The 72,089-nt window shown below is 31.9% G+C and overlaps 2 protein-coding genes across 3 annotated transcripts; one reads left to right on the top strand and one right to left on the bottom strand.

The window, feature by feature from the left end:
• The first annotated feature begins 6,350 nt into the window (after window positions 1-6,350).
• LOC132933738 (uncharacterized) lies at window positions 6,351-7,052 on the top strand. The gene has a single exon (XM_061000015.1). The coding sequence runs from the start codon at window positions 6,351-6,353 to the stop codon at window positions 7,050-7,052; it is 702 nt and encodes a 233-aa protein (XP_060855998.1).
• A 14,177-nt stretch (window positions 7,053-21,229) lies between these two features.
• On the bottom strand, window positions 21,230-49,567 carry LOC132933794 (scavenger receptor class B member 1). 2 transcript variants are annotated; one of them, XM_061000073.1, is made up of 10 exons: window positions 48,929-49,567; window positions 28,760-28,851; window positions 27,644-27,822; window positions 27,315-27,456; window positions 27,000-27,206; window positions 25,095-25,324; window positions 24,404-24,651; window positions 24,202-24,323; window positions 24,009-24,134; window positions 21,230-23,036 (listed from the first exon to the last, which is right to left on the bottom strand). In XM_061000073.1, the coding sequence occupies exons 1-10, from the start codon at window positions 48,987-48,989 to the stop codon at window positions 22,719-22,721; spliced, it is 1,725 nt and encodes a 574-aa protein (XP_060856056.1). In that variant the 5' UTR covers window positions 48,990-49,567; the 3' UTR covers window positions 21,230-22,718. The 2 variants fall into 2 exon arrangements, with proteins under 2 accessions (XP_060856056.1, XP_060856055.1); XM_061000072.1 differs by lacking the exon at window positions 48,929-49,567 and adding an exon at window positions 39,011-39,444.
• Between the last annotated feature and the right edge of the window lie 22,522 nt (window positions 49,568-72,089).

Below are 72,089 nucleotides of genomic sequence, written 5' to 3' on the forward strand. Positions count from 1 at the left end.
TATTACATACATATTTTATTATTGTTTATTAAAAAAATGATCTATTTTTGATTGTTTAAGGTTCTGACAATGTGTTTCAGCAAGAAAGTTTTCAATTTTATTAAGACAACCTAACATTTCTTCGGAATTTTCAACACAGAATAATACTTTCCGAATTTCCGATAAATGTTGCAAACCAGTAGTTATTGTAGGAGTAGATACTGGAAAGTCTTGATCTTCTTCTTCTTGATCGTCGTCTTCTTTCTCATTGTCCACTAAGTTCGTATCAGCGATTATTTCATCTAAAGTCCGAGTGCTACTGGTTACGAGTTCATCATCTACTGTTGCATAATCAGCAAAATTTTGCAGAAGCTGAAAGTCCTCTTCTTTTAAAGGTGAGCTATCAGCCTGTTCAGAGTTGTTCAACATACCAAATGCAGCTTTCCGAAAACAGTTTATTATTACATCTGGTTTAATTTCATCCCAAGCGGCACTAACGTAATGTATGGAGTCCAAAACGTTAACTTTAGTTGAAATTTGGTTGGTACTCTCCATGTCTCTCAAGTACCGCTGAACTAACTTTTTTCGGTACTTTTGTTTTATCACTTTAATGATACCCTGATCTAGGGGTTGTAACTTAGATGTAGTATTTGGTGGAAAGAAAACAAGTTTTATATTGGTAGTAGGGATATCTTTAGGGTGAGCCGGACAATTGTCGACGAATAGAATAATTTTTCTCTTTTGTTTACCGAAAAATGCATCTAGCTGTTGAATCCAGTTTATGAATAGTATTCCTGTCATCCAAGCACGACTTTGAGCAAGGTATTCACATGGAAACGTACGAACATTTTTGAAACAGCGAGGAGACCTACTTTTTCCAATGACGACCAACTTCAATTTATGGGTTCCGGTAGAATTTGTACATACTAAAACCGTGAGACGTTCCTTGCTCAACTTTCCACCATGGCATGTCTCATTTTTAAAAACAAAAGACTTATCTGGCATAAGCTTAAAAAACAATCCGAATTCATCAGCGTTGTATACATCGTCAGGAGCATAGTCACGCAGTAATGAAGGCAACACGTTATTTTTCCATGAAGCTATATCATCATTATTAACAGATTCAGCCTCACCTGATATTTGCCGGTACACAATGCTATGCCTACTCCGAAATCTATCCAGCCAACCAGTCGATCCACTAAATTCGGTTAAGTTGAGACGTGCGGCAATCTCCATCGCCTTTTCCGTGATTATACCTCCATTTATTGGATAATTTAAACTACGAGCTTGTTGAAACCACTCCAATAAAATATTTTCCAACTCTTCATACTTCCCGTGTTTTAATTTTTGTCGTTTGCTGCCACCTAACAAGCTGCTTTGTTCTATTTCATGTCTGTTTTTCAATAAAGTTCTTAAAGTGGAAGGAGGTATCCCCAGTTCATTAGCAATATCTTTTTGTTTTTTTTTCTCAGCCAATCCTTCATCGTACTTTTTCAAAATGTTGAGTTTGTCCGAAATCGTTAGCGCTTTACGTTTTATACCACTAGCCATAACGAAATTACGGTTATACACATGCGAACGAACAGCACTTACTAAATCTCATAAGACGATGAAATACAGTAAAACTGTTATAATAAGTAATGATAAAATAGGTATAGCGATAAAATAAAACGATAAGAACACGTATAATACTAAAAATTCTATTTTTATTTTCACAAAACTACTAAAATTTATCGTAATCTGCTGAAAAAAAGAGCGTTTTACCCGATTAGACAGAGAAAAACTGAGCGTCTTAACAGGTGATTTTTACATTGACTAGTATAGGAAATGTCTAGGGACCGACTAAAAACAGCGTCTTATGCGGGAAAGCGTCTTAAGCGAGAGCGTCTTAAGCGAGTTTTACTGTATTTTCAATATTGAAATCCTGATTATTCCCTATAATTTAAAATAATATGTCAACTATATTAAAATATTTGATTTAAAATTATGAATAAAAAATTCTGTGATAAAAAATATGTCCCAGCCCAAATAATAATTATAAACGTCCGTATTGTAAAATACAATAAAATAAAATAAAGTAAAAATAATAATTTAAATTTTAAAAAAATTAAAATAAAAATGAATAATAAATATTAAATAAAAATTAATAAAGTTTTATTACCTATATTAGTCGAATCTACTACTGAATTCTCTGATTCAGAAGGAAAATAATCACGATCAGCATCTGAATCGTCAATTTCACTAAAATCACTAAAATCACTCAATTCATCACAAAAAAGTTCGTTAACTATTTCATCATCATTAATGCAATCATTGATACGCTGCCTCTTTGGCCTGCTTGAGCTAGCCATTTTGATAACTTCATTTACAAAAAATTAAAACAAACACAATATGGAAAATAATAGTATGTTTGCCGTTTGGTCGCCGGCGGGCAAATGGCGTCAGAAGTAAAATCGTATTATCACCACGCCACATGGTCGCCGGCGACCATACAAAGTTATAACACTGTTTAAAATTAGTACTTATCGCTGATAATTTTACTCTTGGAATCGATTTAATAGCTACACTAGAACCAAAGATATAAATACATACAAATTAGTAATAACTTGGGAAAACACACTTGGCGTATCAATAAACGACCGCCGTATGACCGCCGGCGGGCACACGGCGGCTAACGTGTTAAAAATACTTAAAAATTAATTAGTTTAAGTAATAAGTATATAAAAAAAAATAAAACAATATATTTTTATGAACTTCTGAACATAATAGGTATAAAAAAATTCTGAAAGTGTAATAGCAGATATAAAAATAATTATAATAAATATAATTTAATTTAATAATTTTTTGACCTTGCATGGTAAGCATGTAAACAAATTATACAATTTTTAATGTTTAAAATACATAGTAAATAAAAATTAATATAGAGTTACATACCTATAAAAAACCAATAAATACCGATGTTACAGAAAATTATATTGTATACATTGTTGTTAAAAAAAAACATTAAAACATTAATTTAAATATGATTTTTGTTAAAGCAATCTATACATGTATATATGTTGCAAGTAGAACAATATGTAGTTACTTTTTTCGTTTCAACACTAGCTTTTTTTGAACCGACAGCTGTGGTTTTGAGCGAATAGCAATGAAGGCACCTTTTTCTAACTTTTCGGTTACGGTAATCTCTTTCTACAGACTCTTCAAATTTGTGATTAGTTTTTCGGCCACGTTTAGTTGAAGTAGTTGGACTATCTGATATAGCAATCTGCGATTGGTCTAGTTCAAGTAATTCGTCAACTAACATTTCACGGAACTTTGTGATGGATATTGTTTTATCTGAAGGTTTATTCATGTTATATACAATTAATGCATTAACCACTGATGTACCGAGTAACACTTCTGTGGCAACTTTGTGATACCATCTAATAGATTTACGAACAGGGGAACTATAACTCGAAAGTTGGTCAGATAGATCGATTCCAGCTTTTCCTGCATTGTAGTCTAATATTATTTGCGGTTTAAAAATAGACTCATTTTTACGATTTTTTTTTCCAGTTTCGACCATGTTAATATTGTGTCTAGTGGACATCATGGAAACGTCTCTTTTGTCGTGCCATTTTGCGACTACAATTCCATTTATATTTTCTCTACCGATAATTTCACCAGGTCGTAGCTTTGTTTTAAAAATTTCGGGTAATCTTATTCGATTTGTTCTTAAGGTTCCTATAAGATGAGTGTTGTTTTCTAAAAGTTCGTTAGCCAAAGGTAAAGAGGTGTAGAAATTGCCAGTAACTATTGTCCGTCCAGCGTTTAAAAAAGGGTTACTCAACTCCAGGACAACTCTGCATGCTAAGCCCTTACCGTTAACTTGGTTTTTGCCTGCGTAAACATTCACGTCATGTGTATATCCATTCACCTCGCAAATTTTAAAAAGCTTAATACCATATTTATGGGCCTTTCCTGGTATATATTGTCGAAATTTCAAACGGCCACGAAAAGGGACCATTGACTCATCTATAGCCATATATTCACCTGGCTCCATAACAGATTGATAATTTTTAACGAGACGTTCAATCAAACCACGAACTTTATAAATCCTGTCATCTACAGGGGCTTTCAAGTTGTCAGAAAAGTGCCAAAACCTTAATATCAACTCAAACCTGTTCCTAGGCATCGTTTTACCGGCAATACTATTAAGATATCTGGATTTTGTACTCCAATAACTCTCTATGCTTGGCATTTGCACTAAGCCCATCCATAAAAGTAAACCAATAAACTTTTTTATTTCATTATAATTTGTTGGTACCCATTTGGAAAATCTACTCGCTTTCGATAATCTAATTTTTGAAAGAAACTGCTCAGCATTTCTATTTGTTTCAATTACAATGAGTTCGATAATATCATCACTACAAAACAAATTAAAATGGTACCAAACTGATGCATTTTCTGGAATATCAATTTTTAATCCGGGATTTTTATTGAATACAAATCGTTTTTGATAGTCGCCTGTTACGTTAAACCAAGCAAGATTGGTCACATTCAAACTTAGAGAAGGGTTTTCAACTTGTTGAATTTCACGATGATTACTGGTATCTAAAATTGTAGATTTATTATTTTAATTTATTGTATAATTTTAATATAGGTAGGTATTTAAGGTTTTTTTTATAAACTAGTCTAACTATAGATATAAACAATTATTATTAAAGTATTTATTTGTATGTAATATACCTACAAAATGTTTTTATACATAGAATTGATAAAATATTAATAATTTGAGAGAATCTGGTATAATCATAATAATATATAAATAAGGTACGCTCATTAGTGGCAATATGGGTACAGGTATGTTTGTGATAATAATAATATTAGTGCAAAAAATGCTGTGACGTTACAAATTAAAAACACAATTGAGTGAATTTTAGAAATTAAACCATAGAATATTATACCTAATATTGTGCATAAATGTTTCTTACCACTACTGGATCCGTCTGTACTCTCTGATGATGCATGGAAATCTTTATCGGCATCTGAATCATCGAATTCACTAAAACCACTTAGGTCACTATCATCAAAGTCACGAAGAAGTTAATTTTCGATTTCACGATCATTAATTCGTTGCCTTTCGGCCTATTTGATGATTCCATTTTCAATTTTATTAAAAATATGGGCACTAAAAATTTACTATTTACGTAGTAGTACAGAATACCGATGTCCACTACGTTCAACTGTACACTGGACACTAATAATTTTAATATTCGATAAAATGATAATTATAAAAACTATGATAAATGATAATCAATCTAAATATAATTATACATAAACAATAAATTGTATGGTAGCCGGCGTGCGTATGGCGTACAAGTTATAAAAATAATTTCTTACCGCCATATGCCTGCCGGCTACCATACAAAAAGGATACTATATCTATATTTAGAGCTTATCGACGATCACGACAGTATCAGAATTATTTTAAGTAAACTTTTATATAACGAAGAATCAAAAATAAAATATTTAAGTTGGAAGATACAAAAGGAACTTATTGAATTATTGGCTGCTGAGTTAAGAAAAAATATATGTAAAGAAATAAAAAAGGCACAATGTTTCTCAATCATAGTAGATTCAACACAAGACATTACCAAAATTGACCAGGTTTCTGTGATACTTAGGTATATTGTTGTGAATTATAATGAACATACTGTGCAAATAAAGGAATCGTTCTTAGGATTTTATGCATTGATGAATCATAACGCAGAAGGACATTTCAACTTAATACTTAATATTTTGAAAAAATATAATTTAGATGTTACAAAATGTAGAGGACAAGGCTACGATGGAGCCTCAGTTATGAGCGGTGCTAAATCAGGGGTAGAAAAACGGATTTCTGATGTAGACCCTAGTTCTTTAACTTAAATCTAGTAATTGCTGATGTTGCCAAAAGTTCATTAAAAATTTCTACATTTTTCGATTTAGTCCAAAATATATATTTGTTTTTCAGCCAAAGTGCACCTAGATGGGCATCATTAGCATTTGGAAATGATATAGCAAATCAAATACAAAAAAAAGTTTTGAAAAAAGTGTGCAATACAAGATGGGAAGCTAGACATTCATCTGTATACGCATTAAAAGAAAATTTTATCAATGTGTTGAAATCTTTGACAAATATTTCACTAACCAGAAAAAAAAGTGATGAATTAAATAGAGCAAAATCTTTTTTAAAAAAAATGCAATCTTTTGAGTTTGTTTTGCTTATAATTATTTGGGAAAATGTTTTGAAACCATTATCTGTGGTATCCAAGATGTTACAGAGCTCACAAACCAGTATCCATCAAGCCAATGAATTTTTGCAAATTGGTATTAATTCAATTAAAAACATGAGACATAATTATAAAAAACTGGTAGAATCAGCAAAAATAATGTGTCTAAAATGGGGAATACAATTTCAGAATGAAAATAAACGAAAAATGTATTCTAAAAAACTATTTGGTGAAGTTGATGATGACAGGAGATTGGATATTACAGAGGAAAAATTTTATGTTTCAGTATTTTTACCATTAGTTGATACTGCTTTATTTCAACTCGAAGATCGTTTTAAAGGACTTAAAGTAGTATCAAATACTTTTAATTTTTTATTGCCACCAAATATAATAAAATTAAATGAAGCAGAAATAGTAAAATCATGCTATGATTTTATTCAGTTTTACAAAACTGACGTAACTTCCGATTTAACTAGTCAAGTTCTATCTTTAAAGGAATTTATAAAAAACACTGATATGAAAACAATTAAAGAATTATGTTTATATTTAATAGAAAACAACCTATCATCTTTGTATAGTGAAGTTGTTACATCTTGTATTATATTTTTAAGTTTACCAGTGACTGTAGCATCGGCCGAACGGTCATTTTCTAAACTTAAACTGATTAAAAACTATTTAAGAAACTCGATATCTCAAGACCAACTAACAAACATAAGTATATTAAATATAGAAAGAGCTCGCACTGAAGAACTTGATGTAGAAAAATTAATTATTGACTTTGCCAATCAAAAAAGCAGAAAAAAAAATTTTTTAAAGTAATTTTAATATTATAAATATGTTATTATTTTTGTAATGTAAATGTTTTTATCTAATGTAAATTTGTATTTTTTTAGTTAAAAATAAATTTAAATTGTGGTGGATACTTAACGTTTACATATATAAATATATTTTTCATGAAAAAATGTTGTAAAATGTTGGTAAGTAAGGGGCCCTATTATTTGGTATTGCACCTCGGCCCTATTAACCTTAGTTGCGGCACTGCGACGTGATCACATCAGTTAATTCAGTTTTTGTAACTTTTTTCCACTTGTTTCCGTTCGTTACATTGTTTATCATGGGAAATAAAAAAAATGTGCTAAAACGTAAGCGATCGACTAAAAATATGGTCACGAAGACACTTTCGCTAAGACGATCTAAAAAATCAAGGTAAGTGCCCTAAATTACATATTATTTATTTTAAAATTAAAAAACATATTATTACCAATTAAAATTTAATCTTTGGTTTAAGCGAAAAAAATTTCTCTATTGTTTAGTTCTAGTCCCTCCCACTATGAAAATTATTTTGTGACCGGGTAATGATTTGAAAAGACCTGCAAAAATGTTGGCATAAACAATAAAAGGTTAGGACGCCACTGCAATTAAATCAATATTGTAAAATAAAATAAAAATCATAAATTTAACAAATCAATATATTATTTTAAGTTTAAATCAGAAAAAAACAATTATCGATAAGTGAAATTGAAATTAAAATCAAAATATTTCATTTAGAAATAATATACAATCGAATCCTATTGAAAAACCATCTGCTGAAACGCCTGAAACTGAAGTCATAGAACACAGCTTATTTATTGAAGTCGAAAATTCTAGTTCTGATGATACAATGTTAGAGTAAGCCCCTATTTGTAATTTACAAAGTTATATTTTACAACGATGGTTTTTTTTGGGTCTATCATCGCGGACCCCTATTTTTTACATGATATTCAATTTACATTTTTCGTTCCGATGTGGAATTATACCTATATTTTAGATGTAATCCGACGTCAAGCATTTTGCAACCTATGATATCGGATGATATTCAAACGAGTGATACTGAAATATCTAAGCAAACTGTAGTTGGCCATGTACAATATGATGCTGTGTAAGTAAATACATTTATACTACAAATTTTAATTTTAGATTTTGAACTAGTCAAAAAATTAGATCTAGTTTGTGTTATTTGGGGGGGGGGGTCAAAATTTAAAGCTACTCTGCCCTCCTAGTGGAACAAGCAGTATGTCCAACAATTGAGTTGTTGGGAAAATGAGGTTTTCAATTTCTTTGTTTTTCACACAATTTTGGTGTAACTAAAAAACGAAATACTGGAAATACTTGATTTTTTCACTTAATAATTATAATATTTATTTTATTTTGGTTTATTAAATATACCTTTAGGTATACTTCTACGCCAGCACATAAATGTAACATAATGGTGAATACAAATAATTTATTGTGGCACACCGATACATCTTTTAATGACAATATTAGCCAAAATATTTCGCGGGTTAACCAAGAACCATTTGGTAATGAAGGAAATAATACCACAGATATCGCGTCGTATAAATTACATTGTGAAAGTATGGACAAAGACTCATTGTACGTACAATATTTCAATTTTTAAGACTACATTTTAATTTTAAACTAAAAATCACTTAATAAAATATAATTAATATTATTTCTATAAGATGCCAGACAACTGTATTGACTGTTAGGAGAATTGTGGATATTGGTTACATTTTTGAACAAATTAAATTATTAAGTAAACACGAAGGTGGATTTGACTGCACATTCAATGACATGGAGTTTATTGAGGAAAAACGATATGGATTTTATTCGAAGTATATTTTTAAGTGTAAAATGTGCAATATTCAACAAATCATTAGTTCAGAAGACAATAATAATGATTCTTATATGTCGATAAATCAAGCTGTAGTAAACGGAACAATATCAGTTGGTACGATTTTTTTTTTTATAATATTTTATTTTATTAATAATTTAAAATACATTCTAATAATAAACATATTCCTATATAATATGATGGTGTATAATTTAATTTAATATTTACGATTTTTTATGTGATAACTGATAGGTATTGGTTACCGACAGTTGTCTGAGTTTGTCACTGCATTAGAAATACCTTGTATTGCGAATACTACTTTTTCGAAAGTACACGAACATTTAAGTGATAGTGTCCACAATACAGCTTGGGATGAAATACGAAAGGCTGGAGAAGAAGAACGGGAATTAGCGATACAAGCTGGAGATGTTGATGAGGATGGTGTACCATTTTGTACAGTAGTTTCGGATGGTCAGTGGTCAAAGCGTAGCTATAAGACAAAATATGATGCGCTGTCTGGAGTGGTATAAATAAAACTTTATTATAATATTTATATTTCATTCTTATTTTTATTTCTGTACATGAACATAATTTTCAAGTACCTAATGTACAATATTCTTAGGCAACTATAATCGGATTTAAAACTAAAAAAATTCTATTTGTCGAAATCGTTTTTGCATAATTTGTCATCGTGCTGAATCAAAAAAAGAAAATAAACCATCTCATAACTGTTTTTTAAACTGGAATAAGTCAGCAACATCTATAGAAGCTGACGGAGTGGCAGAGGGTTTTATGCGAAGTGTAGAGCTACATAACTTAAAGTTTAATCGATTAATTGGTAAAATTTATTTCCTGTTAGGTATACATAATGAAATAATATAATATTTCTATACTTTATTTATGGTATAATTTAATAGGTGACGGTGATAGTAGCGTTAGTAAGAGGTTGAACGAAATATTACCCTATGGACCAAATATGTTAGTGGTAAAAATTGAATGTCGCAATCATTTACTACGGAATTATATGCAAAAATTGTCAATTATAAGTAAGAAATCTTCATTTCCAATGCTTTTAAGAAAATTTGTGCAAACACATACAATGCGATTTAGAACTGCAGTCATTAGAGCTATAGCTCACCGTAAAAATGAATGTACATCTACAACACAAAAAATTGATGGTAAGTAGTTGTACTTACCTATGCATTTTAAAAGTTATGTGTTTAATAAAATTATAAAATTATTTATTTAATGTGTGTACCTAATAAACGCTATTATTCCATGATATTTTAGATTTAGCTAAAGATTTGCAAAATGGGCCATTTCACGTACTTGGACAACACTACAAATGTGATAAATATTTTTGTGATAAAAAAAAAAATTGCGGAGAAAATTGGGTTCCACAAGCAATAGAAAGTGGCATGTTAATGGAAATTAATAATGCAGCCAATCGATTAGTTTTTAATTCTAAAAGCTTAATCATAGATGTTGACAACAACATCTATGAACAATTTAACAGTGTGATAAACAAATACATCCGTGGCAAAAGGATAAATTTATCTCAACGTAACGCCTATAATACTAGAGTTGAAGCAGCAGTAATTTCTTTTAACTCAAACCATTATTTACGTGCTATAACTAAAAAGGTTATAAATAAAATTCCAGGTATTATACAAAAAAATATATTAATTTAAATTTTCAACGTTTTAATTTAAATAATTCAATGGTAGGAAAATTTGGTAAAACATTTTTGAAAAGTGCCAATAGGGTACGATTAAATAATCAAAGAAGGCGCAAATTGTTTCAAGGGAAATCAAAAAGAAAATCTAAATTTATTGGACCAGATGAACATTATGGATTAGCAGATTTGCTACAAGATGATATAACTACGGAAGAACTTGATGTAAAAAAAAAACAGTTTATTGATAAATTAATGAAAACTGATAGAGGTATTTATAAATTTCGTATTCCAAAGTTATTTGGAATACGAAATAAAAAATGTATATTGTCTTTCAAAAATATACATAGAGTGTAACAGAAAGAACTGACTTTTGGAATAACTTTTGTTCTAATCAATATTTTTAAATTTTTTTGTTTATATATAATTTATAGCCACTTGCGCTATACGTGTAATCAAAAAAATTATTTTTATTTTTTAATACTAATAAGAAATATACCCTTAAACTATTTACTAATCATATAATTTTATCAATTTTTGTCATACGTTTAAGTAGCATAGATTTTTTTTTTTGTCAGCTCTTTCAGTTACAGCCTGTATATATAATTTTTTTATATTGTTTTATTACGACTTGAAATTATGTATAAGATTATTTTCAAAAAAGTTAAAATTGTGATGATTACCTACCTTGTATTTTAAATATGTATTTACCTACAAAATTCTACCAATGTATTATGTAATTGAATTTTAGAAATGTTGGAGAAAGTAACAAGATCTCAGGCAAAATCTCAAGTTTGGCATACTGAAAGAAAACATCGTCTAACAGCCTCAAAGTTTGGGAAAATATGTAAGATGAGGCCTAATACTTCGTGTAAGAATACAGTGCATGAATTATTATACGGAAACATGAACCATAAAATAAAGGCAATTGAATATGGAAGAGTTATGGAGCCATTAGCGAAATTACAATTTGAAAAAAAATTTGGATTTAATATCGACCCAGCTGGTCTGTAGATGATAAAATACCTTATTTGGCTGCAAGTCCAGGTAAGAATTATAATTTTATAAATATTTTTTAGAAAGCATGTTACATTACAGTAATTATAATATTACAGTATATTTAATATATGTATATATTTATAATAATAAATAAGTTATACTTGTAGAAATATCTTGTTTTTAGATGGACTTTTAGGTAAAAATTATATTATTGAAATAAAATGTCCTTTTTCCGCTCGTGAATATTATGATATATTTGAAGCAATCCGAGAAGGAAAAGTAATAATCAATGTACCTATGTCTTAAATATTTAATTTCGTTTTCAACACATTTAAATATTGTTGTAGGTAACATTTAAATTTGATTCAGATTTTATACCAAGTGTTTGCTACCTGAAATAGTGAACCCCAAATTCGGTAAAAGATTTTTAATAAGTGATATTGCTGAGCCAAAACATACAAAGGAAAGACAACAAATTATTTTTAAAAAAAAACAGCTCCAACCAAACAATCGTGTTAATAAAATAATGTAGGTACCATTTATATAGAACTATTAATAAATAAACCTTTTATTAGTGGTTTTATATATTGTATACATCAATTATCCATCAATCATCAATATAGACATATAGTAGTTAAATCGACAATCAAAAGAAATTGGTTTTAATTAATTATAGGTTTATTAGGTATACCTACCTTTATTTTATTATTTTTTTTAAATAATAAGTTATCTGTTTCTATTCCAAAAAAAATGCCAAATTATTACCATAAAAGGTTTATAATACAGTTTTTTTATTTAATTTTATTATAGGTATTATACCTAGATGATATTTAAATGAGTAATATTTCAATAAATACAAAACAAGCTATGTTTTAATACAGATTCTACGTTATTTATATTGCTACATATATTAAAGGAGTGAATTACATTATAAAATATAATCGTTAATTCATGGTTACTCGAGGGTATTTAAAATGCCGAGTATAGCGTGTTAGTACATAAGAAATATATAGGTCGTCGGCCTAAATACGCATATGCTACTGTCGTCAACTACATTTGACGCGTAATGCTCAACACGACGGTCTTTAGAATAATAATGTGCGTCTCCCGCGACTACGACGCAAGGACCCCGTCACGGAGATAATGGGCGTGGTTACGGCCTGCCGCGACGGCGGTGATATGGCGAACAACGCCATCTCTGGAGCGTTGCACGCGTACAGGTTTTAGTGTGACATCCTCTTAAGTTATATTATTTACAAGTAATGATATTGTATAAAAATTAAATAAATAATAAAAGTAATGTAAATAAAATATTTACAAGTCAACTTACCAAGTAATTTGCAATTGTCAAACATTCATTTCCGATCCTAATAAAAACATTAAGATTATTATAAAAATGATTACATATAAACACGGGCACTCAAATGAAATACCAATTTAAATACAAAATTACAGAGCACAAGACTTCACTTGACAGTAAAGAAACCAACACCCCTGAAGCTTGGTATGCGGAAATATTATCCTCACAGCGTTGAACTTGTTACTGATATATCGATATATCGACGTATTAAGACATCGTATAGGCTCACATGACAAGAAGATGGGAGCTCATGAGGTACTCTATTCCTTTCGAGATCACTATCGTTACCAAAAGCATCACCAAGCTTAATTGTTACGGGTATTGTGTTTCCACTTTAGTTTTACGAACAAAATCCCAAAATGCTTTTGGGTTTTTCCAGAACAAGGACTCAGTATTTTCTATATACTTGGAGTGACATTTCCTAGTTAAAAACTTGCATTGAGCACGTACATTTGAGAAACGAGAGTAATCAATTGGACTTCGCGTTGATCTATAAAGAGTATGAGCCTTTCTTTTCAATTGCACAGTATTCTTTAGTAGACTTTAGTACCTACAAATTATATCAATAAATTAATATGATATGAGTCTTCAGTAATTTTTAGCAAAAGAAAAAACTATAATATTATAATATTATAGATACTAGTGGAAATGGTGCATTTTGATAAAAATAGATTTGTTTTTTTCCAAAAAGTCCTTATTCCAATGTTTTATTCCAAAGGTACTTTCCTGGAAAAAGTACGTTCGGTTCAAAATTACTTTCTTTAAGCTTAAAAATATACCAAAAAAAAATTAAAGAGATAACTTTTGATATCAGAAATTTATTTATCATTTTTTCAATATATCACATGTAATCTAGATCAGAGAAACAAAAAATTAGCTGTCCTAATAAATAAGAAAAATTTAAAAGGTGCGTTTTGAATTGAAACCCCTCATATCGATATTTTCGATATATCGATAACTCCTTCCAATATATCGATATTTTTATATCGTATGACGGCTTCGATAGATATCAAATATCGATAGAATGTCGTGATTTTATTGATATATCGCAATTTCCATATATGTATATGAAAATGAAAAATATTTTTTTTTTAATTTTTTTTTTAAAAATGACAATATTACTTTACGAGCAGGAACTTTTGTAATAATACGGTTCTAATCACAAATTGTATTATTACAATATCTTATACTATAACTACTTCCTTATTTGAAATAATAAGGTATTTCGGTTCTTTTACGTTTAATCACGATCTATTATATATAAGACTGTGAGTTCTATTAGTAATGTACATACTATATCATATTATATAAATCCCCGAAAAAAGTACAGAAAAAAAAGGCTGACTTAAAAAAGATCGAGTTTTAAATTTAAAATGAAAAATATATCCTTAACCTTTTGGCAGGCGCGCTACTGTGTAGTATACGAGCAGGCGCGTATCGTACTTTATACGACAAAATGCTTTTCATATATATTTAATTAAAATGAAGGATAAATAAATAATTTTTAATAGAAATATTTGTTCGTAATATTTTTTTCTTATTTATATAATATTTTATGAATTTATACATATTTTTTTTATAATTTTTTATGATGATTTCAATATAATTGTTAATAAAACACGATTTTTTTTCTATTTCTTACTAAATAAAAGTAACACAGTATAACCTAATACATTATAAAATAAATAAATAATCGAATTCTAGTCTAATAAACTTTCGTCATTACATGTCTGACAAATTATTTCATTTTTGCTAGAATGCTTCTTACATGTGTACAACTTGCATTTATAGCATATCATTGTAGCAGATGATCTCTTTTTTTCGATCGTACATGATAAAAGTTATGTCAATAAATCTATAATTGTCGTACAAAATGCGCATACGCGCCTGCTGAAAGGTTAACTTAAAGGTTATAACCTTGGCCTTGTCCTATTATTATTTCCCACTCGGGAAACTTGGGAACTTCCCTGGGAAATTCACTTTTAAAATAATAAGTAAAGATTAGTGTCCGTAGACCGTAGTTCACATGTTAGTGACACATAAATTGACCATGGATAAGGGCTTAGGTGTAATAAATTTGTAATTTATGACTTCTCAACAATACAATACAATATAATATAATATAGTTACATTCCTAATACTGAAGTCTGAAAGATAAGTAACGATTAGGTTACTCAATTTTATAAAGTCACCTTACTCACTAGGTAATAGTATCAGGTATCCGTATAACTCAGTTACTGTGTGACAAATATTGCTGCAGTATGAGTGTCTATGGCTGCTGTATAAATATATAGTCGAATAAACGCATGCAGTGTCAACCGTCAGTTGTGTAAAATTTATTGTTCAATATACGTTTATAAAATGGTTAAAATTAGTAAAGTGTGGCAAAATGTTGACAAAATAAATAAGCTGTCTGCAAAATCCAAACTGTGTGATAAGATATGTCCAACTGCTAGGAACACGTCCAATCTACATTCTCACATAAAAAATATCCACAGTGATACCTTTAACACACTCCAATCAGATAATAACGTAGCAGTTGCTGTAAGTAACGATGATTAGTAATTTATTGATTTATAAATTAATCAGTTTTTTATATAATAATTTAAAAGTTTAATCATATACACTATACAGCCGTGCAAATACAGCATCATATTATATAGGTAATTTTATTTTTAGAATTCAAATATAGTAAATTTGTCTATGGATACAAGTGACACTATTTCAAATTAACTTACACCAGTCCCAGCTAAAAAAAGTACCAACCCTCAATCAATCATAGTTTTCAATACATGTTATAGATGGGAGGTTACTATAATTTAAAGCTTACATGCAACATGCAGTATGCTACATCAAAATATAATATGACAGGGTGGATTTATTTATAATAAGTAATCTGTGTTTTGGTATCCCGTCAAAATAGAGAAAATAAAATGACGAAAAAAAAACCGCGAATTAAAAATAGAGAAAGCTGTTTGGACGAATCTAGATAAAAGCGAATGACAATAATATCAATAATGATTTTTTCAGACACAAGTAAATTATCAGTTTAGTAGTACAATTCAAGATATCTTTATTCTTTAATGGTGGTTATCGTTAGTAGTAATCGAGTATTCGAGTGATGGTTAGTGTAGTTCGTGTTACTTTTACGTGTATAATTCTTCACTAAGAGCAAATAATATTGTATTAATATGGAATACGTACTCAGTAATAAAAATAAAAAATTCAAAATTGTTGATGGATATACATTTAGAGTGGAAAACCTATTGAGAACACAATGTATTTAAGGTTTACAGAACACCATTGTAAAAGCCGAATGATAATTAAAAGCGAATCTATTACTAAATATCCTAATTTTGCTTTACATATAAGAATGATATCGGCTCTTGTCTTTGTGCCACCCAACAATGTTATACTCGCGTTTGAAGAATTGTTGGATTCCCCATTTTTTTGCGAAAATGAAGAATTTCTTAATCCACTAACTAATTATTTTGAAGACACGTGGATTAGACGTCGAGGAAGAAAAAATGTTCAGAAATCACCGTGTTTTGATATAATGTTATGGAACTGCTATTAAATTTCCAAACGCCAGGGGGCCAAAACCAATAATTCTATTGAGGGTTGGCATAGAGGTTTCAGCTCATTGTTAGGTACCATATTTTATTTGTTGATAAATTTAATTAATTAATTAATTAACTTAATATATTTTAATCTTTAGCATCACAATATCCATCCATCTGGAAATTTATTGAATGCCTTCAAAGACAACAGAATTTGGAGGAAATTAAATATGAGCAGTATCAATCTGGAATAAATAATATAAGGAAAAAAAAGAAGTACAAAGATTCGGCTGAACGGATTCAAAAATTAGTAAATGGGTACGACGAAAAAGATAAATTAAATTTTTTAAAAGGAATTGCCTATAATTTGACGTATTAGCTTAATAATATTTTATTAGATATGACAACAATTATTATTTTTAATTTTAATTTTTTTTATATTTTCCATTATTTTTTATTTGCTATTTTATTTTTTCAATTAAATGATATTCGCTGTTTTATATTCAATATTTTGTGTTCGATTTTTTATTTTCGCTATTTTGGAGGTGAATCCTGTGTTTTATTTGTTTTGTGGTAATAGCTGTAGGAAACAAAAATTTTGAGATAACGGAAGCATTGTTATTTTATATATGCAAAGATAATGTACCATTTTCAACCGTTGATGGTAGTGGTTTCAAATATTTTTTAAAAGTAGCTTGTTCTTTGTACCAAATTCCTTCCAGAAATACAATAAAAAATAAGTTAGACATCAAATATAATTATTTGAGTAAAAAGTTCAAAGAAAAATTAAATGATAATATGACTTTTATATTGACAGACATCCAATTCATTTTTTGGAAGGCACTACATTTGTGACAAGTATTATTTAATTTATAAATAACATTTTAGTTTTTTTTTTTTATTAAGGATGTGTTGGTATTTAGGTACATTATAGTGATGGGAATTATTCGAATATTCGAATATTCAAATATTCGAATTCGAATAGTTCTATCGTAAATAATTCGAATATTCGAACATTCGAATATCAGTATTCGATGCTACAATACAATACGTAACGAAAATTATTCGTTTAAGTTTTCGCGCAACACAAAGTGTTTAATAATAATATTATATGGCTTATGATGCATAAAGGCCTGCGAGAAGTGGATTCGAAATATTTACTATTTGACAGGGCAATTAAAATACAAAAATAAATATTGTGCAAAATACTCGAATATCATAATTAAATTATTATTAATAATAATGTATAAGTTACAACAAAATAATAATAAATAAAAAAATGGTACACAAATTTAAATGCAAAAAAAAATAAATATAAATTGTGCAAAATACATCATAATTAAATTATTAATAATAATAATAATGTTTTAGTTTAAGAAGAAAAATTGTTCATTATAAATTAATAAATTAATACTCGTACGTTTAACTTTATTAATTAAATACATTTTACATTTTTAATTTTTTGTTTTGATGTAAGAAAATAAGTGCTAATGCGTACATCGGATCTAATCTGCTGCGTTTGGAAGTGATTATATTTCCAACTGTTGAAAAAACTCTCTCGGAAGATGCTGATGTAGCTGGTACTGACAAAATTTGTTTAGCCAATAAAGCTACTCTTGGATATTGTTTTTCGTATTCTAACCACCAATTATTTGGTCCAAATTATGATTTATTTGTGGTACCAATATGTATCTTGTAAATTCATCAATATTTTCTTCAGAATCATTTCCTAGTAAAGTGTCTAATGCTGTAGGTTGTATTTGGGATAGACACAATAATATGTTAACAATAAGCATACCTATTGTATATCATAAATCATAATAATACTTTTCTGCTATATTTTATATCTCTATTAATAAAATAGAATAAATTAAAGATTTAAATCAACATTGTATAAGATTTTGCATTTGTAATAAAATGAATTCTATTTAGCTTAATTTTTTTATTTCAGGTATTTCATAGCCTTTATTGTTATGTACATTTTTATTTATATTACCTACATTTTATGATATTTTTTTACAAATAAAACCTTTTTACTCACAATTTATCTATTTTTTTAATTTTTGTAATCGGTTAAATATATTTTTTTTCTTAAGGGGATTGCAATGAAAATGTACTAATCGATTGCCAATCATACCAAAAGACCTGATAACGCGATAAAACGTCTGAAAACTGATTTGAACTCCTTAATATGTCTGTTTTAGATCAATCATGCCACTTGTTTTAAAGTTTTGTTCCTAAACACTTTACATTTTGTTTGAATATTTAAAATGTATGGAATTTTAAATGTTTATTACCTATTCGAAATTTAAATTAAATAGGTATCTTAAAATATGGCTTGATCGATCTCAAGTAGACATATTAACGAATTTAAATCAGTTTTCAGAAGTCTTATCGCGTTATCAGGTCCATCGGTAGGATTGGCAAAAGTACATACAAATGAGCATAAATTGTTTACCGTTCACGCTCGCAATGCCGTTGCGTTGACTTGTACGTGTGCGACAGTGTTTCGCTATTTTATTTACACACAGCAACACACATTAATGATCATTTACCACGCACATACCTATTTACAATACCCGCATACAAACAATTTTAAAATTACCTATTTTGAACTGCTAAAAACTGTCCGTTTGCAATCCCTTTAATAGATTCTAAATAGATAACTTAATAGAATTTAATTAGTTTTATATTTTGAATTTTGAGTTCATTTTTTGAACATATAGTGCATTTTAAAGAGTTTAATTATTATTTAAGATAGCATTTAAATCCAGGGTGCTCAGCACCCTTAGCGTCCCTGGGATTTGTGCCAATGTCGCTGAGATGAGAAGTTTGTCGGTCTATCTCTTTTAGTCTTGTTCATATTAACATTTATATTAAATGTATTACAAAATACTTATAACAATAACTAATAAAAGTAATAAACTATACATAAACTACATAAACTACATAAACTATGTAGGTTAACTTTTTAAAATAATACATATTAAATATGAACACGAAATTTAAGATAGCATCAGTTTTATCAAAATCTATGTTTCATTATCGGTTATTCGTTATTACTTATTGCATAACAGCTGATTTCAATAGCCAGTGAAAATCGTTATTATGATTGCGATTAATTAACCGATCAGTATAAATGTTTTTTTTTTTATAGTGGTAATATTGAATAATGGTTTATTCTAAACTCGCCGCTAAAGTCACTACGCTTAACTGCGCTAGCCTATAATTGTCAGATAAATATAAATTAGCGGGGCATTGTAATAACCAAGCTTGGGCATAAACGAGTTAAAAAGTTAAAATTAATTTTAACTTTTTAACTTAACTTTTACAATTTAATATTCATTAACTTCATTCTTAACTAAACTGATTTTTATTGATATAATCTTAATAAATTAACGAGTTATTTTTAATCAAATCCAAGTTAAGTTAATTTATAAATAGTTAAATCATTAATATAATAAAATAACTATTGTTGATTGATAATAAAATATTATGATATTTATTGCATAAACATTTACTTTTTATTATTTTAAAACATATTACTGGATATTTATTTACTAAAAAAATAATAATAAATAGCATAACTTAAGGTAATAAGTTTAATGTAAGTTTCCATGTAACTTTTAACTTAACTGAGATTAAAAAAAATTAGGAAAACTATTAACTTTTAACTTTTCAAAATGTCTATCATTTTCTATCAACTTAACTTAACTCAATTAAAAATTATCATTATCTTGCCCAGGCCTGGTAATACGGTCCTAAATAAGCCAGAAACATTTAAATTTATAAATAAACTAAAATCATCAAATTATTGGCCACATTTTATTTCTCTGAGTAATATACTTGGTTTTTTTAAAGGAATACATAGAATCTTTGAATCTATGAAATATGAATCTTTGAGCGTAGCTTGTAAAGGTGAACTTGCTCTTTTTTTGTGAGGCACTACATAGATTCTTTACTTCACTATCTATTCTTTTTTCCTGTAAAGCCTTATAATGTTTAACGTATATCTAAAATAACATTATATTAAATAGAAATATCAATACATTTTTATCATGTTTATAAAAAAAATGTCATAGGTATTTGTTTTTTATTTGTACAATCTATATAAAAATATAATTACAATAAGCACAATGGAGGGGTAATACAATTATAGGGCATTGGTCATGGTTGGCTTGAAGAAGAAGCTATTCATTAATAGCACTTCATAATAAAAAAAAATAATATTAATAATATATAATTCTAATTACGGCAGAAACCAACCAAGGATATGCGCCTTAGCAATGAGCACCCTCACTTGTTTATTAGACATTAATAAATATTAAATTACATATTACTATTATTTACCTAAAAATTGAAATTTATATGTCTCATTATATCTTATACCATGTGCTTTGTATTATTACTACTATCTCCATTATTATATTACACATGCAATTTCATATCATTTTACTATAAAATTACTAATTGTAAAGTTGGGTATGTAACACCCGTTTAGGTTAAATATAGGTATATATTTGTAAATTATATTGAGCTCACTGCCTGTAATAAATAAATAATATCACATACGAACTAATAATGTATAGTTATGACTTATATAGATATATAAATGTTTTGTTCTGGATATTACTAAGATGGCTATTTAATATTTTAATGTTATTACTTTCAGATATATTTTTTCTCTGAATATTATAGATGTGTATATTTTTATTGGTTACCAAATTGAAGATACTCCAAAAACTCATATTTGATCAAATATTCACCATGTATATTTTCTATATTAAAAAATAATTAAACACAACACGTTATCCCGGTTTCATTTTTTTAGGTAGGTAAATATAATATTTTTTAATTTGCAATAATTTTATGTCACCCACGTGAAAATGTACACAACACATAGATATAATATAATCTTACAGTAATAAAACAAAAACGTATTTTATAAATACAAGGTACAAATAATAATAGTAATTATTATTATTATACAAGATAATATTATAGGTATATAGGTACGTAATTGAGCGATATATAAAACGCACTCCGGAAAACATGCGTTAAACAATATAAGATATAGGTACACAAATGTTATATAAAATTTAATAATATTGTACTTCAAACAACGAGAAACGTAACCCGAAAACCTCAACCGCAAGAGCGGTTAATCAATAAAAATAGTTATGTATTATATTTATTTTAACAATAATAAAATCATAATATCATTATAACTTTTTTTAATGTTAACGTTTAGAGCGCATGTTTGTCATCCCCGGATTATTAAATATAATATGTATGCCGTATGGCGTATAGTAATCTACAACTTTTTGTTCGTGAAAGTGTATATGTCATGTTTGCATTTCATGACTTCATGAGGCGATCATGATCAAAACAAACTGCACAACGTTTACGATAATAAATTATATAATATTTTGAAAACCTAATAAAATCAAGTTCCTCCGATTAATAATTATAATAATATTAACTATGTACATGAGTCAACTAACGAAAAAAACACATAAAATAATAATAACCAATGACAAAAATAATAATAATAAAAAATAATAATAATAATAATAATAATAATAATAATAATATGAGCATTTTTCCACAAAAATAAAAATAAAAATATTAATCAAATATTATAATAATAATAAAAACGTCATATTTTAGACAGTAAATTTTGTCGTTCTATATACATGAAGACAGTATTATACGTCACATATTTCACGTAAAGGAATATACGTCCGGATAATATCGTAATAATTATTATCATCATTGTCGAAGTCGAAATATGACGACGCGGAGAAGAAGTAACCTGTTCACGCAACTATCGTCGCATTTTAGTATAATATTTATTGTATGAAATTATGATCGTTTCCGCCACTCAACGTATCGACCACGCGTGCACAAATATTATACAGTTGTAGTAGTCAGTTGATTGATAGAGAGAGTGAGAGAGTTCAGTATTTATATAATATATTATAATAATGATAATAATAATATTAATAATAATAATAATAATAATAATAATAATAATGACAATTTATTGGTTCAACGGATCACCGCCAAAGTCATATCCATTATATCATATAATTATCATTTTATGTACATCGGCAATAGATATCGTATCTAGAGTGGCGGTGCGACTATATGAGCAGCACCCTAACAATGGGTTGTCAGTTTTACCATCTGGTGGTCGGCCGTGCGGCGCCGTCCCGTTTTCCCCGGACTACTGAAGCTATTCGTCGTCGGCCACGTAGCCGGCGTTAGCCTTGGCCGCGGTCCCGTTACCGTTGGACAACACCGTGGTGCTCAAGGGCGCGGGCGGGATCGTCTTTTTGGGCTTCTTCTTTTCGTCTTGGCTGTAGTGCGCTGTCCCTTCGAGGGACATGGTCTCTTGCCGGTGCGAGTTGCGCACCAGACACCCGAGAGCCAACAGCAGTAGCACAGCTCCCGAGACGAACAATGCGTACTGCAGTGCGGCCTTGGCCACAGGTGGCGTCTGCGTGGCCAATTTGAGCAGTTGGATCACGTTGTCGGGCAGCTCATCGATGCCCTGAATTGGAAATAGGCAATGACATATTATTATTATTATTATATTATCAAGTACGCTATGTTATATGCAGTTAGTTATCCCAGCGATCTATCGAATAAAGACATCATTGAATGTTATCAACAACGATAAAAAAAATCCAACACAAATTCAAGTATTTTTCATTTCCTACGATATTCATAATCAAGTTCAGTTGCGGATTTAACTATTTAAGTAGTCCAGGAAGGCCTGCCCCATCCTTCATTAGTTTATAGGGTCGATAGATTAATAGGGTGAATGTAAGTTACTAAGTTCCCACAAGAAAAATACCAGGTAAAAATTGGCTATAACGTTTCTTCTCGAAAAAAAAATACACCCGTTTGTAAAAATACAATTACTATATATTATTATTATATAAGTTCCGACACAAATAAGAAAAACTTAGACATGTTATTTCTGACGTATCACCTACATTTATTTTCTCAGATCTGATTTATTTATTTCAATTTAGTGAGGGCTATAGAGCGACATACGACATACCCATAAATTGTTTGTAAAAATTAGTTTTGCGTTAAAAAAGAACCTCTCAAGCTATAGCTGTTATAGTTAAGAAACTACATTTTTGCACAATACGGAAGATAATATTTTCTGTGTTGTAATGTTTTTATTTTTTTAATATCTTTTATAGAAATAGAAAAAAAGTTATTGCTTTAAAATTCGTTAAAATTCGTTAATATTTTGCTTTTTAAACTTAAAATATTATAATATTACGCAGATACATTTTTAAATGAATGTACTAGCATCTAGACTAGAGTAATATCATATGATCCTAACGTAAATTAGATAGAAAACTTCTCAAGTTCCATTGGCTAAAAAAGTATTCGATATATCAAGTATTTAAAAAATTCTATTTAAATAGTAGGTACTTTTAAGTTTGAATACACTATAAAAGTATCCTTATACAAATATACATACATCCTAATCTACAACACTCACCTCTTCGAACCACATGATTGGAAACACAATATCGGGGAATGTGGCCACTTGCTTGATGTCTACTACTTGACTAACGGCCAGATTAATTTGCACACGGGCTCTGGCACGCATAGCCACTCCCATTTCCTGTACACACGAATAACAAGTTACTATTGATGATTTTAAAGCATATTATAATATAATGGACACTCACGGGTTGTACGTCAATGTAAAACTCGTGGCGGTCAGCATCTGGCTCGTCCATTCCGTTAACAGCTTCCCGGAGTCGTGGGTCACCCATGTAAAAATGAGGGAAAGACAGCAGCACCGGAGAGTCTGCAAACAAACACAGTGTGTATATAAGTATCAGTACTTTAGCTCAGTAAACTCGTAAATATGTGGATAGAGCGACTCACCATATTGGCACAAGCTCACGTTGAATGTGCCGTGAGGTGCACATTGTGGAGAATTAATTTTCGTCGACACCGTGGGCATTGCTGTGGTAGAGCTACTGGTACCCGTAGTACTGTTTCCACTGGGACTGCTCAGTGAAGGGCAGTAGCACCGGTTCTCGGGCTCGTGGTCGGGGTCAGCAAACGCTCGGTGGTCAGGACCGAATCGGTACGCTTTCACTCCTCCCTTAGCTTCAACTTGTTTCTTGAACCTGTGGGCGAGGTAAATTAAAATATTTCATTAATTTCTTACTCAACCCTCATGCATTACAATTGGTATATATTGACACTGAGTTAGTACTATAAGTTCAGATCTAATTTATTTTGGTTTTTTTTTGTGGGGGGGAGGGGGGAAATAATTATTTATCTATTAAAATTAATATTTTCAATATAATGTATAAATACATTGTGATAAGTGATTTAATCAAGTCTACTATGAGTTTTATAAATGATAATATGACTATAAAAACTTGACAAAAATTACAATTCGATACTTGTTTTCTAATAAAAATGTGTGTATTTACAAGCTATTATTTAATATAGAGCTTTGGTATTTCAGAACGTCCAGTGTGGGAGGGTGAGTGTGTGGGTCTTAGTTTTAATCACCCTTACTCGATGCCTGCACCATAATATATATTGAAGGTATGGTACTCACACTAGGGGTAATTTTCGGCACATATCCTTGTCGAAGACGTGTAGGATGGTGTCTGGTTGGATCCTGGGAGGGAAAAGGGAACCATCGCTTCCGCCGGACATACGGTTACAAGAATCGGTGGTCCAGTGCGGTAGGTGCGTGCGCCCGTTGAATTTGTCCAGAGCGGCAAATAACCGAATGTCTGTGGCCCCAGTAAACACTGTCATATTGTCACGTGAAGTTCCATTTTTCTATTGTCAGAGTGAGGTATCAGTGGAAGTCGGACGAGAAAATCCAGCGTGACATGCAAAGAAAAACAATACGTTTAGATTAGTACATTGTAACTGTGTGACGCACAAACGAATCATATTATAAATGACAATGCTGTGACGGCGGTGAATGTGTACAATATATATATTTCAAATCAGCAAACAAAAACAAACGGACAAACAGTGAATAGTGCGCGGTGGTTGCGAAAAGAAAATAGTAAAACCAACAGTGCAGTGTAGACTGCGGTTAGCCGGTGTCGGTGGTTAGGCGTAAAACCAATGGTGGGCTGAAAACGACAAGAGCTTGCGTGTGTCTGCAGAATTGTGGTCAAATTTTCTTGCTGGGAACACTGTTGCGGCTACGGTGCACGTGGTTACGACAAAATGTTTTGGTCCTGACCGGCCGTCCCATCAGCGACATCCTGGTGATCTTGGCGGGGTGCACCGCTTGGTGCCCGCGCTCCAGTTGCAAATTGTAGTCCTTAGACATCGGCACTATCTGGATAGCAGTCGGCCACTGGTTCCCACCAAGTATAATGTTGGTACCGGCCGATAGGATTCCATCAAGCAGCGGACCGTCCGCGGACAGCAGCCGATCCAGACGCAAGTATCCCAACAGTTCGGGCAGCGTCTTCACGTCGTACTGGTCAACGATGTACTGGAGCTATGTGGTGTACACATGACGCAGTGTAATGTACATATTATATCCAACAATACACTCTTCAAAAGAGAGGTCGTCATGGGAAAAATGTATGCATGAGTAAAATATACTTGCATTGGTAAGGTAAATCATTAAAAATAAAAAAATTTAATAAATATATTACGTTACTGAGTACGTACATATAATAAAATCGATTAAATGGTTATTTCGTTTCTAAAAAAATTAATTTTATAACCTATATCAATTTTAAATTACTACCTACATTGTATTCATATTAAGGTAATTGAATAAAGTAATATTAAACGAAGGTCAATATATGATATCTTGTACAGATTGTGACTTCCAGGGCTTGCTGTATATCAGTCTCTTCTGTTGCTCAGTCACGTTTATCTTACCGATCCAATACGTGTGGCACATAGAGCCATATTAAAATTACTATTTCAGATACCGCATTTTTTTAGTATAGAAATGTCGTTTATTGGTCTCCATTTCATAAAATGTTTTAGTCGGCGAGTACACGTTTATATACTAGGTAAGTAGATTTAAATAATTATTACATATTTCCGTATACGTTTCTAAGAAATTATTTCAAAAAAATACCGAGTTTTAAAAATAAATAGTTTGTTCCAAAAAATAAATAAATATTTATTAGTTATAGTTTTCCCCTTTTATAGATAATAATCGAATAATTTTCGATATTTTAAACAACATTGAAACGGTAAGTTATTTCACGGGGATATATATAGGCAATCTGGATACATTATTTCAAACCATTTGTAACATGAATATTTCAAATGCATATTGACCAATATGTTTAACAACATTTCAAAGTAGTCTGACGTGAATATTACTGTATAGTATACTTTGTTGTATTCCAAACAACCTACTAAGATTTCAGTTTAAATCTACGGAAATAATATAAAATGGTTATAGGGAGGAAAACCGATGTTATTATATTTTAAAATTAAGTCTACAACGATTGTTGTAGATACCGACCCCATACAGCAGACCAAACTCTTCGTACGGCAGCTTCTGTTCCTTGGGCACCACGTCCTTGGCCAGTTTTAAAAGCGGATCCTCGTAACCCCACAGCAGCTGACCGACACTCACCTCGACGAACGGTTTCACCTTAAGGATATCCATGATGCTGGCCATAGCCAGTCTCAAGAACCGGGCGGCATGTTTGCTCTGCGATGTGGCTGACTGTAATAAACAACGGTGACAACGGTTATAATAATATACTGTTTATGATGCGAGGGTTTGGTAATCAGTAAAACTGTGTGGGTGGTATAATATAGGTATATAACTCACCAACATCGGGATGTTGGGTACCACGACGATATCGTCTTCGGAACCGACACTCTGTTCGGGGTCGAACCTGTACACCTTTTGCTGGTTGTACGTGAGCGTGCCGTTGTCGTGGAATGTCAGGTTGACTTTTTCCCACGTTTCCCTGTGGGGTCAGAAAGCGGTTGCGGGTTATTTTTTAGTGTAAAATGTGACAAAATTACAAAATGATGAACGAATATACATTTTATACCACAACGAAAATTTAGCAGCGTGATCAGTACACTATAAATATTAATGGCTTTACCAGTTTACTATATATTATTTTATATTATACTTAGTATTATACTCACACGTAGACGAACGGACCCAACTCGTCCAAGATCGGCTTCTCGCGCACTTCACCGGGCGCGATCACGTTTAAAAACTCATCGGCGTTGGTGACATTGTACACGTACACTTTTAACAGAGGTCGCACAGGTGGTTTGCGCCACATCTCGAACGTCTGAGACCCGGGCCGCAGGGTGATTTGCTATAAATAACAAGTGATCGATATAGGCCGTTATAATTATGTAATTTAAAAAGCTATACAGTAATAAGAAGTTACTATAGTGAGATGTTCCTTCCCACAAAATAAGTGGTGGAAGCACCAACGTATACACCAGAAATGTAACATCGGGTCACCACATCTGAGGTGTAACATTTCTAGCACATCATGACCCGTATAAATTGGAGAACATTATAGTATAATTAGTAAGTATTTTTTTAGGAATTTTAGGCTCTATTTGTAGCTCATATAGATACATTTTGTTAGTAAATAGGTATTTATAAGATTAACTTCTATAATTTACGTAAGATTATAATAATAATTATTAATTAAGTATGTTGGTAAAAGTTTTCAAATAAATAGATACTTAGTCTAATAATTTATAACGCATAATTAAAATTGTATATGATTTATACTGATATTATCTATTTTTGAACTCTTATTCAACTTTCAAAATATAATCTAAATTATTATCGTTGTACAATGTACATTTATAAAATAATAACAACCAAATTCATAAATTTCAAACAAATAACCAAAATAGAATTTATTAAAAGTGACAAAACAACATTCATCTGTCTAAACTAAAGTATATTTGCTCGGACTCACTATTGACTCATTAAATGTTAAGTGATTGTTTATGCAACCCGGCAATAGAATATTAATATCTAATATACAATATAATAATTAGAGGATAAATGTGACTTAATTAAACTACTTTGGAACACTGTTGAAATTTCTAGTTTACTGTCGTGCAAACAAATTATTATTATCAAAGTGTAAGTTACTCTACAATTTTCCTCCTTGTCAACTTCCTCATTCCCCTTGCCATTTTTTGTCTTTAAGACGGTTCTGACATTTGGCGGAGAATCTATTGTCGGTGCTATATAGTAATATGTTTCAATATTATTAAAATACTTACGTCATCGATAACCAGCTCGACTGCCGCCGTAAAAAACGCCACCACTAGGAGGCCACCGACCAATAAGGCTACGGCTATGGCAAGTACGACCCCTAAAAAACAAAATATAATTATTAATTTGTATTTTAACATTGATTTGCTAAAGGTATCATATATGGTATATATTATCTATATAGTGAGGGTTAGGTAATATAATACGGTATCGATAACCATTGTACCATAAATAATAATATTCCTTTTGAGGCCCGGTCCGGGTTTTAGGTTTACATACATACCATATAACATTATGAAACCTTGAACAAAAGTCCAGTTAAAATTTATATTTATATTACAAACCAAGTACACAGTAAAAATACAATAAAAATTTAAAATATTGCATAAATTATCATATTTTTCAAGAATGGATTTAATTATAGTTTTATAAATTTTAGTTGGCTTTTAGTGTCTTATGTTCTAACAAACAATATACAGCGGTAGTATAAAAATCATTTTTTAGGGACTCGTATAACATACAGGTATATAACATTTGATATAACAACCTAATGATAAGTAAAGATTAGATGTAATAAATTTGTAATTTACGAGTTTACGACTTTCCTATTAAAATTATAATTTATAACATATAATATAATATGTTTAGATCCATAATACTGAAAGATAAATAAAGATTAGGTTATCTAATTTAATAAAGTCATCTACAGTCAAAAATAATTATTAAATTTGGGACTTTTTTACGCCGGATTTTTTTTTGTCGGTTTTTTAGGTAGAATACCTAATATTATACACATATACTAGGTTATAAATTCCAAATAGCAAACGTCGAGAACGCGGAACGAAAGCTGATTGTTGCAATCTAGATTGTAGTTATAATAGTGTAGTTATAGTCGACATGAAGAAACCGGCCACGGAGTCGTCCTTGCCGCGATACGCGATGTCACGAGCACGGAAGCGGAAGTGGCGACGGCCAGGTTACTTGCCTGCCACTTGTCCATATACGTACAGAGGGATTGTACATAAACGTACGACTATAAACGTTGTTTATTATTATATATAGAGACGATGCATATGCTCTGTGACGGCGGCGTACACCATTGAATCACCGTCGACGGAAATATGGATTTCCGATGATTTCCAATGGTAACCTTTTCCCACAATAATCGACCGAGCCGAGTCACTTCCGCCGTCCCCGAATTATCATTATCACGCGTATAAATACGTAGTCATCGTCATCCGAGTGCTGACCTTTCAGGTTTGGCGGGAAAAGTCGACGCGAAAACCAAAACAATTATAGTATTATGCACATTTTACAAGCGGCGGCGGTGATGCTTAAATTAAATAATATATATTGGAATGAGCGGTGACGATAAACCAACGGGCGTATGATTATGGTCGATAACTATGTTATAATAATAACAACTATTTTTATCGCAATAACACAATAGTAAATTGTGTGTACCAACCACAAGGCTGGGCTGAACGAATTTACCGAAGTCGAAAGTTACCTTTTCATTAATTTCGGACTTATGATTTTTTAGTGATAGTTTTTATGATGAACACCTTGACTAATATAAAATTAATAGGTTATCTGTTTCAATACACTTAAAATAATATATTTATGCTCACGTTTCCCTTGTGTTATTAGCTTTAGTTTTTTATAAAAAATATTGGTGATTGTATAAAGCCTTATGAGAGAACATGGATATTATATTTTAACATTGACAATGGATGAACAAGTTTGATTTTTTTTACTAGAGTTTCTTTGCTATTGCGTTTATGCGCCCTCATAACAAGTTGGCTGCCTTGAGCATCATTTTTGAGTCTTGGGTTATTGGGCTATTACATGGTAATTGGTGATAGCTGATAAGTGAGTAGCATATCGATACCTACTCAAGGTGAATTTGAAATGTTAATTTAAATAATGGTAAGGCAGTCAACTTGTTGTAACTATGTTTTTTGATCGAATGTGACCTATAGACTATAAGGTTAAATATTTACTGACTTCAAATACCCATATAGTACGAAAAAAAATGTTTGGACCCACTTTGTAAACAAAAATAAATAATTAATAATACATCGTAGCTATGTAATCCTAAATGGCTAAAAGGGCTTTTAAATGAATGTTATAACTGGAGGCCACGAAAGCAATTAAATCGAGCTGTCAAAACATGTTTCTGTCGATGGTGACTTGTAATAGAACAGTGATTTATTTTATTTTTACATAGGTAATCTTCATTGATGTTTCGCTATAGATTTTTTATCACACTTTAAAATATGCACATATTATTTTTAATTTGCAATTGAAAATGGTGATAATTATTTTTTTCACAATATAAATTAACGGAATTTAACACTAAAAAAAAATAACCTTACACAAAATAAATTAGATTAAATTAAATTCTTTCTAACAAATACAATATTAATCTACACGCGAGTCACAACCAATTAAATGTGTAAAACGAATTATTTTAAACATACTTTTCATGATAACAACAAAATGAAAATAAAATAGACCACTGCCGTTTAGATTTCTATGAACATAATATGTATCTAAACATAACAATATACTGCACTGCACTGCACTTTGAAATTGCCTACGTAAAACCCCTTATGAATCGTTATATTTTTGCACCAGTAATTAATCTAATACCATAATATTATTGTTCGAGGTCGGTTTCGCGAACCGTGCAAAGGCGATGCAGAGTTTGAATTTAGCGTGTAAAATTAGAAAAATTAGCAGTTCGTTAAAAATTGAACTCGATTTACACATGTGTACGCTCATATATGTAATACGTTATATACTTTATTATTATAACGAGCGTGAAGCGAACCACTTATTATATATTAAAACTGCGCTGCCGATAATGATATACTTATTATATTATGGAAATAGAAAAGTGTCTATCACATCCACGTCGTCTACATAGGTATATACGCCATTCGTATTCGACGTAGGTAGATACCACGCGGAGTTCAACCGTAAAAACAAATTACTCGTCGGCCGTATGCGCGAATAAGGAGTTATCTAGCGACTTGCTAACCAGGTTTTCTTATATTGGGATGGGGGCAATAGGGGGGGTCTTCCCTTTGATTCACTGAGCGATATCATCGATCACATTATTATTTGTGTTGACGTGTGTACACGTGACACAACGCGTCCGCGTAATATTATAATATTAATAAGCTACGAATTAGACGTGCGGTATAATACTTGTCCTCGGGCCGGGTTATATACCTAATACGAATATAATATTATACACAACCGTCGCAGTCATCGCGAGTTTATACGGTCGTAAATAGTCGTGTAAGCCATGCAAACCTGGTGTATAATTATTGATATTAATTTATGATGATGATGATGATGATGATTTTAATATTATATGCGATATCTGCCGAGGACATCGCGGGCGACCGCGGTCACCGAGTATACCTATTACCCGCAGTGTGTTATAGCTACCTACCACTAGTTCGCTCGATGTCCTTCTCCGAGAAAACTAGTATATTGGTAGGTTTATTTACATATTGTTATTATATTATTGTGAATTCCAGAACCACGGCGATGACATTCCGGTTTTCTTTTTTCCCGTATCACATAAGATACAGCATCATTAATTTTAATATAATGTCATTATATTATTATTATTATGTACTTAAACGGCAAGAAATACGCTTCCCAATATTGTAGTTTTTTTCTGCTTGTTCCAAAAGCGGTGTTCACCTTCAAAAAAAACCTCTCAAATAGTAAACACTGCCGAAAACAAACAAACAAAACGACGATTTTCCACCGATTTTTTTCCCGCTTCCGTCCCTATACCGGCGTAAAAGGCCACACAGCCGTCGCGTGACAGTCAGAGGTCAACAGCGTTTTTATTTCTATCAAACATTTTTTCCACACGCCACGTTTCGTTCCGCCGAGGATTAATAAAAACAAAATCGAAAATACGACAAAAAAATGTCACCCAACCTTCCGCTTTGCACACGGAATATTACGAAATACCTACCATGTTATTATTATTATTATTATTATTATTATAAAGGAACAATGACTGTATACGCTACATACCTGCAAGTTGCAGCAATAAAACAATTATATGCGATTATTATATTATTATTATGTTATACTATGTATTGTACACACGCGCGCCGTAAGCGGACATTTCCGAACACGCGCTCTGTAACATATTCGTCGTAATATATTTACCATTACGTACGGCGATGAGATCGGAGTATCGTTTTGGTGTCATCAGCGCGCGGTGTCCGTGACCGATATGAGACGGCTCGGGCGAGTTGTCGTGATGAAAACCAAAAAATATGCAATAGCGAAATGCTGCTGAGGCTCGACACATGACGTAATAATTATGTTACAGTATGATTACAACGCGTCTCCGCGAAACGGCGGCCAACAACGACTCAAGTTGTCATCAATATAGATAATATTTTCGATATCCGCCGGCGGTCATTATTCGTCGATCAAACATCTATAGATAATATAGAAGTCTATGACTTGAGAATGTAAAAGTTCGGTCGTTTAGTGACTTTTCAAAAAATTAATTTTTAGTTTTTAGCTAATTATTATACAGGTAAAATTTTATAATTTTTGAACCCTATATCAATATTTTTAACCCTATTATTGTCTGAGAAACCCAGAATAGCCTCTATGCAGCTCAAATATAAATATAATTTACTTTCAACACACTATAATAATACAAAGATCTTTTTATTAGTGAATATATATAGAGAAATTTAGGGATAAAATATTTGATCTATCAAAGTCATTGATGACGAAAAGAATCCATATTAATAATGGTCCTGTGCATTGTACGTCTGTAAAAATGTTTCTACGATAATATGTTATGCACAGCTGCATGCACTATATAGGTATACAATTCTACAACTGCCTTCAACGGAAAATTTTTTAATGTTATACTTATACATTTTCTGTTATTGTTAAGTTTATTTATTTTATTTTTGTTATTTAGGGCGGCAGTTATACAGGCCTACTCGCGGTAAACATATAAAAACGCCTCTGATTATACACTACAGGCTGTTGCCTGTTCTATATTATATAATGATAAGAAATTAATTTCTTAATTTTGACATTCCTGCGTAATAATTATTGTTCATGGATTTAGATGAAAAGGGTTCAATAACTATGCATTCACTATTATACTTTTTAAACTTTAAAATGCGTTATATCAAAAATCGACAAACAGAACCTTCTCATTCTTAGGTCACGTATGTAGCGACTGACACTGCAGTTGGTACGTGATAAATAATAATGAAGTCAGCCCACTACACTTTTTAAAATACAAGGAGGGGGACGTTGTATGTAATTACTAACTAATAATTAACGGCATATAATTAATAAAATTTACGTATAATAATAAACTTACAAGTAAATGATTAGATGCTAAAGTGATATTAGTAGGTGCCTAGTAGACAAAAAGAACTTTTTAGATACTTAAAAAATATCAAAAGCTGACTGTGTGTTTGTATGACAGATAATTAAAATGTTTTGTATTGCTCTACTACAATAATTAAATTGATTACATTTTATTGGCCATAGTATGTGTATTCGTTAGGAAACCAAAATATTCTGTAAGCAAATAGGTACTTGACATATACGAACTTACAATTTGATTAAATCGTGAGGCAACCCAATTTTTTTTTATTTTTTATGGAACATTTTAAAACAATTTATTGGGCGCCATTTATTATTTATTTATAACATTATATACGTCACGGTTACCATCGAATGTGAGCGCAGAGCAAAGTGACGATATTGCAGTGACGCGCGCGTGGGAAATCCACGTGGACGGGGCCAATAACCGGTCGACTTCCGCGATGTGAAAAAATTTTATAACACAGACGTAAAAATGTCTACGTAGATAAGTACATCAGTGGCAGTAATAGCGTCAGACAACAGTTATACGATACACAGCATGTCTCATATGGTTTCCCCGTCAATATTATTTTTAAAAATATGATTCTGGATATAATTAAATATTAATTGGCGGGAGTTAGAATTGGAGAACCGCAATCATTGTAATTCGTGGTACTAAAAACAGAAAACATTTTTTTCGAAAGTAGGTACGTGATAATATACTATTGTGTTACCATATATTATTTATACGCTTTATAAGTCAAGAAGTTTTACGGATTTCAGTATTCGAATCGTCTGAAACATATTTTTTAATTTTGAGTAGTATACAAATGGCACTTAGCAATATGCGGCGCCTATGTACTACTGCTTAGAACTAAGTATGGCGAACAGGTATATCACGACGGTAGTCGTACGAGCGTTGTTGACACCCTGTGCATATATTAATATTATTGCTGTAACCTACATATTATTATACGCGGGACGACATATCGTACGTTGCAGTAAGTAGAATAATAGTTATTTAAGGTACCTTTATAATACCTAAGTAGGTACCTATATGTACCGTTCGTCGGCATAACATATATGATACGCGATGCGTGTGCGGTTTGACCCGGCCCGGCGGAAGACCGTGCGAATCGTCCTCGCACCACAGAGTAAAGTATCTAACTTATAATATTATATATTATTCAGTTCGCGTGCATCATATTATATACATAGATATATGTACATACCAATACGTATATACACCGCGCTGCAGCTAACAAGATTATATGTGCACCTACATAATAACATACACGATGCGTAGGTACGGCTGGAGATTGCATTATTATTATTACTGAGATGCGGTCGGCCGTGTAGTGTACGTAGGTATAGTATAGGTACACGAGTACCGTTATTTCGCCGACAATATTCGTACATAGGTGCAATCGAACCGCTCGCCGCGTTCTTTATTCGTCGCCGGTGTACAACTGTGTACACCTTACCAGTGTTAAAATAATCGTAAGGCTTGATGTAAATCTTATATACCTACGTTAACGCGTATCGCATATAATTATTGTGATTATATATTGGAGATGACGTGGTCGTGTCTACGAGTGTATTGCTATTTTTTTTTTTCCTGTTGTTGTTGCTCAGAGTAGACACGCAACGCGCTAATATCTTGTTCCGCAGTCGTACGTCGACCCGAAGAAGACTACAGCTACCTAATGTTTATTAAATTTTTTCGCGTTCTCACTAGAATTTAATATCAATTTTTTCTTCGAGAACAGGTACTTTCGCCGGAATCGGTCGTGACTCAATTTTTTTCTTTCCAATAGAACTCTACAGTTAACAAAATATTATAATAATACCGTCGAGATGAAATCAAAGAGAGAAAAAACCATCGTCGAGACTATAATATAAAACGATACTACCGGGTGAGCTCACAGCCACCACCGTGGTCTTTGCCGCATAATGTCGACCGATAAAGGCGACAGAGGCCAAACGACACGGTCCATCGTCCTGCGACCGACAGTTATCTCTTATGGCCACCGTCACATACTATAACATTATTAAATTCGGTAATGCACGGTAGTTGATATAACGTTTGGGTCCAATAGCGTTACATTAAGGCATCGTTATACGCGTTTCCGCAAGAGGTATACGCTGTATTTAAATATGTTTAATGCCCGAAATGTAATTAAGACCGTCGTCACCTCGGCTCATTAAATTATTTTTATCTCGAAACGGTCCAATTACTGCGTGTAATATATGTGTGCGTCAAGGCGAGACTGGACATCACGATTGTCTCGGACCAACCAGCATAATTGACGGTCTCGAAAAAAAAGAAATTGAAAACAAAGTGTAGGTACCTACATATATTATTTGAAAACCCGCAGATAATATATTCTATGTCTTATATTAGACTTTTATGCAGCCATGTTATACGCGAAAACTAGTTCAACAGCCATAAACGATTATATTTTTGTTCTACGTCAACAAGATATTACTTAGTCGTCACATAGTATAATTAATTTCTATAATACTTTAATTCAAAGCTCGTTTTCGTCTATTTATATCGAATTATTATATAAGTATTCAGAAACTTCAAATATTCCAACTACATCTGTGCGACTGTGCTGGATAACATTTAAATTAACATAAAATATGAAACACTGAGATCTGTTCAATAAAATATTATACAGCGGTAGAACAAGACTGCAACACTCAATAATAATATGTTGTAAATATTAACGTAAGAGCAAGTGAGACATCTATACAATATTATGCTCACTGATGTCTGAAAAATGAAGTGTCGAACAATTATTAATATAAATCCACTCCTTAGTCCTTATACTAATAAAATTGTGTTGGCGTGTCGTATAAATATTTTAATACATTACACAACTGCAAAAATATGTATCGAAAATCAAATCTAACATTTATTCTTTCATAATATAAATAATATTGTTATATTCCGGCCTTATTCAGCATCGCATGACAAATTTGAAGATGTATCATAGGATACACCTTTACCATAGCCGTCACTGATCATACTTAAGTGCATACAGACAGTATCATAAATATGAAGTATATTATATTCGCGAGTAAACGCCGCTCTATATATAGTTAGATACACATTTTAACAGTCGTACATATTCGATGCGAACTGTTACAATTTATTCGTCGGTCTATTGAACTTGAACGATTTCAATTTCTCTGTTAATTTAATTAAATACTTTCAAATACCATAAAATAAAAATACAACGTTAACATCCGTGACACGATTGTTTTCTCTGACCAGCCTATATATTATAAGGTATATAATACACGCGCTGAAGTTGTCTCATCGGTACATTGTAAAACTTTTTTTTCGTTAAGCGCAAAATAAATGAATAATAACAGATTTAGTTCTCATCGCTCAACACGGACATAATAATAATATAATACATTACTCTAAATTCTATAAATTATAATATGATATGTATATAAATATAATGTCTATACCGGGACGCGCGTGCGTACAAGACGGAGAAAACATAATATTTCGTGTTCTGCCAACGATGGTACAGATATATTCGGTATAATATACATAAGTGTTATTGACGATATTTTGTAAAACTATTCGAAAAACATTTCAAAAACACTGTTGTTTATGCACGATATTGTCATTACACTTAAATTAATTTACTCGCGTATTACCTTTTGCGTCCATAACCATGAGGTAAACGAACGATAATATAAGTACTAACCTATATCATACGCTACACCATAAATAACAATACGAATGCAAAATTGTAATATTATAATAATAATATGTGTGCAGGTGCGTGTGCGCGCACGTACGGAGAAATTTAAATATCTTATTATTGGAGAAAATCGAAACGAAACCGAACACGGGCGGCGAAGGCGGTGGCACGCGCCCCAAGGACGCCGCCGCCCGATCGACCGTGTCGCGCGCAACACGCCAATTAACCCGCCGCTGATATACATTTTTATAACGGTCGGTGTACAGTTGCAGTTAACGCGTTAGGTTGTCGATCGGGGGAGGGGAAGGGGTGGTGGGTTGCGCAGTGCGACTCGTTACATCGGCGATCGCGGGCCCGTGACGGCTCGCGTGGAAAATCGGTTTCGTAACGATGTGGCCGACAATCGCCCGTCGGTCGTAATAATGTGGGTAAGAGTATTTCGTACGAGCGCACAACGTTGTTATTGTTATCATCGGATCGATTTCCTGGAACCCATATAATTATCATCGTGTCATATTTTGACCGCGCGTGACGGGCAGTGCCGGATCTAAGTCTCGGACGGCCGGGATGCAGCTACTAATATTGGAAGCCCCTAAAAAAAATTCCTATTTATGAATCTTTTGATGCATCAATTATATTTTGTTGGTACCTATTTGATAAAAGTGAAAATGGATTTAAAAAAGAAAACATTTCAACTAAGTAGGTACCCCATGGCTCATATTATGTTCCTTGTCCGTTTAAAAAATAAATCCGTCATTGACAACAGGATAATCGACAAAATTGAAAGAGGGTTTTTTATTAGCGTCTCAATAGCGTACCTATAAGAATATAGTATATATAAATTACGATATTTTAGTAATACAATTTTAGTTATTATTATAGGCATTGGAATCTTTGTGAACGATTTTTGCCTATTTCCGGATATTACAGACAACGTGAATCGTGTGTGACGTGAGGCGCGAGTGCATATTTACGTTGCACACCATATATTATAATAAAGAATAATACTATAGAAACTGAATTTATTGCTCAATTCGAATTTCACTGTCGACCCTGTAATTTTTCCAGCATGTATCCAACATATATTTACACGCACCATGAAAAATGTATAGTTTTGCGAAATTTTACCAGCGAGTTGCTTACTGGGATCCTGTTTGGCCTGTGTGATTCTAAGCCGCGAACGGCCCACGACGGTGACTACCCCTCTCGCAAACACGAAGAGTGCATTTTTCTTGTCAGACCGCACTCGGCGGCGGTCGGCCGACGGTGACGCTGACGTCCAGCGCGCCCGTCGATGGGCAGTGCTGCTGGGAATCCGCCGGCGCGTCAAACGCGTCGCTCCGTCGTCTCGCCGACGCTGTAGGTGTTCCCGGTTTCGACGTTGCTCGGCATGGGTGGCCGGCGGCCACGGCAAACAGAAATCGGAGAGCACCGCAGACGAGTCGGTTGATGAGTCGGACGAAGATTTGCTAACGTCGTTTTTTACGTCCATTTTCAGACCAATCGCCGTCGGAAATATTGCGTGAAACGACGATAACAACAATAAAACCGATAAAACGTAATTTGTGCGTATCGCGTGCGACCGTCTCGCCGTTGTGCCGTCACTGCACGACTGAGCCTATGTGGGTGCACCGCGCAGCGGTTATTTAAAGGAACGTGCGCGCGTACACGTACGGAGCTGAGTTTTCCTGGGCCCATCACGTCACGATATATTCAGTCACAGGTCGCATTACGACGAATTCGTATGCCTGAGCATATTCGCCTAATGCCATGATGATAATATATTCATGTGATCCCGTTGCAACAACAATGATGATAACAATATAACATGTAGTGTAATATTCGTGTCACCCACCTCACACATGTTTAGTGCAGTGGTGCCTACCCGAAGCACAGCCTGAAACGTGTATGACAATTACAAGTCTCGTATCAGTGCTGTGTACAGATTTACGTGGCTATGTATTTTTCTTTTAATATAAGTGTTAAAGATAAAACGGTTATTGTGTACTGTGTATAGTTACATTTCGTTTAACAGTAAGTACTATATATATATATAGGAATATGTATCGTTTGTTTTTTGTTTTGAAATACCAGCATCGCTAATCAAAACAAAAATAGTATACCTACAACCTTACTGTATAATTATTATAAGAGTACAATATAATATTATTAGAACACAAAACGGATTACTAAACATTTTTTTTCAAAGAAATTTTTTTAATTTTTAACATGCATGGAGTGACCGCCCTCTACAGGCCAATTTATTTGAAAACTACGTAGTTATTTTGCAAGTATTTGAAATCTGTTTTTAGAATTTGCAAATCAGTTCGCAAATATACTTATATACTTAAAAATAATTACATATTAGTAAGTCCTTATGAATATTTGAGAAAGTCTGCGTAAAGTTGACGCTCCAAAACTCATTATTTTTTATATTGGACAAAAAATGATTTTCAAATTCTGAAAAATTAATATGCAAACAAGACTGTGATAAAATCTATAAGAAAATGATATACGATAACTTATTAATAAGTATAATAAGTAATAACCATATATTATTAATTATATAATATATTTTTTTACCACCAATAAACGATGACCAATATTATATTTCATGTATGTGGAACATTTGTTTTGAAAATTGACTTATAACAGTACGATATTATGTCGGACGTCGAACACCCTGTATAATATTACACATATTACATAACACTATACAATGTCACGTGCGTCAGCGTAGTAGTAATACTATGTACGTCGGCCGTAAAACAATATCGGTCGACATTTTTATAATAACGGTAGGTACGTATTTATTATTATGTATTAATGCGGAGATATGCAGACGACGACCTTATCGTGTCGATGGAGTATAATATTTTGCGCGCGCTCGCATAAAGCGTATAGGTACGCTTTTCGCGGTCGAAAAAATTACGAGTTCCTATCTCTATAACATTATGCACACACACACACACACACACACACACACACACACACACACACACACACACACACACACACACACACACACACACACACACACACACGCTAACATCATATGCTCATATATATAAACTATATTATTAGACGAACGTGCGTGTGCGGCACGTCAAAAGGTGTATAATATAATATTATAATATGATAATCTGTCAATTAACGACCGCGGCGACGGCGACGATTCGACCTGCGACCGTGGCCGTGGCACCGCTGAGATATTGTTTGGGCACCGACGTTAATTTTATAACATAATATAACTGTAGTAATACACGATGTTATATAATATATGTACGTGTAGGCAGACTTAAATATTATAATAATGTGCTAAACGGTGTTTTATGGGTACCCGCAGCGAGGGTAGTGCGGTGACTAATTGCCGTGTTGTAGCTGTGTAATGACGTGTAATCGCAAAGATTAACGCGCCGAGAGTGCCTCTACGCATAATATATTTATATATATATATATTATATGTTTTAAATTGTTATTGTTTTTATTCTTAAATATATAAATATATTATTTAATGCGCGTTTAGGTACATGACTAAAAGTCGAAACAACGAGAGAAGCCCGCGGTGAGCAGGGGTTGGCGAAATTTGATTGTTTTTGCGTTTAGTCTTTTATATGTTCAACGATAACGTTCCAGACGAAACACCGAACATATTATGTTGTATAAAAAAGTTACGGGGTATTGTTATATTTATTCGGCATCAACTTCGACGGACTTGTTTTTCCTTTCTAATTTCACCGCCCATTTCGTGAGCTTAAAGATGCACACCCATCATCACACTTCGTCAATCGCCATATTGCAATAATATTATTGTGTGATAAGTGATAACTGATAAACATTTTACGTTGGTACACACAAAAGAAAATCGCTTCGACCGTGTTCGCGACAGTGTGTAATTAGGTATTTACTATTTACTTATACCTACCTACTTATCTTATTTGCCATTTATCTAATATTGTCACTCATACGTATAATAAAAAGTTTTGTTTCGTTCTGTGGGTTTTTCTAACTAGTCATCTGAATGTTAGCTGTTTTTTATTTGTTATAATGAATAAAGAATTCCCAAAATTGTCGTTCTAAAGAAAAATGTGATATTTTGCAAATGAACGATTGATAAGAAATACTGTTTACATGTTTACTGTTTAGTCATTTTGTATACTAATGTGCATGCAATGTTAATGGTATTTATTATTTAATCTTTTGATAGGTACGTTTTATTTTCTTAATTGTTACTATGCCTATTTACTTACAGTTATATACTTTATACCGATTTCGCATCGGTTTAAATACATTTTTATTCCATACTGCTTAATAATTTACACTCGTAAAAATTGTAAACCAAAATTCCTAGCGTGCGAATAACTCAACAAAAACCTGTATGTAAGTGGTAACAAATAGAAAGTATCGGACTAGTTGCGTGTACATGAGAATATAACAATTTATATACCTACTATGAAATACGACGTAATAAGTTGGATATATTATAGGTAGGTACTATTAGTATAATTGTAGATAGTTATACTCATTGTTAAATTGAAAATTTACGTTTATCGTAGGTATATAGTGTGACTTGGAATGCAACGTCGTGTCGATTCGGTTGAAACCGCGAAGTCAATGATCGGTGCATTTAGCACATATTATATCAGATTCCACAGTTCTATGTAGGTACATAAAACCTAAGTAATAAGTATATATTATAGTTCTGCAACACGATGTTCTATGGATTTGTTAAGTACTAGAAATAAAAGCTTGACGAATAAAAAGTATAGGTAGGTACAATTAATTATATCCAAGTATCGCTGAGGTTGTGAAAATTCAAACAGAACACAAAAAATATATATAATAAATTAATTTATTGCCTTCAATATTATTATATTTATTTAGATAAAATTGTAAAATAATAATTATTGCACATGTATACTATAATTTATATGAATGACAATTTTAAAACGTGCCACGTTATATGTTGATAAATTGTCTGAGTTAGTTTCCGCCTATATCTATTTTGTAAAGTCGTATGTGATTGACATTCAATGTTTATTATCATCAAGTATTTAACAAAGTCATAATAGATATTATCTAGTTATATTTAGTCCGTCTACATAAGAATATATTAGGTGTTTAGGTGTGTAATTTTGTCGATCGAAAAAACTATTTTTATTAACCGTACAGAACAAACTTCAGCAAACAGTGTGGAAGACCCGTGATCGTCAAATACTCGGTATGTCATGCCTACCAATCTACACCCTTGCCCATGAACATTCACGAGCGTTAAAGTCATCGATCGCCACATGCCTCAACTTTGAATGATGAAAATCATATAACGGAACCTGTCCCGTATGGACCACTTAGTATACGAAGACTAATCCAAAGCCAACTTGCCATGTTATTTGAAACTTTATATAAATATGTTTAAATGGGTCCAACGGACGTCGTGCGTCTAAGTATAGTTCATTGTTGTTCAAAACGTCGATGACAACTTATATGGTGATGGTGGAGTTTCTGAGCAAAGGGTCGAGCAAGGTCTCTCTCTCTCGGGCGATATCATGTCACGGCTCATTATTATTTATCAGCGATCGATAAAGAGTGGGAGAACATAATATAAGGTTCCCGAACAAAAATTACAAATCGATTTTTAATTGGCGTAGACGCTATAATTGACAATTTATACGCATAGCATTGGTTTGATAAGTGCGTGTTACCTGGAACGTATACATTACTGTACCTATACGTATGTTAATTTCTTCTCGTCATCGTCACATGCAGTTCATCATTGATGACCGTTGCACGAAAAAAACACGTTTGGAAATCGGTTACGGTGCAGACAGGCGCATCAGAGAATCTCTGATAATTATATTGGTTGTACATGTTATAACATTATGGTCGTCACGACAACATTAACCAAAGGCGAATGCACGAAGGATCGAAGGAGGCGAAGGCAACGAAAATAATATCGTACGTACCTAATGCGTTAACACGATAACAACCCATTAAGGCGGTGGTTCACCCGAACCATTACGCACTCTGCCACATATAAATATTATGTTTTTACGGTGAAACCTAACACAATATAGCAACACACATAATAATATTATAATGACATTATCTACATCGTCTGGTGCGCGCATTATAAATTCCTCGTTTATTGTGGCCGAGTGTTTGTATACGATTTCGTCCAACGAGCTCGTTAACGGCCGCCGTAAAAAAATAATCAACGCGTCTCGCGCACGTTTTTAGTCCGCGACAAGATATGTTTTTTTGATTTTGAACACGGCAAGGTCAGCGAGGATGTCGACACTCGAAGGAGTTCCTCCGATATAATAATATAACTTGGAACTGCCGTCGAGACGTATGAGATACGCATGTATTATGTACACACATCACATACGCGTGTTAAATATAATAGACAAACTGTAAATTCCTCGAGTTTCCGGCTTCGAATTGCCTATATACATATGCACTTACGTCCTACCGAATGAATTAGACGCGAGAGCTGTATACGCTTCTTACGTGGCGGCTGAGCGTTATAAACATTATATTATCATAAAATAACTAATATTCGTACACCGTTTGTCACTTTTCCGTTTAGTTTTACGTAACGACGGTGGCAGGTTATCGTTTTTTTCCAAAATACATATTATTATTTTTGCTGATGATATCGAAAACGAATTTAACGAGTTACGCCATATAATGTCCCAGAATCCTAAACGTCTCGTCGTGGGGGCGAGGCGGTCGGCTTATATTTTTATGGTGCATGATAGAATGTCGCGCCGTACCTATGATAATATTCGCGGCGGCGTGATGCGTTACACAATATTATGATGTGTATAATATAATAAAATGTGTTTGGTGGACGCGCGTGCCGTTTTTCATAAACAATTATTACTGAAAATAAAAAAAATAAACCATCGTCACTCGTCGACTTATTGCTTATGACACTACTAGGTGTGTTGATATATTATATAGATTATATTATTACTTTACTGCGCGTCGTGTTTTGAGAATCCATTTTACGAATACAATAATATAATAATAATATCATAGTGTACGCTTTGGCCGAAATCCAACAGACCTACTGAATCATATAAAAACACAACGTACGTGTATGATTTATATTTATATTACTGCAGTGTTGAACAATTGGCTGCTATTTTAAAGAGTTCGATACAACTATTGATGGCTTTTTTTCTCTTACAATATAAATAAGTAATATTACTCGAACGCACTATAGGCGTTTTGTTATTTTTTTCATCTTTATTTGCATGTATTTAGGTATGGTAGTAAGTAGCCTAACGAAAGCACCATGCAAGTTGATTCTTTAAAACACCAAATCGAAGCATTGGTAGAAAAACCGAGGTTATCGAACAATACGACAATACGTTTATTCGACAATCCGACAATACGTTTATTGGTAGTGTTTCAAAGACTATTGCGAAAAATAGCGTTAGATGGTCATAGAATTGGTACCTGTGAAAATGGAAAATCTTTCAATTCAATTTTAAAATAATACGCGATGGCTATTGTATATAACCTCAAAGTGGCCCATTTATTTAAGAAAAAACACCAACTGACGAGTTAGGTGCAGAAAATAAATGGCTGCACCTACGCACTTATACAGTTGTATCTTATATGCATACCAGTTGCAAGCTACTAAAAAAAAAATAATAATGATCGTAATGATGATCGTATCGATATTATTTATAAAGGAATGGATAGGACAAGCAACCTTTTATACCACCAACTACGCGTGCGCCTCTCTCTTCCCCCAAAAAATTACATCGCGTACGTAGTTGATGATATTATGTAAACTGCTTGTCCTATCCATTGTTTTATACATTATCTATATTCTATCATCCGACCATTACCTACAGCTGGTAATCGGTATACATATAGATACAGGCATTTCACTCGTTTCGGCACCGAATTTGTCGGTTTGAATTTTTTTTTGTGCAATTAACATTAAATTGCTCATCGCGCAGATAACTTATCGAGTGCCGCTGCATAAGATAGGGCACGCGCGCTGCAAGTCCAACACGCAGGAAGTGCATCGACGATAAGGCGGAGACGGTGGAAGTGCTCTGTTTTAACCGTGACGAACGCTGCCGACACGCGACGTCGATGGGGCGCTGTTGTTAAATTCGCGAAATAAACATAAAAACCAATGGCGCATATACGACGAAACCGAAAACGAGATGCGTATAAAACGATCGCAAAACGGCGTTGTATATAGTTGTACGGCCGACGACGTTGTTATTGTTATTGCAAACGTTTCGGACGAATTTCGATTTTCGCGCACGAACGGCAAATGGAAAACATCATTATGACGACGGCGTCGAGGTCGTCTCCGCCGCCGCCACCAAGTCTATGTAGGTATTCTCCGGTCGGGAAAAAAGAAAACAATATTACGTTATTTACACGTTATTGCGTCCCGGCGGCGGCGAGTTATATTAAATAATCTAATAATATTATAATGTTATACTCTTCGACGCAATATTTATGACATACCACGTCTCAACAACAATCCGATAATAATAATAAAAACAATAATGACGGCGATGACAATATATACGTGTCTCATTATAATAGGCGCACAACAGCGGCGGTCCGACGTCATAATAATACAGCACGTATAGCGTACACCGTACAACACAACAATATTGTCGCTGCGCATTCGCGTGCCTATTTTTTTGTACGAGGCGTTTTCGTCACAACATAGGTGCCTAAATGAATCGGACGACGACGTTACGCCACGCGAGTTTTGTGACACGGCCGCCGCGGACTGGACGACCGGACGGACGGACGCAGGGCGGGCGGGACGAGCGAACCGCGAGAGAAAGTGTGGCCGCTGAGGGCACCGTGCAGAGAGAGAGATAGAGAGAGAGTGGCTGCGGTAAAATCCGTCGTCGTCGTCGCGAAGGTCGATGGGTAAAAAAAAACATTTAAGTGCTCACAGTTATAATAATAATAATATTAGTAATATCATTATGTAAATTTCACCGTGCTCGAAATACCGGTAGTACTGGTATACGCGCAAGACTTTGATATTATTATGATATAGGTACTTTTACGGTACGACGTCGTTCATGCCGGTAATATTATTATAATACATTTACATGGAATAATATTATAGTATTATATTAGCGGTCGTCCTCGGCGCGTTCGTCGAACGACGGGCGTTATGTAATTATTTTACTTTTTCGTGTGCGCAACGACTATCCGGACGAGGAGATATATACGGTGAGTGGCCCGGGGGGAGAGAGTGTCGATAGAGGAGAGAAAATGGGATCCGATCGTTGTGTTGTTGAATATTATGTTTTATAATAATATACGGTTTACCAATCAATATTATTATTAGGTCGGCGCCGTTGATATTGATTAATTCTATTCGATTTATTGTTACTATTCTTCGTATGTATGCTTAATATCATCGTCTGGATTACGACAGCGAGCTGCGCGGGCGGCGTTTGACGAGGATGTAGGAAAATAATAAATAAATAACTAGGTAGGTATGTCGTTATTATTGTTCTTTTTCGTTGGCTCATAGCGGAAAAAACGCGGCTACTTGTTACGACGACGACAACGACGACAAAGGCTATACAATGTGAAATAATATAATAAATCGTGTTTATTCGTCGTCGTCATTGCCGCCGCCGTTACTACCACCACCTACACCGAGTACGGGTGTCTGCAACGCAGTTCCATACCGTAATAATAATAACTATATACACGTGATGGGGTGCAGAAAAAAATTTAAAAATTGACCACAATATGTACAGAACTATTATACTTCATAATATGAATATAATACGATATTATCGTGAATGACTATGTATAGAGTCTTTATAATTATCGCCGTCCCGAGCTCGTTCAATATAGTTACACTATTACAATATAGGGTAAAAAACATCATTGCAGTGGACATGGGTTACCGCCTGGCTCGTTGTCACGGTGGCGACCGGGCACAAAGGACGAAATCAGCCAAAGGTGCGCATCAGCGATTCCAGTGATAATAATATCACGACTCTCCAGTGAGATAATTTGTCAAAGCGCGTAGACTACAACTTACAGTCCTCTGACCACGGTGGTGAGGTGGGTGGGTGGGTGTGGACCGTGGAGATGAAACCGGTTGTCGAGTCCAAGACTCCCGCCGCGACGAGACCTTCGCGAACATGTATGTTTGCACCGATCAGTTAGTCGAGAGCGAGAGAGAAAGAAAGAGTGATATGGCGGTGCAGGCGGTGGTGTTGGTTTGCTGCTGAGGACGAAACGATGAGAGCGAGAAATGTAGATGTGGACTGACACAGACTGCAGGGAGAGATATGGAGTGAGAGGAAAAGAAAACGACAAGCGTTGGCTGGTTCCGCTCTTCGACAACGTTCCGGATCGCGTGCACTCGGACTCGCTCACGACGACGGGTTTGTAAGTGTATATGGATCATGTGTGTGTGTGTGTGTGTGTGTGTGTAGTACGATGTAAGTTCGAAGAGCACTTTAATGTGAACTAATGTAAAGTATACCTACCCACCTATCTGCAGAAATGTATAATAACTATAATGCTATTCGACAGCCGATAATAATAATACGGGAGTATATTATTATTATTATTATTATTATTACGGTGAGTTGGTGAGTAACATAAACTAACACTGCAGTGGCGCGCACGCGTATGCACTGCCGCCGTTTTAGATTTCTCTTCGCGGGGCCGGTTGACCGTGTCGCCGCGCGCGGCCGGTTCGAGCCACGGGTATCTTATATTATATTATAAAACCAACTAACCCGATCGACCAACTCTATACGGTTAACTAGGTAGGTAGGTAGGTAGACAGTGCAAGTATACAGCTATATAAACCGTGTGATTGTTGTAGGGTGGTGGATGGTGGGATGGGGGGGGGGGGAGAGGAAGCAAAGTTGCCACCGCCGTGATGTCGTATGTCGTGCGGCTACCGACACAATCGTTTACTGAACATTGACGGCAATAACATTGTGGCAATAACACAATTAAATAAATATAATAAATATATATTACGAAAATAGAAACATATAATATCGTATGGGTACTTACACCACTTGCGCAGGAAGCTGCTGGTGAGCTTAGTGCACAGCTTGCCCTTTTTGTTATGCATCTTGAAGGCGGCCGGTCGGTGTGTGTGTGGCCGTGCGGGCTGCTACTGGCGGGTGTGTAGGTCGGCTTGTCGGCTTACCAAACGCGGCTCGAGTTCATCAATCAGACGAGGACGATATCGCAAGTTTTATGCGCGTGTGGCGCGCACCGCGAGGCGGCGGGCTTTTGGTCGAACGCGATTTACGGATAATATTATAATTATTATTATTATTTACACGGCGCCAAAGGAGAGAGAGCTGCTGCTGCTGCGGCGGCGTCGTTACGTGTGTTCGAAGCAACGCGCGGCGTTGAAAGTACACGAGGCGGTGGCGGCGGCAACGGTGGTGGCGTCGGTGAAGAATAGTATACCTACGACGAGCGCGCAGGGGAACGGTGTACGCCGCAGTCGACGATGTTGTGTTATTGTGGTTGCCGTGTTTCGCGGTGTTGTTTTGGTGTGTGTGGAAAATCGTCGAAACGATTATAATAATCGTATAAAAAATATTTGCTGTCGGTCCGTGCTACAGTAGTTGGGCGGCGGGTCGCGATAACAGACTGACTGACTCGACTTGACCGACGGACTGCAGCGGCGGCGGATGGCTCTCGCGGCGCGCGCGACCTCACTCCCTCCCTCGCCAATGGCCGACGCGCTCTCACCGCCACGACCGCTCTACTCGCGCACCACAAGAATATATAATTCACAAGAAGAAGAAGAAGAAGAAGAATAAGAAGTAGAAGAAGGTTACGTCGCCGCCGCGATGGTGACACGTCGATAACGTACCAGTTACACACACACACACACACACACACACACACACACACACACACACACACCACACATACATACACACCGGGCCGGTCGTCTTCACTTGTTATAGGTCGAACGCAATAAGGGAATATTGGGAAGCGTTCGCTGGTTTAAAGTGCCCTAGTGAAGATATATAAAACATTGTACTCTATATTTTTTGTATATGCTATACGAACCATTAAGATGGCTATAGATGTTTAATATTATAGAAAATCCTTGTCACAAGTACAACCACAATGGACGGTTTAATAGGACCAGTTTGTCCCAAAAGTCCCGTACGTCCACAAGTATTGTTTATGTAATTTAGTTCTTAAAATTTTCGAAACAGCTGTTTTTGTCTTATTTTTTTTTTTGATAACTGTTAAAATTATAAAATTCATTATTGAATAATTTAGAGTTGTCACCAAGTTTTTGATGATTTTTTTTTGGAGGGGGGGGGGGGGTAAAAAAACTGGTTGAAAACCTTTTAACTTTTCCAAAACCATAACATCGAGATATCTCTATAATGATTTTTTGTATGATTCCTTTACTATTGACGGTTGACCATATTATAATCCGGCAGCTATATATATCGCATCCTATATTCGACTCTACGATAAAATCGGGCAGACATCTAGCCTGATGGTTAAATCCCAATTTGTCTCTTATTATTTTGATGTCATCATGGTATATTGTATATTATGATGATCTCGATCGGTTTAAATACCGGCCTTTTTGTGTGGCGTTATTGTAGCGTGAAGGCGAGATGGTCGATAGCAATTGTGTATATGGATTCAAAAGGGTGGGGCGGCGGAAGAGCCTCGCCTTCAACCAGGCCTTGTGTAATATTTCATGTATACGCGTGCAAACATCAAGTTTGATGGAAAATCTGAAATACCACTCAATCAACTTGACGGAAAATTATTAATATTTTGTAATATTGCATAACCTATATTAATTTACAGCATTTTCCACGTCTATGCGTTCCGTTAATTCGGGAGTCGATTAATCCTGTTGCAGTAACGTGCGTATAAACTTATTGTTAATGCGCATTAGGTTAATGTGCATTACAAATTTAACTAGGCTTGTCAAATGGAAGTAGCTTTTACTCCGGCATTAAAAAATGTATATATGCTGCTAATATTACGGATTTAATATTTTTTGGCGGGTATTTCAAACTCTTAAATTCTATACAAAAATCATATTATACCAATTGCGTACATCACAGAATAAAGTATTTGGCTGAAAATAAAAAAAACTTTCACATTATCGGTTTTGTTATATCATATGTAGGTACTCAATTCCAGTATGTACAAATCAAAAGACTAATTCGCATTAATAATAAACGTGGCAAGTATAAGTGTCCCGTTATAAATACAACCGATTCAAATTATTTCGTTTAATTATGCTGTCATCCGCTCCGCGAAAAATAAATAAAGCCAGATTCGCTACTGGTCGGTAAAAGTGAAAATCAATATTAAAGGACGTCATCATCATTTGCGGATAATTAATAATAATTATATCGTAACAGTGTACAAGTATAATGTATTCGCAATATACATTTATTTATATACATTGTACGTTTATACATGACAGTATATATAGTGTAGTGTTTATTACATAGCACAATAAATTAGAGCTGCAAAATGATACGGTGGAGAACGACGTGCGTAAAATATAACGAAAAAAAGTTAGAAATATTAAAATATTATTATACAACACGGCTGATGTATGCACACGTATTATAATGGTTTGGTGACGGGTGAGAGGACGACCGCGCCGAGGACGTCGTCGGCAGCGGCGAAAGTGATTCGAAACCGCGAATGTTATACACGCGCATAAACTATAATCATTAATCATTAACAACGGAAATAATAATTATTAGTGTAATAATAATATCAACACTGAAAAAAATGTAAAACCATACGGCCGTCGGACCAAGTCAAAGTGTATTATTATGCTAATAATTATATATATATATTATAAATTGGTGGTGTAGTGTATGTAAACGAAAAAAAAATCAATTCACCAATTAGGCGACGACGGTGGAATATGAAAGTAAATAAAAATAAAAAAAATACGGGAAAAATGGTAAGAGTATTTATTTATTGTTTTTTTTTTCTATAATATCAGTTTTACCGCAGCACAACTATATTCTTGATACCTACATGTAAGCTGAAAGTGGTGTTTATATCATCGGAAGGTATCTGCGTTTAAATTCGAGGTTTGATGTAATTTTTATTTGAGTATAATAAAAAAAAATACATGTTTTAGTAATTACAGTTAATTCATAGATTATAATAATATATTCTATCAGATTCTAATTTTTTTTTTTTAGTTAAACAATTTTTGTGAATTTTCAAGGATAGTTTTATAATATATTTATGTACCTATGCATATAAAATGTGATGTGATTAACTTAATGGTTAGGCAAGGTAAAACTAATTATTGTATAAAATAGAACTACAGTATTATTTCAAATATTAAAATATAAACACCGTAAGTTACACGTCATAATCATATATATTGTTAGGTAATACCTAACAAAAAAATCAGTAAAAATAACTTTTTTCAAAGAAATTTTCTCTTTTATTTACAACTTATAATTTTGCTAGTTATTCTAGCAAATCTAGGTTTTCTCGAGATTTTAATTAGTTTAGGTACTTATAATAATAATGGTAAGCATAAGTAGTAAAATTAATACAAGCTATTATACAAACTGTAATTTAAAAAGAAATATTTTTGCAAATTATATACTTTTAATAGAAATAGTTTTTTGAAATTACAAATAAATATAATAAAAGGAAAAATGTACGTATTTATATTATTGTTATGAGGGTATTTTTAATATATTTTTTAAATAAGTTCAGGAAAGTATAATTCATCATAGTTTAAAAGTGATCTATAGCTTTATAGTAGATAGTATGCACTTACCTATTGTATTTAGCACAGTACTAGAGAGTAGTAAATAGTATATTATACGTCCTATACCTAAGTACTGATGTAGAATTATAATTTATTACGATAAATTAATATTATTAGTAATAATATGTCAATTATTAAATTATTTTCCTTTGAAAGCAAACTATTTTATAATATCACACTTATTTGAAAGTTTAATCATTATAATTTTAAATATGTGTTATTACATTAATTGTACTTAGTAATTAATAGGCTCTAATTTGTTTGATAAATGTATAACAGTTTATATAAACCATTTATAGGTTACCATGAGGGAAGTTCGTACATTTTAACATGTGAAATTTTGAATCAGACAATGTTCAATATTTACATTACTAATTGCAGGTTAATTATTTTATAATTCTTAGTGAATTCTTTGTTGGTGAATAGGTGATTATAGGATATAAGACATAAGCTAAAATAACACATTTATTACAATATTATATATTGACAGAAATGCAAAGGCATTTTCGTAATAGCCTCGATAAGTGAAGAAAAATTTAATTTCTGATAAACTACCTACATTAAAAAATCGTTTAAGTAGGTAATATACATCATATAATATAATATATATATATTATCATTCCTGCGTAAAATCCACCTATATAAAACAGTAAGAATATAAGACATGAAAATAATTTTAACGACTAGGTATTGCCAAAGAGTCAAGAGAAACACATTTTGTTTACAACACAAATGAGCAAACGAATTGATTATAATTTATGGGTTTATTATAATTTATTATAATTTATTATAATTTATTATAATAACATATAAAGTATACCTATATACAAATATAGGTATATAAGTATATGTATACTATATTTATCACAATAAGTGCGTACTCGTCAGGCATAATAATTAAATAATTGTATTAAGTGACCTGCAGCACCCCGATTATTATTTACACGGTTCAAGGATGTACCTACAAACAAAGTTCCATATTTTATTTTATATAATAATTAAACTATATTATTACACATAATTTTGTACTTGTAGGTATATCTACTATATAATATCTTATTACCATATTTATTAAAATTTTAAATAATTTAAAATTCTGTGGGCATGCACTATAATGGACACTATAATGTATAAATGCTGAAAAGGAAAATGTCTGATATATATTATAGTAAGTACCTACTACACTTAGTAAGTAGGTACACATCAATAAGTAAATAGTTCGCATATACATGTCACATGACTAGAAACATAATATTTTCTAGGAAAAAATGTATTCACTACGTTTCTTGCGAGTACTAAATATAATTATGTAGAAACTTACTAAAACTGAAAAGTGTTATTTGTATATTTTAAAATATTATTAATTAAACAGAAATTGATCCGGTACAATCCTACAATCCGTTACAATAAAATTACAAATAATCGTATATTTTATTGCACTGAATCAATAGTGTGTTGTCCCTTGTATAGCACATAAAGATGACTCGTATTCTCATAAAAAAAATAAAACGTAAACAAAAAATACACATATACCAATATAGCTAATATCAATTAAAAACTGCTGTGCATAAAACAATTAAATAAAAGTTTAAAAAAAATCTTTTGACATACATGTTTATAATTTACTTCTGCACACGCTCACACACACATACACACAGTATTACATATTATATAGGCACTGGTTATTGTATTATTATTATTATTTTGTACCTATACGAGTAAGTATATTATTCGTACACTATAATAATATTACATGTATTATGGTGGACGGACGGTGTCCATGGCCGCCGTCATTGACGGCTAAATAATAATTACAATAACGAAATAAATAATAACCACTATATTGACTATATCCCATGTACATAAATACCTGTTCAGTGTGTATAATGTATATTATGCAGATAATACGCAATGCAATTTAGTAATTATACATAGGTAGGCATAGTCACTCTCAGTCTCTCACATGCAGCAATAATGCTCAAATGCAATAAAATTCAAATTATAATATATGGCGACGGTAATCGTTGTAATTAACGTACTTATATTATAGCCAATATAATATAATATATATTTCTCATCATCGTCGTCATCGTCATATATTATACGCATATCATTGCATATGTACGCATAATAATTTATAGTTTATATCTATACTTATGTAGTATACCTATATTATATTATAATAATATATTATATTGGACATATCGTACAACATTAATAATACGGATGCCAGTCGTCCACGGTTAGCGCCATAACTGCCGTTTTTTTTCATGTTTTGTTTATTATTATAATATTTTTTAATGAGTACGACGTGAAAATATATAAAATTTTAAAACGCAAAACGTTTAAAATGATTTGCGGCCGAGTCGAAGCTATATACTCACACGTAATAATAATATGTATATGTTGTGGCGCACCGTTTTAAGCGATTAACGCGCGGCCGCTATAGTCTTATAATAATAATAATAATAATACGTATAAAAGGTGTGTGTGTTTGCAGGCAATTAGCAGCGACGCGATTAGCGCGTAAATGTATTCGAATGACTGTGGCAAAATTTTTTTTTTTAAATTTAAAATCAAAGAAAACGCGTAAGCGCGTCTATTATTCGTAATTAACACGTTTGCAGTATTTGTCGCCGTGTCATCGTCGTCGTCGTCAAATAACAAACGTTCGCCCGCGCGTTCGTATAATACAATTTATTATTATATTATGTGAGTATATGTGTGCGTGCGCGACAGGATTTTGTTTCTATTTTTTTTTGTTTCCGTCACTGGTGAGTGACGACTACGGCCAATACGATTATCGTTGTTTGAATAAATCTATATATTATATAATATTATATTATGCTTTAGTATCGATTCGTTTTAAATTTATAACTTCTTTACATTATTGGAACGCTATAACATTTTAAAATAACTAAACACAATCAAATAATGTTTACCTCGCTTTTCTCGAAAAAAACATTGATATAATTTCATGAGAAATAATATTTAAAAATACGTGTTTTAGATTCTGAAGAGTGAGGAATGATGAATGTTTTAGATTCTGAGCGGAGTGATGAATGTATTGATTTTACAATGATGTGTGTTTGTGTGTGTCATCGCATATTTTTGGCACGATAAAAAAACTTCAATTTTCTAGTAGGAAAGTGAATATACTTGGTTGGTACTTGGGGGGTCAAGAGTAAAAAAATCCCAATTGTTTTCAAAAGCGTCAGGAAAATACAACAACAAATTAAAAAAAAAACTGTGATTTTTATGCAAAACTAGTTTTTGAAAAATTGTGATTTTGTAATCTTAGTGTAACTTAAAAAAAATTTTATCGTAAACACATTAAACTTTCACAGAATGCTTATATTAGCAATTCTATACACTATACAGTATACAATTTTCGAAATATTGCGACTAATTTTGAGCTATTTATACTTTATAAATTACAAGCATAAGATAATTTCTCTTTTGCTTTGTCAAAAACCTTTAAAATGTAATAGAACATTCCACATAAGTTGTTGTTAGTGAAAATAAAAATAATAAGTTGATTATAAATCCACAATAATATGTTATGAGGGTCTGAAGTTAAAATGTTGACAATATTCATAAAAAAATGTTTTATTTATATCTAAGATTTTAAATTTTCGTACAAGATTTCCCTTAAATTGTCCTACATTTAATAAAAAAAATTAAGTTTACCGAACACTTCCGTTAATTTTTACATGCGTTTGAAGTTAGACATTACATACATAGGTATTCACGATTCACCCGTAAATTAACAAATTCTCACAGGTACAACGATTTCTTTATTTGATCGTTATTTAAGGAGCAAAATAACATTTTCAAAATATTTAGACAATTTTAAGCTATTTATTGTACACCGCTCTCCATATTGACTATTAAGTATTAGATAACAGTAATATAATATGATATACTATTATGATTTATAATAATAATTATTATATGCGATATTTTTATCAAAAATTAGTTCAATCCACTTATTTACACTAGTATAAAATAAATTACTTATATATTAGGGCCTATGCTGCTGATCAGCCTACTACACTAAACACTCTAGTTGCTGATTATACAGACGATAAGGCAATAATATCTATAAATTCTAATCCGGAAATGGCCTCACACAATCTTCAGAATCACCTAACTCTTATGGAAGTCTGGTATACCAAGTGGCGGTTCAAAATTAACCAGTCTAAGTCTATTCACACTTCGTCTCTCTCCTTGCCCTGAAGTATCTATTTATGGCACTCCAATTCCTAATTCTTCTACAGTCAAATATCTAGGACTCACACTTGATCGCAGACTTACCTGGGCTCCCCACCTTAGATCTAAAAGACAAAATTTAAACCTACGGCTGCGCCTGTTAAAAACTTTTTGCAATAACAACAAATACACACACATTAAAACTAAACTCCTAATTTACAAATCTCTAATTAAGCCCATCTGGACATATGGCATACAACTCTGGGGTAATGCAAAAATTTCAAACATCAACAAAATACAAACCTTCCAAAACATAGCGCTAAGGAAACTACTTAATGCTCCTCCTTATGTCTCCAACCTTTCCATTCAGCAAGATCTCAGGATGAACTCCGTCAAAGATGAAGCAAAACTCTACTATAAGCGGTTTCACAGTAGGTTACTGAATCATCCTAACTCTCTTATAAAAAATCTAGCAGTCCCTTCGATCCCGAATAACCCCTTCAGACGTCTCAAACGTAATTGGTGTCGTGACCTGCTAAATGCTTGATTCCTAGATCAAATTTCCCCTAATAAACTAAGCAAAATAGGTAGTGTCATCAATGGGTGGCTTCTTCCGTCATATTACTCATGTTTTTTTATTACTCTTATCTAATTTGCTTATTATTCTATGAATAGATTGTAAATATCTTGTAAAAATAAAATAAAAAAAAAATATATTAGGGCCTAATATTATATAAATATTTTTTTTATTATGACTGATGGGAATATAATGATGAGGCATACTCTCGAAACGTACTATACTATACGCATGCAGTTGAGTGGCTTTTCCAGTTTTGTTAAATTTAATACACACATCATTATCTATATATTCTGTGCTCATAATTCATAGCAGGAGTTAGGTGGTTGTCATTTGAGCAAGCAGAAAAAGAAGAATTTTTTCCTACCTAACCGTGTGTCCAATAAAAACACAAACCAACGAAATCGTTTAGGGAGACCCTTTTTGTGCCGTCTGAGATTATATTTTGAAATTTAAAATTTCAATTTTAAATCTTGACCAATAAAAAGAATAATTATTCAATTGAGTTTGGCTGTTGTCTGTTTTATACTTAATTTTAGTATTGCGCTATACGTCGTATTGTACATTATATAACAGTTTGTCGCGGACTATAATGTGTTGATGTTCTAAAAAAAATATTTACGAAGTGTATTCTAAGAACTAGCAATAACTGAAACTCATCGTTAAAAAGTACAGTGCACTATATACGTATAAATAATATAATATAAAATATGATAGCTGTCGTTGTTCGCGAATCAACCAATGTTTTATGCTGAAATCAATAATTTTATACGAATAGGTACAGAATATTCACACTAATAATCCAATATTGTGGATTCTACGAAATGTTGTTATATGCATAGTAAAAACAATCCTCGACTTATCATTCTATTCGTAATCTATAGGTACTTTATATCCCCCTATATTTAGGGGATATTTTTAAGACATATTATACTGTCCAAGGGTGGTGAGGTGAAGTTATGAGGGGAATATATTATTATCATCTATAAATATATGGCTTACTCCAATGACCTTTTATCAATATTTATAATATAATAATATATTTTTTATTTTTTCATTATTTCATTTTTATAAATAAAACGTTCCTAGCTTAATAAATTGGTATCTAAATGTATGGGTTTGTTAAATTATACAATTAAATTTTTTACCTGAGCACGCATAAGCATGTAGTCTCGAACTTTTTTTAAATTGGAGGTTTATGTATGAGTTATTATTTTGTTTAAACCACGGTTTATTTGATTTTATTCTTATAGTTAACAGTGTGATTTTAAAATAGCAGCAGGTGGCCAGAGCCAAAATATTTTTTATAAAAATATTTAATATTTAACAGTAGTAATTGCTTACATAATAATTATTAGTTTATTAGATATCAATTACCTATATGTTAACAATAAAAAATAATGTTTTTGATCAGAGCTATTTTTATTGTATTGATTTAACAATGAAGTATTTTATTTGTCTGAATACACTTTATATAGTAGAAAAAATGCATCAATTTCAACTTAAACATCTTTTCTGGTAAGAAAGTGAATATAGTTGGTACTTTGGGTCAAAACTAAAAAACTCCCAGCACTTTTCTTAAAAATTGAAATTGGGAATTTTTACGCAAAACCAGTGTAATTCAAAATTTACTAATTTTCTCAAATTCAAAAACGAATAACCACTACTAGCTGGAGCGCGACGGAGTAGCTTTCTGAGAGCTGACAATCGTATTGCAAATTGGGGCAATTCTAAAATTCTTAATTATATAAATGTTATACATCATTGAAATTATTTACAGTTAAACCTTTTAAACAAATTTATTATATTATGATTGTCATTGTAATTTGTAGTGCCTACTAGTGTGTACTACCTAAGTGTCGAGTCTATCATTTCTGAAAAGGACCATCACATCGCCCTCCCTACCCAAGATTACAAAACAATTTGACTTCCGTCTGCCACTGTAACTGACAGACGTTAATTTAATGTCAGAGCTACAGTCGTTGCATTTGTCAACCATGTTATAACATGCACATTACAAGGGGGAGGGTAATAGGGGCATCTGCCCCGGGTTCCTTGATTCAAAAATGTATTAAAAGCCCCGTGGTATCTTAATTATAAATTTATTGAACATAGGTACCAACTATGTTTTATTTATTATTATTATTATAATGCATAATAATATTATATTATATATACCAAATAATAATATGTATTTATTGTATGTGCAATTATATAATTATAGCACTAGATAATACGCAATAAGTACTAATATTCAATTTAAAATTGATACCGACATTCACAGTAAGTTCACAGTGAAACTGATTATTGGGCAATGCAATCCCAATTACTCGTCATATTATAGATGGCGGGCGCATTATTATTCTACTTAGGTATAAATTATAAAGTGAAATTAGGTTGAAGGTGACAAAAATGCATCGTTATAATATAAATGTATAATTAATTTACTATTCTATTTTCTGATCTACTATTTATTATTAGATTTTTAAAAATACGAAGTACCTAACTATAAACAAAAAAATATTCAGTATTTATGTATTTTTTTAATTTCTGTTTGTATCTGGTTTATATAAAATAAATTACTCAACGTAATTTTACGTGTAAAAGTTACACCATCACAACACACGATATACAAATCTATTTATTCATCTATCGTTTGTAAAAGTTAATAATATAAAATTGGTACCTGCTATACCTGACTAAGAATCACTAGCAATTACCATCTTATACTACGTTTAAGTAATAACAGCATACATGATACGAACATGTTATACAACTCTGATATAGGGCGCATACAAAACTATAATATTATGATGATTGATGATAATGATATAAAATTATAAGTAGCAAACTATTAAAAAATCATTATCTCCACCATATAGTAATACATACGTAGGTACCCTTGACACGTGTGTTTTAGATAACTGTCCCATTTATTGATTCTCAGTTCGTACCTATAGTCTATAAGTACTATAATATAATACGTATATAGAGGTACCTAACATAATAATATATTTTTCATCTGTTCGCATTTTGTATTTTGAACTCAAGTTTTGAGAATTCTGAATTTATGATGTACAAATAAAGGATGGCCATATTATAATTATACTAATGTTGTTAATTTGAGTCACCATGAAATCCACTAAATCAAAAAATCAAACATCAAAAGAGCTACGACAAAACAATATTAAGCATACAATTTTTAACACATAATATTGAATGTTGAAAATTACTTAAATTTTTTATCACATAATACACTAGTCAAAAATACCAACGATAAGATATTCGTATGTATATTTAATATTTATAAGTACAAAAAAATTATTTAAGTCTATTACAATTTATAAATGCCAATTGGCAATGATAATTAGTGGCGACCAATTCTCGGACATCAACGCTTACCTTTGAGGTGTGTTAAATATTAAAAATCATATTTTTCATAGTGCCGTTAATTCCATAATAATTATGATGCAACAAAAAGGTACTTTCATTATTTTCTTATTTATACATTTTAGAATTTCTTCTAAATACCTAATCCAAAGTTGATTAATTTTGTAGAGTGCATTCGTCACGTTGTCAAGATCACTGGATAATTCATTTTAAATTAGTTACATTAAATAAGATACACTCGTACATTAAGTGTACCAAAAAACATTTTATTATTCATACACAACTCCAGTTACATGAATTCTCTGATAACCTGATACATAAAATATTGTAAGCTCGTCATGCTCGTTTACGAGTGGTTTAACTTTTCGAAAAATAAAATAAGTAGGTTGTGAGTCTATATTATTCGATGCTATTTAAAAATAAAACCGGGGAAGTCATTCTGCTATATTATAGTAGAGTATGTAATCTGAGTACAAGTGTGTATCGAGTGTACCTCGTCGTTGAGTAGGTCAATGTAATACATGTGTTAAATTTAAATTCAATGATAAATCATTGTATGCGAAAAACGAATCTGAGAATCATAAACAGTGTATCAGACTACATTTATAAGGAATTTTTTATACATTTGTTATATTATGATGATGTAATTTATTTAGTAATAATAAGGTTAGGTTGAACTCATATTTGAAAAATACAAATCACAAACCTATGTTATATAATAATTATTATAGTATAAGTGTTGTGATATAAAATTTATAGCTATTAATAGCTGAAAATGAATCTCATTATTTTTAAATTTCGTTGTGTGCATTAAACTATAGTATATGCAGTGGAAGAAAGTGTCAAGTCTCTACGAAGAATATTTTTTGATTAAATCAAAATAATTAAAAATCTAAAACCATTATTTTTAGTTGAAGTATCCAATTTCGTCAAAATTTAAACTTGAATTCTCAATAAAAAAACTGTGCTTACCTAAGTATTTTTGATCTTTTTAAATTGCCAAAAGGACCGCTTATTATGAAGAATTTCGTATATTAAATAACATTTTTTATGAATAATTTTAAATAAAATTTCAAATGTCTATAAATCGCTTAAAATTACTATAATATTTTTACATCATCATTGTGTATACGAAATAATAATTTACACAATACTAAAATATTTTAAGTTTCTACGATTAGAATCATTATGTAATATCAGCATTCAACTATGAAAAATTCTGAATTAAATATTCAAAATTGAAAAAGTCTTTATTTTTTAGAACAGCGTACCTATGTTGGTACAACATTAATTTGTTATTTATCGTGATTTTAAAAATTCTGATAAAAAAAAACTTGTAACGGCTTATAAAAACAAAATAAAATACTATGAGATTTTTGATATTTATAAATCGCCACGGGTAAAACTTATGTGTTTTATATTTTCAAACATTTTATATCCATAAATGTTTTTTTTTTTTCATAATCTTTTCAAATAAAATATAATATACCTACAAATAACAATATTATTACATCAGTCACTAAAATTAACAATATATTATAGATGGATATCAAATCAATTAATACAACATATGGTAATATAACATACGGTTTACTGTTCAGAATATCCTTTTAACTTCTATAGTAATGTATGCCCATTGCCCACCTAATCAGTGGCAGTGGTGTAGGCGGAAACAGTATGTCGTTTACACAGTGTAAACGTTGTTTGATTTCACAGCCACCACAGCCACAGCACCACACGTCACTCTGACTGAAAACAAACTTTTGTGTTCTTCACCATTTTAATACTTAGGTATAAGCAAATACTGTAAATAAGAAAACAAAAGAGTCACTGAATCGCCAAATCTGATATTGTAATATAGAAAGGTATTAAATATTAAATATATTAGTATACCTATTGGTAATAATTTTAATAATCGTATAGGTACCTAATAATGTTCCTATGTTAAAATCATTTTTAGTTTTTCCCAACTATTGAGACTATTAAGATAAGTTATAGGTAAAGGATTTTTTACTTTTGATTTCCTAAACTACTTTATTCAAAATCCTCTCCACCATCAAAAACCACCCTCATATTTGAAGATTGAAAAGATTTTTCTACTAAAAAACTAGTGTCTTTAGACAAAAAAAAACAAATACATTATTGTAAGACCATTACATTTATTGGTCCACTTTACAGTTAATAGAATTTAAAACTACAGAAAATTATATTAACAAAACTCTACTGCACGGTTTTGTCATTCGCTATTTCGGTATTATGGAGATGTTGACGTGTCAACTGTTAATTCACATATTTAAATATTAAGACCACGATAAAGCAATAAAAAATCATCCAACGAAAAATAACAGATAATAATATGCAAATTGTTTTCCTAGTTTTTATTATAACCTATAATAATTTCGTTCGGTGAGTTGACAGTACATTTAGAATATTCAAGAAATGTAATAATATATTATAATATTGTTTACCAACTACCAATCGATATTTAGACATTATTATTATATTATGCAACGTCAAAGAGAGGACAAAATTATTTAAACTGCACATACGCTGATTACTTGTGTATGTAGGTATAATAATCGTATAGTGCAGATAGAACGATCATGAACTAACGTGGCTAAGTATATAGTCGTGACAAATGATTACTGATATCAATGCATATTATGTATTTGAAAACGATACTTCACAAAAATGGTGGTTTATTACCTTTTATCTATATAATATTATACCATATTCAGTGTTTAATAACGTAGGTATTTCTAATTTTGAATACTCGTAAAAATAATTGTGAGTTAAAGATTTTGACATTTATCGAATATAATACGGCGCATGGGTGACCTTGCGTATTAACATTTTAGTAAGTATTTAATAGTATAATACGTTAAACTATGTTTATCAGAACAAATCTAAAAATGTAATAAGCGTGAAATGAATAAATTTCACAGTAATTCAACCTCAAAACATAATATTATACCTACAAGTAAGAGTTGGTATATACAAATTGAGAATTTTAAACAACTAAATGTGTAGTTTAAAAATGTTGATTGCAGAAAAATGTTAAGTTTACATTGTAAACCTACCTAAAAACTAAATGGTGGTACACCATTTTTAACGATACGATACCTTTTTGTTTTAAAATGTCCCTTTGTCCAGACAAAGTTAATATAAGGCTTATTGTACAACCTTTTAACTCTTTCACTACATACTTAAATTTTTTTCCTGTAAAATGTACTGTGCTGGGATATAATTTTATTTTCAATAATTTTGTTGTTTTGTATTGCACATTGTTATTGTTCAAGTATATAATTAATATTTTTTCTTTTTAAGTACATAGGTCATAGATAATAAATAATTATTTAGTATTTTTGGATTTGTCTCATAATTTACCATATGTTCATATCATCACATTAATTAAAACAGATTTTTATTGATTTTTAAAATTATATAACCATATAGCACCACAAGGTCGATAACGTTGGACGCATACAGGTATGCGTCCATAGCACTGTAAAGGTCAATCTCAATTTCGTATAATTTCGTAAATAGTTTTTAATAAAATATTATATTATATTGTGTAAAAATATTAAATACCAGGGTAAAGTTTCTTTTTTATGTTTTTGAATAATGACATACTTTTAACCTATTATGTATTAACACCAAAACTTTACCAGCGTTTCAATAAAAATACCTGCGCCTAATAACTTCTGTCCCTTGGCTGATATAGTGATATCTTAAATTTGGAAAAAAATCATAACATTTTAATCAGTATCTATTGCATATGTATTTAATAGTATATTAACTTTAAGTACCTATATAAAAATGTTTTATGCTATGTCTCGAGGAGGATTTTCCGAAATAATGTCCACCACTCCATTTCACAAATGAAATCTAACTGAATAATTACCTCACAATTTTTTCTTGTGTTCTTCTTGAAAGTGTAATTATTATATGTACTCTCAGAATTATTGTCCCAAAATCTGTTCTATTTCTGAGAATTTCAAAAACCCAAATATAGTAGGTAAGCCGTATAGGTACGTATCATGGTTATCTAGGTACTATTATAATAGTGGTACAGTAATTTTATTAGCTTTACTACGTGCCAACATAATCATCTAACCTACATCCTCGAGGAGGGTAGAGGATACTACCTATCCTCGGAATATTATAATATTATAATCTAAAAAGAAGATAATAATACAATTTTCTAAACATAAATGGTATCAAATAAAAAAAACACACACACACACACACGCACACTTTCGATGCCATTGTAAATTCTATATCTATATGTACACGTTATTCCCAGTATTATCTAAAATAAAATCGCAATCGTCCTCCACACTCACATACGCGCGCTTACAAATTTACTATACATAACGCGATTCGGAGTTGCGTATTAGGTACATAAAATAATAATGTACTATAATATACCAACACACACACACACACACACACACACACACACACACACATTATCGTTTTTGATTGCAAACCATCATATAGACGACAGCAATCGCGCGTATTGTATTGGGCTACCGCGGCCGCGGACATATTATTACGCGGGGAATATTATGCGCAACGGCAGCCCCACGGGCGATAGCAATCGCGGCGCGATGATGACACGGCGGCGACGCGAACGATGACAATAATATAAAACGATATAATAACAGTGTAATATATTATTATAATATTATCATCATCATCATCATCATCATCACCGCAGCGTTATAGTGTAATACCTACAACGCGTACACACACGGACGGCCGGACACAAACGGCCTCCGCTAGCGCGACCGTGATCGGAATTCGCGAGCGTGCGTTTGTATATTGTGTGTATGATACGTAATAACAATAATAAATATTACACGCGTATTCGCACACACACACACACACACACACACACACACACACACACACACACGCACGTCACACGCTGTGCAAACACCACAAGGTTATGCGCGCGAAACTAAACGATTACATTGCTGGTGCTGTTTTTTTTTAAAACGACGAAAAAAATAATATTATAATATTATTATTATGTTATTATTATTAACGCGTGTTGTTTTCCCGGCGCTCATAAAAAAACGACATTATAAAGACGGATTTTTAAACGCGTACATTATATAGGTATAGGAAGGTGCACGCATCACACATGCAGGGTTTTTACGCCACTTAAAAAAAAATATACGCCGACTACCACGTCTGACTGTTGTAGTACAACATGTACCTCTTTTTTAGATCCTGAGTGGTGTGTGGCGTGGTATGTGTATTTTACTATGGTGAGTTTTCGTTATTATGTATAGTGTATACCTTTTGGATCAGCAAAAATATTTCAACTTCAATATCTTTTCTGGCAGGAAAGTAAATCTAGTTGGTTCTTTGGGAAAAACGGGAATTTTTTTTTACAAAACTAGTTTTTGACAAAATTACCTAATAGATTATTATTATATTAAACGAAAAACAGTAGATATAGCCGATATAGGAGTAAAATAAACTTCTTTATACAATAATATTAATATATAAATATAATATAATATATAGGTACCTACTTCGTAATAAAGGCCTGCAGTCAGATCGTTTATTGTATGCAAAGATTTATCATTGAATTTAAACACACATTTAAACATCCATTGCAGTGATGAATGACCAACTCAATGGCGAGATACACACGACACCTACTCTTTATTAGGAGACAGTGGCGTAACTGAGAATGTTTGATAGGGGGGGGGGGATCAAAATAAATTTGTAGGGTACACTTGTGGGGGCCTTTGCCCCCACGGCCCACACCCCCCTTATCTATATTTTGTATAATTTAATAACTCAACACATGTAAATATAATCATTAATCATTCTACATTACATAACATTATACATTTACAAATATGTTTTAAAATGTTTTAATATTTTACAATATTATGTCCAGATTCCTAGGCTTTTTGGCAAGTTCATCAATGACCTTTTCATTTGAAAATGTAATATCTATTTTTTAATAAACTCATTTAAATGTTTTATAATAATTAATATGACATAACTAATAGTTATTGAATAAACTGCAGTGACTGCAATTATACTTTTAATAGGTACTTTTTTTAACTGGTGTTAATTTAATTTTGCATAATTTTAGCGCGAGTTGTAATGCTAGTTATAATAAGTTGAATACGTCATACATAATATTTAAACATTTAATTCCGGGTCTAATAATGTTTAGTATTTTAAATTGTAATACTTACGTCAGGCCCAGGCTTCTTTTTAAAAAAATTCAATAAAGTACTGCTAGTTGCTAGTAATTTTCTTTTTTTTGCTCCATTTTGCTTTTAGCTTATAAAAATGTAACTGACACTGTGAATATGAGAGAATGACACGGTGTCACGGTGTTTATACCTACTGTGTAGTGTTTACTGTTTATACGTAATCACAATAATCAATGTAGATACTTTGTGTCGGCGCGCGTTCTTAGTACCTACTATCTATGGGTATTATTCGTTCTACGAAATGTAAATCTTGAAGTTACATTTTTATTATTATATTATGTTTATGGAATGGTGGTTTTTCCCATTATCGGATTACTTACCATCTATAATCTATTCAAAATTAGGTACAGTGTGTGGCAAGGCACCCAATGCTTATTAATAAATAAGAATTAAAATGAATCAAACCATTTATGGGCATACGTAAACTGCGCCAAAATGACCTTTTTTTTTGTAAACTGCGACAGAATTTTTATCTATGTTAAAAAGGTATAATGTAAACTGCGCCCAAATTTTTATCCATATTAAAAAGGTATAATGTAAACTGCGCCCAAATTTTTATCCATGTTAAAAGTAGGGTTGCCAACTTTGGAATTAAAAAATACCGGCCCAAGTGTACAAAAAAAAAAAAAAAAAGGTCATCATTTTTTAATATTAATATAATAAAATGACGAATAATATAATTAATTACATACGTTAAAATAAAAAAATTAATAATATTAGTATTACATTATGTTAAACTTTAATATTATAAACTTATAAATTATTATAATAACTATTATAAATAAACTATTGTAAACTTTTAAATTTATATTTAGCGGCATTTTTCACGGCGTTTAATAAATGTTTTTCATTTTGTATTTGATCAAAAAACTCTGAACAATTGTATGTTATGTTATTTCTTATGACTAGTTCGGCTTTAACTGTATCAATTCCTAATCGATTGCGCTCATCTGTCCACAAACTATTCATGTGGCTAAAAACGCGTTCAACAAATGCATTGCTACACGGCACCGAGAATACATACTGTACAATTTGTTTAATATTTTTTAATTGTGCAGTAGATGATTGGAAAAATTTTACCCATTTTTCCGAACTAGTGAATTCTGTGTTATTTAGGATATCATTTGGTAATAACTTTATCAAATTAAGCTCTTCATACAGTTCATCTCCATTGACATGAACCTTAATTAATTTGGCCAGATCGAGTAAATCTGTTAATTTAGGTAATTCACTTAATTTCAAACACGAAAACATTTTGAATGGAGAGTTTTCATAATCAAACCATTTTTCGAGGTATTCTAATGCACGTTTGTAAGTATGTAGAGCATCAGATTTAAATGCATCGTTTTCTTTGCTAGTAAGATTAGGTAATCGTGTAGTTACTGCAATTCCAAAGAAATTATCATTTTTACGATTTAAAATTTGAGATCTTAAACTTAACATTACATCATAGACTTCTGGAGCGTTTAAATTATTTTTTTCTAATATTAAAATATGTTTTTGAAAAATGGACAACACATGATGAACAAACCAAATGTAACATTCTCTTAAAGTTAACTGTTCAGAAAGTTCATTTTTCTGATCTTCAATAAATGTCCATATGATTTTATCACATTCATTTTTTCCTTTTTTTATAAAATAAGTTTTAATTGCATTCCAATTTAAAATTAATCGGTCCACGGCATTAAACAAACTCAGCCATCTCACCGGAATATGTCGCAATACATTATGATAGTCCTGTTGTACAAATTCGAAACATTCTTTAAGTTCATCTACTCTTTTGGAGCTCATAGAAAATTCATTAAAAACTTTTAATACCAACGTTTCTACATCGTATTTTATAACTTTCATGGAATGCTTTGCTGCGTTATGAATCACATGACAGTTACAATTAGCTTTAATTATATTGGATTTTTTATTTTTTAATTTTTCGAAGACCGAACAATGTTTTCCATAATTAACAGAGGCATTATCGGCACCAAAAGCTGTTATATTTTTTATATCTAAGCCAAGAGATTCAATTGCAGAAGTAATCGTGTCAAAAATTGACTGTGAAGATTCGTTTGGTTCCTCGTAAAAGTCTAAAAGGTAATCTTTCACTCCGTCTTCAAAATTAAATAACCTAACCGCTAATGGAAAAAATTTTCTATTTCCCTTATTTGAAGCGTCTGTAGATATAGAAAAGGGAATAGGAGTAGGACATTTGAGTTTTATTACTGCTTTTTCAATAGCGAACGGACATAGTACATTTTTGACGATAGCTTCCATTTTCGTTCTACCCAGGTGGACTTTATTAGCTATCGTTGAATCTGAGAAATGTTTCGACTCTAATTTTACTCCACAATCGCTGGAAAGATAGCTATGATGGTGTTTAACTACATGAAAACACTTACTCAGTTCAACGGCTGCTATTTTGTCTTCATCTTTATCATTCTTTGTAGGAAAAAACTTTTTTATAGTGGACGATTTATTTATAGAATTGACGGATTCTTCATGTTTTTTTGATTCTTGATGTGTTTTTACAGCTTTAACGCCATCATACTTAACACTAAAAACTGTCTGACATAATATACATCGTGCTTTATTAGGGTTATTGTGTTTAGCGATCCAATCAGAAAATATTTGATCTTTTAACCATTCATCGTTAAAAACACAATTACGAATTCTTTTTTTCGTTTCATTTTCGTTCATTTTAAAAATGCGTATAATTTTTCAATCAAGTATATACAATGTAAAATTAATAGGTACTACCGAACAGTCCGAACAGAATAACGAAACTAAACTCTATTATGAATCGTCTATCACATATTCACCAACGAGAACGGCATAATAGGAACAACTAACAAGGTACATACTAATCATAGTACTCATAAAAATGTCAAAAAGGACGATAGATATCTGAAGTCATTAAGATAGGTATACGATTTATTGACAGTAACATGTGATAATCAATTTCATAAAAATGATAAAATATTAATATATAATATCAAAACTCTCGATCAGGTGGAATTACTGGGTTTTTATAATTTTACAATATTATTACTTTGAAAATACCGGCTTTTTATAGGTCAATACCGGCAACCGGCTTTTTAAGTCTAAATATGTGAAATACCGGCCGGGCCGGGAAAATACCGGCCGGTTGGCAACCCTAGTTAAAAGGTACTTACAACTTAAGCTGTGCGCCGTTTGTAAAATATATAAAACTTTTGAATTGTTTAAAGTCACTATAATTGTGTACTTTTGCAATTATATCACAGAAATTATATTGTTGTCTAAAAATACCAACACGTTATCGAATAGTTATTGCAGTAATACGGCATCTACTGATGGCTTATCAATCACTACATCCGGCATGGGGCTACTTAGTACATGTCGTATTCAGTTTAATCAGTGAAGTCACGATGGCCGAACAATTTGTTTCGCAGCGCGAAAAAAGCTTGAAAATGATTGAAAAATTTAAATTTCGGAAAACTAATCAGCCTCTGAGTTACATATATTAAACTAAATAGTATAAATGTACCCTTTAAATACCAAAATTCTAAGACAAAAAATAAACGCAAAACGTTACAACATTTTGTACTTTTTAAGATTATATATTTTTTTTAATTTTTAATTTTATTCTATTAATTATTTATGCTATAATATGGCTGTAACGAATCAAATATATTAAAGATTGTAATTTTAGATTAGTAACTCTGTAATTTTGTTTAATTTTGCAGAACATGTATCAACAATATGTTTTTGATTTTATTCTATTAATTATTTATGCTATAATATTATGGATGTAACGAATTAAATATATTAAAGATTGTAATTTTAGATAAGTAATTCTGTAATTTTGTTTAATTTGGCAAAAATATAGCTATTCAATTTTTAAAAGTTTAGCCGGGGGCAGTTTACATATTATGTAACATATGTCACCTTTTTACATTTGATAAAACTCGAGCCCAGTTTACATATCACCTTTTTACTCACGATAAGAACTCGGGCGCAGTTTACATGTATGATTTCGTGTTTACCTGTACGTTGGGCACAGTTTACAATCGCCGCCATTTATTTTGAAATCATGCTTATCGTTAACGGGTAAATATTTATATACGGGTAATATTTAAGTATACACAACTTCTAAACTTTTTTTTTTGTTTAGTTACGTAATAATTTATAAGTTTTTATTTGAACTATTTGTAGGTATAGGACAATATATAAATACAGCTCATGGGGGGGATCTATCATGAGAGTCCCCCTCCTCCCGTAATTACGCCCCTGTTAAGAGAGTGGTTAACCAATTTTTAGTGCCTACTTTTTCTGTTTGGGTATAGACGTATTATACGTGCTATATAGCTCAATTAAAACATATATTAAAATTAATTTAAACTTATACCATTGAGTTGGTAGAATACTATTATATTATTATACAGAAGACAGAACTATTGAAAACGTAGGTATGTATACATTGTCTAAAGAATTATACTCAATGATTATAATTTTTAGATATCACCTATTACTTATTAGTATTAGTTTTTGTGAATAAACATTTAACTGGCTACATTGACAGTCCAAATTTATCCAAAAAAAAAAATTATAACATGTACCACAGGTTAATACTAGTAATTTTCGTTGTTTCTACATTGAATCCCAAGTAGATAATAAAAAGGGGGAACATATCTGCTGTACAGTAGGTGTCGAGTGTACCACGTCTTTGAGTACTGAGGAGAAGTCACTGGACTGTCCTAAAAAAATAATTGTATACAAAAAACTCGACGAAAAACGATTCTGAGCTGAGGCGATCTGTCAGCCTATAAGTAGTCTATAAGTAATAACCTAATGACTAATAAGTATATTGTATAATATATTTATATTGCTAAAATGCTAATAAAGTAATTGATATTATTATTAGTAACATAGTAGGTTGAGTTAATTTTTGCCAAAAAATTGCGTTTGAAAATGTCATTTAGTGTATTAAATATTATAATGATATAC

This window comes from Metopolophium dirhodum, chromosome 1 (assembly GCF_019925205.1).
Source record: "Metopolophium dirhodum isolate CAU chromosome 1, ASM1992520v1, whole genome shotgun sequence".
Lineage (NCBI taxonomy): Eukaryota > Metazoa > Arthropoda > Insecta > Hemiptera > Aphididae > Metopolophium > Metopolophium dirhodum.

Excerpts from the sequence above, each read along its gene's own strand:
- LOC132933738 (XM_061000015.1), top strand. The coding sequence starts at position 6,351 with ATGAGACATAATTATAAAAAACTGGTAGAATCAGCAAAAATAATGTGT.
- LOC132933794 (XM_061000072.1), bottom strand. The coding sequence starts at position 39,359 with ATGGACGTAAAAAACGACGTTAGCAAATCTTCGTCCGACTCATCAACC. Across the intron at positions 28,852-39,010 it reads ACAGGCCAAACAGGATCCCA|GGGTCGTACTTGCCATAGCC; the intron begins GTAAGCAACTCG and ends TTTGTTTTTTAG. Across the intron at positions 24,135-24,201 it reads TTTACATTGACGTACAACCC|GAAATGGGAGTGGCTATGCG; the intron begins GTGAGTGTCCAT and ends TCGTGTGTACAG.